We start from the raw sequence: 72,089 nt of genomic DNA on the forward strand, positions 1-72,089 counted from the left end.
TTTGAGATTATACCTTATATCATAGTGCATCAAGAAGGCCACTTGTAGAAGCAGATAAATCGAATTTTATATGTACCCTTATAATTTATGTTTAACTTTTCTGGAACTGCTATGATAATTTCATTTATTTTCTGTACCATTTGTTAGTGGGAAAAGGAGTCCTGGCTCTAACCAAAGACCGCCATTTGTCAGAATCAAATCTAAATTTTATTACAACTACTATCTTTAAAACTAAAATTTGTACGTTAACTGTGTGAAAGATTTAAAATTAGTTTTTCCTTTTCCTTTCTTCCATTTTCAAGAGTTAACCATAACGAAAATAAAGTTTTGATTATTGATTCAGTATAGAACTTTCATCTTATCTAAAACCTTATTAAATATATAACTTGGTTCAGTGAAAGCAAATAATATCAAAAAAGGATCTGACATATATTCCTTGACAGGAGTGATATTCAATCCAAAAGAAAAAAACACTTTTCTTTTCTTTTTGATCAATTTCTATGGTATCAACTTACTAGATAGTTCTGTTTTTTCCTTTTTTGTGCTTTGTGTTAGTAGAGGAAAAAAGTTTTGGCTCCAAGCAAACAAATATTTTATCTCTTCTATCTAAATTTATGTTATTAAAAAATTATTTCTAAATTCACAAACTTAACGCGCGAAGCGCGGATAAATATACTAGTTTAAGTAATAAATTAAAATGATACTTACTAATATAGTAGGAGTAAGTAACGATGGTTAAGTAATAAATAAAACTTAATTAATATATTTAGAAGACGTATATCGTAATATTTTATTCTTGTTTTTGTTTTATTGATACATCCATCGTATGTAAGCACTTCACTACTCTTGAAGAATAATGGTTTAACCAAGTTATAATAAAATACTAGGTCTAAATTTTAATTATATAAAGTTGTCGCAAATTAATTATAATGTTCTGATGGATTAATCTATTTCATTTTTACTAATTATAAAAATGCAATATACATATTCTTACTTGTTTTTGGTGTGTCTGTGAATGATTATAAAACTTTTATATATGAGTTAAATTAAATATATAAAATATAAAAAATGCTCCTGCTACTGAGCTATTTGATTTAATATCAAATGATCTCTACATTAGTCATGTCAATGGTATTAAATATATAAAAGCTAACTAGTTTTTAAGGAAAAATGTACAAAATCAAAGTGTAAAACAAAATGGACGGTCAACATACTATCTACATTTTAATCACGTTTAGTGTTGATTTGGTTGGCTGCATAAGAAATTAATTTTGATATAAGATATCGCATAATATACATATTATTATCACCTTAATCATCAGAATATTATAATATTTGAAGTATATAGACCAATAAGATATCTATCGATTTTCTTTTTTGTAGGGATGTTCAAAAACGAACCGAAACCGAAAACGGAAGCTTAATGGCTTGTTGGTATCGGGTTAACGGTTTAACGGACGGGAAACAAATTGAAATTTTTTTATTAACGGCTTATCGGTTTGGGGGCGGATTATTCAATTTTCTTAACGGATAATCCGTTAACCCGTTAAGAAAATATATATATATATATATATATATATATATATATATATATATATATATATATATATATATATATATATATATATATATATATATATATATATTAAATATCAAAAAACTCTTCCACTTCTTCCAGTACTCTATCTCTAAGTTCTAACGCCTAATTCCTAAATAATCAGAACCCTGACGTACTATGCATTAGAAGATCCTAGGCTTGGCTTAGCTTAGCTTATTCTCCCATCCTACAACAAGATTGTTTAAGCTGCTGTCTATGGTTCACCTATGCTTTTGTTTTTTTTAAACTAATGCTTGTTGTTTATGTTTAATAGAAGAACAGCAAGGTTGTGCCACAGCTTTTTTCACTCTACAACACATGATACACTACATCATTCTTATGTAGGCGTTAACAGACATGTATGTCTGGACTCAATGTGTAATTTCCTATTCTGAATTTGTATGCTAGGCGGTCAGCAAACAATTAATGCACGCAATATAGATTGAATTAGGCCGATAAACCGCTCGATAAGAGCTAAACCGATACCAATCCACCCGATATCTTATCAGGTGGCTAGCGGATTAATACATTTAAAAGTCGATAACCATTAAGTCAAATCGTTAAGAGTAATTAACCGTGAAATTCGCCCAATAAGCAGCCCTACTTTTTAGTACTGAATAGATATGCATAGCTAAGTTGTGGAGTTTCATGGTGGAAATCAGAAAATTGACTGTCGAGTTTTGAGGTGGTTAGTCAATGCATATGATGAGGTAATGCATGCCGAAGATAAGCTGTAGTAGATATGTATCTAAAATTTTAAACGAGAATTCTTCTTTGGTTGGTTCATACGTAACAATCACACGCGAATTTTCTACAGAAATGGACCTACTATATTTTTTTGGATTGTTACACTACTAACTTATATTGTTAATAAAATAATTTCATAAACACTGCAATTTAACAATAATTCAGTGTAATTTTACAAGTGTGGTCTGAGAAGGGTAGGATGTACGTAGCCTTACCCCTACCCTAGAGGGAAGTTACACTACATAATACTTTGATTATAGCAAATTAACACTTTACTTTTGGATCATTGGTTTCATGTCCGTTAGGTTCAAATGATATTGCTATTATGGGTGTGTTTGGTACGAAGAAAAATATTTTCAATAAAAAATATTTTCCAAAATATTTAAGCCAACTAAACATAGGAAAATTAAAAAATATTTTTCGGAAAATGTTTCACTTGGTACCAAACACACCCTATATTACTATTGCAGTTTGCACCATATCTTTATTTTCAATGATGAAAGCGTTTCACAATTTCTACCTATTTTCATTTGTGAATGCTCAGCAAAGTTATGATATATTGTTTTTGTTTAAGAAGAACAACAAGGATGACATATTAGTTAAATATTTTACGTTTAAAAAACTCCCAGGTTCGTTTAAAAGGTCCTTTTAGTTAGGGAATCTTAGGGGAATGTATTAAAAAAGACACTATTTACAAATAACTAGCCATTTTAGTCAAGCTACTAAAAATAGCCAAAAACATTATCAATGATATACAACATTCAAAAAATCTACGCAATTTTTTTTTTTTTTCAATGGATATTATTGAGATTCATTGAAAACACATGATGAAATAATATACAAAATTTGAAGAAGTTTAAAGGCGAGTTAGACTATTTTGGAGTCAAAATTCATTACCTATGACATAAAATATTTAAAAAGTAGGCAAAAAGGATTTTTTTTTTCAATGGGCATAGTTGAAAGCATGTAGATGAGGCGGTACACAAAATTTGAGCAAGACTAGAGGTGATTTGGATTGGTTTGGTATCAAAATTCGTAGTTAAAATCGAGTTTAAAAAATTCTTTTGCAACACATGTATCAAACATGTATCACACATGTATCTCATACACAGGTATACATGGATATACATGTGATACATATTTGATACACATATAATACATATGTGATACATAGTGTAATACACATATCATCTTTTTTTATGTTTATCTTCTACTTCGAATTTTCAATTCAAACCACCTCAAAACTCCATCAAATCATCCCAAAACTGAGATTCAAACTCCTTAAGATGTAATCAATCTATTCAAACAACACTCATTCAAAAGAAAGCAAAACTTTGATCATTTTTTGATTACATAGCCAATTGGCTAATATTGATAGCATTTAGCTAATATTAGTAATATTTTATGAATTGACTAATATCTGTATTAATTTGCATATGAGCGGACATAACTAGTAGTTTCCCTTTATGTTGTGTGATGACTACCAAATTGTTTGGGCTTCCAAAATTATGGAGAACTCCCACATGTGCGGAAGATTTATTGTGGCCCAAGCTGTGCAGGCCCTTTTATCTGTTTTAGTGGGAACTTTCTTAGTTTTTGCCTTCGTCTAAGGCAATTAAGTAAAAAACTAAAAAAATGTTATAAAACAATAAGAGAAGAAGGGGAGTATTGCAGAGAAAAGTAGAAAAATAATTCTTATTGATTTGGGATCATATACAATGGAATAGAACCCCTCTATTTATAGGGAAAAAGTGACTTACCCACTAAGTAACAAACCCTAAAATCCCTCTAAAATATAGACATTCACCTTAAATACAATTATATTTATAACACTCCCCCTTGAATGTCTATTCAATAGATAATGTGCCTCGTTAAAACCTTAACTAAAATAAAATCCAGTGAAAAAAAATTCTAGTGAAGAAAAAAGAGTACACATATTTAGAAATATACTTTTTGGTTGCCTCGTTAAAAACCTTGCAAGAAAAACCCAATGGGACAAAACCTTATAAGGAAAAAAGAGTACAACGCGTATTAACTCCCCCTGATGTGAGTATCAATTTACATCTTTGAGCCTTCGCATCCCAATCTTGTGCACCATCTTCAAATGATCGTTGGTAGAGATTTGATTAACAAATCAACCATATTAACTTGAATGAGTATATTGCACCTTGAAATCATCATGCTTGAAAGATATGTAATTTCTTCATATAATGTCATAGAATGTATTTTTCAATATCTCCATAGCGGCAAAAATTTTCGATATCACATTATCATACTTATAGTTATAACCAGTATTTTAAAAGGCGTGGGCGTAAGATGTGGCATTTTATATATGCTTCAGCAGGGCGTAAGCCCCATATGTATTTAGTTTTTAATATTTTATAAAATAATATAATGACAGTAAATATTTATAAACAGGTAAAATTGCATAAATATTGAAGAAAAATATATATATGTGTGCTCTATCCCCACAAAAAACTAATCAAAGCAATCTATTATACATTACTTACAAGCACAAGTAATTTGAGTCAAAGAATAGAGTTTTCTATATGGAGGAACAAAAAGGATGATTAACCTGCAATTTGAACTTTGAATTTGCTGCTATGAAGAAGAATGTAGTTCTCTTTATATATTTTTTTAAAAAAAAATATTCGTTGCTTTTGGGAGATATTAGTAGACTAGCGGACAAGATAAAAATTCGGAAACCCATGAATTAGGGCTTAAATCAATAAAAATGATCTTTACTTTTAAATTTAATACTTTTGAGTTCTTTTTTAAACCTTTTAAGTAATTACCAAACCGATTTTTGAGAATTTTGGTATTATATGAAGGACTAATTCAATAAATTTTGTTTTAATTTGAAAAAGTCTCTAGGGCTTACTCCTTACTAAAACAATGCGCCCCGAACACCCGGGCGTACGTCCCAAATTGCGGGGCGTACGCCTCTTGAGACTTTCGCCCCACACCATCGCCCTAGGGCATTTTTGGTACCCCTCGCCCCGGGGCTCGCCCCAGAAACGCCTTTTAAAACAGAGGTTATAACAAGATACAAATGTGCCCAAATTGCACTTAGGATGTAGTACTTCATGACCAAGAATTCTATATGCTTTAAGCAAATTAAATCCTTCGGGGATCATCATATAAGTTAAGTCATATAAGCCATATAAATGGACTTGAGATGTATATCAAGTTTTTATGTCATGCTAGACATATAAGATAGATAAACGTGATTGCACACGCCATTGACTTTATGCTTTCAAGTGTTTGAACTGCAGATCCAAAACTGTATGTCTTTCATATGAAACCAATTCTACTTGAATTGTTTCTACATACTTAAGATCCTCGTATATATATTTAGCATAATCATAGATGTAGTTGACGAACATTTTATATCGGTTCCAACCTCCTTTCTTTTTATAAAGACATAATATAGAGATCTCTTCATTCATATTTTCAGGTACCTGAACCTTTCCTGAGATTTTATGAAGTGTTATGTCATGTGATATTCTAGATTACTTGCCTCATTATTATGATCATTTTGATAATTTGTTCATCTTCTATATCAAAAATTTTATTTGAAACCGATTTATCTATACGCTTTAAGCGTACCATAGACTTCGTCCTTATATGACTTATTCTAATGTGAGCATTTACGGTGAGAATATAGTTACTTTCTTTGGGTCAACAAATACGTCTGGCATGCTTTGCAATATATTACAGATGAATTATCTTTTTATGAACTTCAAGTTCATATTATCTTATTCGAGGATCTAGATGTAGAAATGATAATTCATTCCACGTAACTTTTTCTCAACTGTTTATCCTGTCTCTTCCTCATGTTAGAAAAACTAACTTGCTTCCTTAACTTTGGAAACCCATCTTTGTGCGTTATGGTGTTAATCAAAATATACACCGCACATAAATAATAATGAGATGGAATTATTTGATTCTTGACCCTGAACCACTTGTGAGGAAAGAATGTAATATACTTTCGTACATAACGCATATCAAACTTATATAGATAATTTTGTTCTCATAAACAATAGTTTAACTATTAAGTGGAGGCACTCAATAAATTATTTTGCTAAACCAGCTGTGATGTAAATCAACTTATCAAGATGAACTGTCTTGAATAGAAAATATGAAAATTATGCTCTAAATTAAATTATTGAGCAAGTTACCTCGCAAACACCATATTGTGGGTTAATCATAATCGCACATGTAACCATCTTATAGATGCAACCAGTTGTGATGTAAACTAACTTATCAAGATGAATTGTCTTGAATAGAAAATATGAAAATTATGCTCTAAATCAAATTATTGATCAAGTTACCTCACAAACACTATGTTGCGGGTCAATCATAATCGAACATGTAACCATCTCATAGATGCATCTTATGTGGTATACATGGCAGATGAATGAGCTCATATTCACCTTTGATATTTCTAGCATTCATGAGATTCAATCTCAATTTTAGTTGGTCTATTAATTAATGAGAACAAACAGCATAAGAAAATTCATAAAGAATCTTCTTCAACACTTACCCATTTGAATTCTCATTTACTTTGCACATCGTACTTAAATGAACATTGCTCAATATGCCATGCCTGATAAAGCTATCTGTATGAGTAAACTTCAGGTTTACATCATGACATGTGCAATTGTTTATGAAACTCCCAGTTTACTATGACATGTGTTTTTATATTAATAAACATCTATTTTACTGTGTCATGTAATTTTACCGTATTTTTTTATTTATGTAGTACAAATCAGGCAACAAAGCGAATAATTTCTATATACATATTACCCTGCTACAATTGTAGTAATATAAAGATATTAAATCTTTCCATTATTTATAGTCTCAATATAACCAACCGTTTTTGCGAATACTTAGAAACTCAATAGGTTTCTTTGAGACTTACTACGGCACCATACCTTATTGATAATTAATTTTATTTTTTCAAAGTAGTATGATTGGCTCTTCTAGAGCTTTCAATTAATTTTGTACTATCACATATTCATCAACATCCATATGGTGAATATCTCTTTCAAGGAGAAAGTTATACCATTATGGTCATGGTCAAAATCATTATAGGCAAGATATATTGCTTCTATTACTTTTGCCGTATAATAATCACATTTCCATAATATTTTGGCATAATCACAATAGTTACGTGATCAATGACCATTCATGCCATAATAATAAAATTATTTTTTTATTTCATCTCAAACCTCTTTCTAAAGATTAGTGCGGTATATCCACTACCACTAGCACATTCATATTCTTCCAAGAATGAATATGTATTCATAATTCAGATGTTGTCAGATTAACATCATGAATGGACCATAATCATCTATATGTACTTTACAAAATCTCATGTCAAATCGATGACAAATATTACTTTCACAGAGTGAAGAATTTGAGAATCTTTATTATTGTCATTACCACAATGATGAAGATTATAATTTCATCAATTACTACATCCACATCCATTGATACCCTTCACGGTAATAATTTTGTCTTCTTTCAGACTTATTGCATATTGCTACCACATTCTCTTAAGGGAACGAGAATGAAGTAAATTCAAGGGACGTGTTTCTACTTCTTGTGCTCATAATCATACATGAATTTGACCATGGCAAGATATAGAAATTTTACCACTTCGGGTGGTTATAATTTCTCACAAACTCTATTAGAGTTATAATCTAAATTTATTGTCTTTGCTTGTATTTAAAATCAAATTATAGTATTTCAAGAATTTTGAAAGAGAAAAATAAGGTAAAATACTTATCTTAAATCCAGAATCTCGAAGGAAGTTCATGGATCAATTGACAATCATTATGCTCAATATTATGTACAAGTTGAGCACCATGCATGTATCCCAAAGTCTGGTGACCAAAGCAGATGCCTCTACTCAATTGGTTAGAGTCTCGTGTTGATAACGTGTTATAAAACAATAAGAGAAGAAGAAGAGTAATGTAGAGAAGAGCTGAGAGAGAATTCTTATTGATTTGGGATGATATACAATGGAATAGAACCCCTCTATTTATAGGGAAAAAGTGACTTAGCCACCAAGTAATAAACCCTAAAATCTCTCTAAACTATAGACATTCACCTTAAATATAATTCTATTTATAACAAAAAAATAAGTTTAAACGAACTTATGTTATAGACATTAGATGACGAAAATGCTAACGTGATATCATAATGATGTTTAATATCCTCATAAAATATCTGAATTATTACAATAGCATATAATTTTAGGAAAAATAAACGTGATCAACAGTCATTTTCTCTGTGTTAATTACTCACATAGTTGGAGAAGTTTCTTGTTACTTTGCGTGCGCACCAACTCTGTAACTAAAGTTGTATTAACCAAAGCTTAATGAATCACTTTTGAGTTTTACAGACTGTCCTAGTCAGAGTGAGAGATCAGCCCAAACATTCTGTCCTGGAGGCCCAATATAATTCAAATGCACTGCTGAGTCTTAGGAGTAGAAGGCAACTAAAAGGTAGCCAAGGCTTAGTTCCTACTTTGGGTAGTGAACAAGAGCACCTTGGTCGATATGTTAGGGTACATTTTTACAAACTTGCGAAGTGCTCATGGTAGAACCGGATTCAGATTTTGAAGTTTTTGAGTTTTTATAATAATTTTAAAATAATATACAATTAATTGGTTCACGGTTAAATATTGATAAATATTTAGTCAATTTCTTAATATATATACAGAATTTGAGCAAAAATTATTGGATCCACGTGAACCACATATAACATTGTAAGATCTGCGCGCCCTTAGACTAACGGTAGTATTATCAATTTAGCTTTGTCTTACATCTTAACTAGTCCAGATACTACTTGGTGTTGTAAGTACGGTCTAGTGTCAGATTTAATTTAGAACTGTTACAAATTTTTCATGCTAATCACAAAGCCAACATATACATATATAATTGCATATATAAGTTAAGGACATTATATGTCCTTCAATATCACACAGGAGGAGTGATTTGTGTGGTGTCTAATTTTCGCATGCACTGAATTATAGAAGGGCCTTATTCTTCTAAGCGTTCCTTAATCTACAATTGCGGATTAAGTAATGCAGAAAATAAAGAACACAAGTATTTTTACATGAAAAACATTCGGCTCAAAAGGTGAAAAAATCACGACCTACTTCCCAGTAGGATTTTCCCCAAAACTTTACTACAACTCTGAGCCAAACAACAATGTTAACAAATTAAACTCTTGCAAACCTAAGGATTAACTCTAACCCTAGTAGCAACCAACCATAGGCTGTTGCTACTATTTCAAGTTAACTCTAATTTGAATGATACAACTCAAGTACCTAATACAATTTGCTTCTAAGAAAAGGTGAAAGGTACAACTCGAAAGCTCCTAACACATTTGAACTAGAATAAAAGACAGACACATGGAATTGGTTCTTCAATGTGGTTCATGTAGTTTCAGGTTCGCTCTCTTGAAACTCACAGGAATTGCTCACAAAATACCCTGCTATTTTGCTCTCAATTCTTGCTTAACTTCAGTGTGTGCGATACCTGTAAAAGAGAACAAAACTGATATTTATAGGTTAGTAGAATAAGGATTAACTAGAGGTCTAATTCTTTACTCTTCCTTGGTGGAAGAGTTCTAGTTATCTTCAACTTCTCTCTTTCCTTATCTTTTGGATAGAGTTCTCTTCAAGTAAAAAGTCCTACTCCTTATGAAACATGCAATCTTTTTGTTCAGAGATTATCAGAAATAATCACGTATACTTATCCCTTGCACGTGTTGCATTTTGCTTGAATCTGACTGTAATCTGTGTGCAGTATTCATGGATTGGTTCATGCATGTGTTCCTTTGTCAATCATCAAAACCAAAACCGCTCAGGTCAACAAAGTTGTTTGGATACTTCCGAAATTACGCGAAGGCACTTCTAAAGAAGAACTATTGTTAATTGATAGTCAGCATTAGAAGTATATATTTTGACTAAATTAGCTAGTATAAGTGTTAACTTTGTACCAAATTTTATAAGGAAATATGGCGATTAGAATTTTTTTTTAAAAAGTAGCCAAATACCAATGTTTAAAAACTCCAGGCTAGGAAAATGAGAATATGAACACAACTCTAGCTAGTGCCAATTACACTGTTAAGAAATTCAAAGGAAGACATATAGCTAGCAACCAACGACAGAAAGAAGATTCAGATTACGGCGACAAGATGATGAACGCACGGTCGGTTTTGTACATTCACGATTCATGATATATGAATGAACTATTGGACCCGTGTTGGCTTCTGCTTTTTATTGTTATTAAGACAAAAATACAAAGGTAGAGATGAACAAAATTACAAATATTAAGCGTGTGTGGAATGAAAGATCCTGGCACCGACTACTTCAAGATTTGTCTATTATTGGGCATTCACATATGTGATATGTCAAATCTTTTTTAATGAAAGCAGATAACATGAGACTCAATTTGTCATCGCTGAGTTTTCTCGCGCATGCTTGTCTAACTCTGGCTGCTGGTGGCTACATTTGGAAGTATACTTGTTTAGTCAATAACATAAGTGCTATCATAGTGGAAGATTTCATGTTCAGATTTCTCAGTTACTATACATATTAAGATTATTGTCCAATCCATACTAGCTAGCTAGTCCATCAATCAAACTCACTTTGTCGCCCCAAAAGAAAAAGCAAAGAATTTAGGATGTGTCGTGGCACGCTCATGCGAGGGAGGTTGAGTCAAAAAAATATATAATATCTACTGTATAAAATAATATTTGTCTGTTTTAATATCTCATTTTTTTAAAACTAACCTTATCCAACTTGGAAAGCATCGACATTAAATTTCTTTAGTCTTACGAATTTGAAAGTTATTGGAACCTGTAAGTTGGTGATATATCATATGGTCGCATGCATCATTGTGATGTCCCTTCGATTAGTTTAATATAGAGTTAAATTAAAGATTTTTTCACACTACCAAATCATTTAAAAGGTAATTATTGCTATTCCATAATAATTGGATGACTTAATCTGAAAAAATACATGTTGATAAGTTGCACCAATATTAATTATTATCAATAGTTTTTATTTATACTAAACTCCACACTTAAATCATTGCTCGTCCTCGAGCAATCAAACTGCACTTCATATCGAGACGACCTTTTCATCAAACAACTTCCCTAAGTCATCATGCCAAGAATATTTAAAGCAAACTAAGCACTATGCTGTAACATCCTAACCTCAAGACTCAATTCACAAGCACCACATATTTTTCAAAACCTACTCACTTACACTAACCCAAAGGCCAATGACATTACCTTCCATTTGCAAATCATGTGCTCTCACACCAAAGATAGAGAGTAGTTTCACACACCATAAAATTTAAGAACAATTAGGAATTCAAGATGAATTCGCTCACTCTCAAAAATAAATTTCATGTGCCACAGAAGACACACCATAAGCTTGCCCGTAGTGTAATACTCTACTAATTCGAGTTCATTCAGTCAAAGATCAAGTAGGACTTAATTTGGTTGTAATGTAGATTGCGGGGACAGGTAGAATACATTTAGATGTAATAACTACACCTCCTTAAGCACTTTAATACATACACATTAATTTGTCAACCTCACACTTATGTTGAACCAAACCCCAACCTTCATAACATAATAGCATCAGCTCCCAATTTCTTTACGCACAAACAAGATGAGAACTACCACTAGCAAGGAATTAATTTTTTTTCTTTCAAATACATACACTATTTTTTTCTTCTTCTTTCTAAGATCTGATTTTCTTTTTTCTTTCACTCAAATTCACTTCTTCAATCTTCTTTCTCAATTCCCTACAAGTTTTTCTCATAATTTTTCAAACGGTGCACCTTTCTCTATATTTCTAAGTTCCACTCAAAAACTCAAACATACATCCACTTAACTTTTAATAAGATCATAACAATTTCAAGTGCTCAAGAGAGGTAAAAGGTTCAAACAAATAATCAATTTAAATAAAGGAGTCTGGTTTGTACTGTGGTTGCCCAAGAAAATAAGAATACATGCTCAAAAGGGATAACTAGATATACATTAATTTTGGTGGGTCAAAGGCGTATATCTGGCTCAACAAAGAAACGCTTCTATCACATCCTAGACTGAACTAGACTATTATTTTGTTTTGCAAATACACAGGGCAAGTTCTAGACATCAAGACATGCACAAAATATCTACAATAACTCACATACACATTGACACATAACTCACTCAGGACTGGATATATCCCGACTCTCTAGTCAAAGCAGTTAAGTATATTCAAAATCAATCATTTTAAGGCACTTATACTGATATTCGGCTTACAGTATGCATATTTATATATGCATATTGCCTCATATTTTACTCACGTTTCATAAATTTTGGATGTGTAATCTAATAATTTGTTCTAATTTGTGATATTTTTATGTGTAGGAGTCGTCCGGAGGTAATGTGGGACGAAAGTGCACGAGTTGAATAAAAAATGGAACAAAATAAAAAAAATTGGGACAGTGTAGCGCCACAGGTAGCGGGGGGGTGCTACCTGTGGCCCAGTTTCCAGAGGCAAAAATTTTCTAGTGCCAGGGCTAGCGCCCCACTCTACCCTGGGCGCTGGGTGACGGGAAGTTGTCCTATTTCGTCCGGGACAAGGTTATTTCGACCCAAGACGCCCCCAACTCGTATAAAAGCAAGTCTAAACCTATTTTGGAGGGGGAGAACATATTTTTGGGAGTAGATACACCACTTTGAGAGGAAAATACAAGTACAGAACACTCGGGAGCAAGGATTCTAAATTTTTCTTCTCTTCTCTTCCTTTAATCTCATAGTTCATTAGTTCTAGAGTTGTGGGTGCTACATGAATGTTGTAGTTTGAAGCTTGAATTGTTCTTGTTATTTTATCATATTAGTTTATTTATTCAATCTTGCACTAAATTATTCGATTGTTTGATCACCAATTGAATATTATCTAGGAATCTAAGATTGAACTCGGGAGAGGAAATTCTAGATTGCATATAAGATTGAGTAGAGCGAGATCTTAAACCTGAGCGTCGGGAACATATTTGCAGTTAGGATGGGGATATACCTAATCGCCTTGCTTGGTTACTATACATGAATTATTAATGCATTTTTGTTAGTCCTAATTCTATAGGAATATAAGTGTTTAGGTTAGCTTGAATAGGCGAGTAGTACTTCGGGAGAATACCACGAGTAATATTAACCCTGTCAATCAATAAACCAGATAAATTAATTAGACAAATAAAGTGAAAGACTCAACGGGATTGTTAGCTAACCCATAGCTCTAGAATATTGTCTCTCATCGAATTCGTATCTAATTTCGCCAACTTGTTTTCTTTAATCTCTTAGTTTGTTACTCTACATTAGTTTTAGTTAAATATTCATACTTTAGGATTCTCTTTAATAGATTAATTGTTTGGGTTTAATTTAGTTGATAGTTAATCACAAGTCTTTGTGGGTACGATATCTGGATTTATAATTCTATATTACTTGTACGACCACGTATACTTGCGTGTGCGTTTGGGAGCAACATATACACGAGTCAAGAAATGAGCCTAAGCGTCACATCTAAGGTACTCACCAATCTCAAGGCACAACAAAGTCAAGAATGATTACGACACAAGATTCTGTATTTCTAAGAAAAGAAAAAATTAACTACGCCCGGTTCAAGCAAAACCCTTGAAAAAGAACCGCAGCGCAAAGAAAAATCAAGGGGGAATTATTAAACTACCTAATAAATAAAACAAAAATTTTTTTAAAAAAAAATTTATTTTTTTTATTTTTTTGTTTTGACTTTAATCCCTCAAGAAAACTGTCTAGGAGATCTATCGTTGGGAAAAGTGTAACTTTTTTAAATTTTCTAATATACTGACGAAAAAACAAACAAATAAAGAAATAAAAAAATATATACACATATTTACATCCCCCCACCCCACAATTTAAATTGTGGCATGTCCCCATGACACACAAGTAAAAAGCAAGAGGTGAAGAAAACTCCCCCTGAATTTTTTTATTTTCGAGAACTTATGAACTCCACCCCTAATTCTAAATTCATTCCTCGTTTTCGCTCCTTCGGATTATTTATGGAGCTCATTAAGCCAAAGTCTTCTAAGAATATCTGTAAAACTCGTTCTTTTCTTTCTTTCTTGGCCTATTTTGAGCAGTGAATTATTCTTGTAGGATCATCCTCAACTTGCTCCTGCATTCTTTCACATTATTAATCCATGTATCTTCCCGTAAATTCTTAAAAATAAAATCCACATGATCAAGGTTAGTATAAGAAAATAAAGAAGAAAGGTCATGTGAATATTCTTGTGGTATGTCCAAGGCCATTTATTTTTCATTCTCTTCTACAAAAGGTTGTAAATGTGAAAAGGTGGATGGAGCTTTGAACTCTTCTTTTATTGCTTCAAACTCAACCTAAGCCTTATCTTCGATCATCTCAATTGAATCAGAGTCTTCTTGCAGAGTAGGAACTTCTCTCTGTAGATGCGCTTCCTCTTGGGTATGCTCATTCTCACATGGTATTTCCTCCATATAGTCACCATCACAATGTAATGGGCTTTCTGAAAGTATATTTACTAAGTTTCTCACTTGCGTTGTTATGTTCTTAATGGCTTCATCATTTTGTATAAGTCTCTCGTCAACACTATTCATGAACTTATACATAAGCTCTTCTAAACTACCATTATCCTCTTGAGCTGGCTGCCTCACTTCGCTTTTATTCCAGTCACAATAAGGGTATTCGCTCTATTCAGAATTAAGATTGTGCCCATATGAAACCTGTACAGACTAGAAACAGAGTGAGATTTTTCAAAAGATGAACCATAAGAGGAATACTTACTTGCTTGATAGTCAATCCATAGATAATTTCCACTATATTTAAAATAAATAACAGACTTGTGATAATATTCAGCTGCTAACTCTGCAACCGTTTTCTTACGTTGGTTGTGATCCATCTTCACAGCATTTAGATTTCAATATAAGGAATATTTTCTTCAAGTTTTCTCCCTAGCATGTGTTAGGTGCTTCAAAACAAAATCTTGAAAACAAGTTAACTAATAAAAATGTATTAAAAAATAAAAAATAATAATTTCCGAATTAGCACCAAAAATTATTTTGAACACTATTGATTGTCAATCCCCTGCAACGGTGCCAAAATTTGACTTGCGCAAAATACAACACAAAAATTAATGCTCACTAGCCAAAGATAGTATAGTAAAATATCGTCTCCACATGAATTGAATTTAAATAATGTTCAGATAATTTCTGAGTTAAATGCTATTCAGCATATTCAACACTTTGATTTGGGATTATTAATACCACAACTAATAAACTAAAATTAAAGCAAGTAAAAATTAATCACGGAGAATTAGAGAGTAAATCAATGAGTTATTATGACTACGAAGAATAAGGGTTTTGACATAATAAGTACAAGAATGCTATCTTGGATTTGACATTGTATATTTCACTCTTAAAGTTCTATCGATTCTCACAAATTCAATAGGTGATTAGCTTATACTTCTAATTCAGATTCCTCTCTCGATTAAATCTAAATCTTTCAAATAAACTAATGTGAAGAGAGTAGTGAAACCTGCAAGAAGTTCGTTGGTAAGAATGGTCTAAGAGAAACCTCTCGCGAATATTTCTCAATCTTAATTCAAAAGATAGATCACAAAGCTCTTTCGATTACTTTAAAGAAGTACCAAAATAAATTAAGGCATGCTTTGCAATAATATTCAATATTATGTTCCTCTTCCGATTAAACACGATAATGAATAAAATCACAACTAGAGTTAAAGCTCCTCCAACAAATTTAAGCAATCAAACAATAATCAAATCCATAGATAACAATCAAGTCACCAAATCATGTCAAACCCTAAGGTAAACTGCTCTATAGATATGGAGAAAGTCATTACAAATAAAGTTAAAGAATAAGAAAATATTAATCCAACATTAAAATCCAAACTCGCGTATTGAATTAGTGGAAAGATGATGAAGTCTTGTATCTTGAAACCTCCAATGCTTTCCCAATCGTTTCTAGGTCAAAAGTCCCTTGAAAATTGTATTTTCAGTATATTTATACCAAGTAGGAACGAGCTCGGACGAAACTACCCTCTCTGAGCCGAAGTAAGAAAGTTGGGCACTATTTTGTACTAGCGCGCCGCCCCATGCACCGTGCATATGAGATTTTTCAGAGAGCTAATATTTTCACTCTGTAGGAATTTTACACTAGCACACTGCGCGCCCCGTGGCGCGGTAGTACAAAATTTTCAGAGTAAAGTTTTCTTCTTACTTTTTGATATCCAAACTTGATCCTCGACCCCCGAACGCGATCCTTGAGCTTTTACTCAGATTTCAAAGCTCCAAATTGTTCGATTTATCTCCAAATTATCTTCTTAACTCGAAATCATTTCCTGCAAGACATAAAACACGTAATAAATACAAATCATTATCATTTAAACTCAAACACGAATAAAGTGCATTAGTTAGAGCATAAATTATGGCTAAAATATGGTTTCGAGACTACCATCAATATTATCAAAAGAATATTAAATTAAATTATTATGATATTTTTTAATTATCTTTAACACCAATTTAATTCCTAATAGAGTAGAAATCTTTCCAGGTCAGCTGGGCCACATGCGATAGCCATAGAGAGGGTTCGGACTGCTCCTAAGCATAGTCGATTCCTTTGACTGCACTTGTTACGAGGTGCCCTCAACTATCCAATATGATACAAAATAAAAGCATTGGATAAATAGGACAAATGGGACAGTACGTAGATGAGAATGTACAACATGTGTACATTAGCAGGAAATGCAACTAAACTGAGATGCGCATATAGCGTTTCAAATTTGAGATTTCCATGGTTTTGAACCTACCCCCTCCCCAAATTATATGGTGTTAACATAATACTCCTTTTATGTAACAATAATGAGTATCAAAAGTAGGGTGAAATTTAAGCAACCTGATCAATCAAAAGATTCCTGGAATAAGAATAAAATAACTACAGCATACAATTGGAAAGTGAAACGGTCCCAACCTAAACCACGTCCATTCTTTTTAAGATTCGTAGAGCCAACACAAGTTCAAATTTAAACAGACATGCACCACGTAGTAGCATGATGACATGATCATCGGTGGATAACTCAGATGGTACTGACAAGAGACGGATTAAGAATTTAAATTTAGTGAGTTTAGTTTTGTACTTAACTTATATATTATATTTTTAAATTATGGATTCAAATTTAATAATATATATATCATGTAGAAAGTTATAGGGTTCAGATAAATCCATATTTGACAAAAAGCTACATCCACCTCTGGTCCTTACCATAAGACCATAAATACAGATAGGCCCAATTTCCATGCACTTAATTCCAAGTCATGACAAGCTTGCAGTCTGGTTCTTATGATGATATATTCTCTCTATATAGCTTTTCCTTTTCATTCTCTTTAGTCTTTACCCTTGCCTACCATGCAACGACAATCTTGCACGAGAAGAAAGTTTGAGGAAATGATTTCATTTTAGAGTTACATCAGATCTACAACTTTTGGGACTACATTGCTATTTATGGATATGGTTTTGAAACTCAAAATTGGAAGTAAGTGATCATGACATTATGAAATGAGTACAGCTCTTGGAATAGCTTCAATATCAAGATTTTCCATAATAAATGTGATAATTCCTTTTAGTTTTATACCTAAAATTAAAACTGTTTTAAACGGATTCATGTAATATTCTTGCTTTAGGGAAATTCTGGAAGCGGGATTAACAAGTAATTCAAGAGAAAGTTTGATTATTTTCCAATCCAGCCTTTGCTGTAAAGGAAGGAATAAAAAAATAAAAATTGAATGAGGGTTTATAGCAAACACAGTATTTTCCAAACTTAAACAACAAAAGAATATTTACAGTGTGCATAAATTATTCCGTTAGGCAGATCTTGGATGCCTTGTCCAATGCTTGTCACGTTGCAATAAAACATTTGAGCCTATAAATCCACACATGTTATAGATCTTACACTTCTTAACATATGATAGAGGTTGATTCAAAATTTAAATTTTTTCGATTCGATTCGAGATTCTGCTCTAACCCATTGATTTATTGGGTTTGAAATGAATAATTTTACTTATTTAGTAAAATGTTTAACACATGTACAAAGTTCGAGCTGAATCTATTCGAATGCACTCATAACTCACCCTTTGCATTCGCACCTCTTGACTATGATACGTTACAGCTCACGAGTCAGTTGATGTGATATTGCTAGTACATTTGTTAAATTGAACATCGTTCTAAATTTCTTTTAATTCCTTCTTAGTCATTGTTGCTACACAACATCTCTCTCGTTGATGAGCATGCCGCGGTAAATACGTGTACTCGAATTATAGTTCAATTGGTCAGAGTAACATCACATTAAACTGCAATATGGGTTTACATGATTATTTTTTCTCTTGATATATAAAAATATTTTTTTCATTTCATCTTTTTATTGATTCGGCTGTTTACTCCCTTATCATTAGGTTATCAATTTTCTTGACTTTCGACACTAGAAACAAAAGTCGATCTTAGTGATCTCTAATGACCAATGACAAATAAAAAGGACCTTCGTTATGACCTTAAAGTGATTTACTTCATTAATTCAGTATAAAAGAGAAAAAGAAAATTAATTTTAGGTCTTATTTTTCATCTCCAATTACTAATCACCACAAATTTCTTTTGTGATAACAAACCAGACATTTAGGGGTCCTACATAAATCCAGTCTTCTGTAACTTTAAGTGCTCCAACAATCAACATTAAGTATTTTTTAACTTCTTTGTTTCTGCTCGTTCTTACACCCCGAAGGAAACAATGACAAGAAGATTAGTAGTGGTGTCTGAAACCAACAACTTTTGATTGGTCCTAAGTCACTAACTCACGAAATGAGAAATGAACACCTTATGATTAATCGTACGTACGTAAAAAACATGAAATCATTATGTTTAAGAAAAACTGTCAGGTGTACAGTATATGTCCAGTTTCTATAAAACTTTCTTTTGAACATCTTCATGATTATATCATTTGTACTTCCTAACTTTGTTAAATATTCTAGGCGTCTCTCACACGTTAACTAAAGATAGCTAAAACTTTTGATATTTGTTTCTTTTACCTCTGGTATTAGGACTTTAGCGGATTTTACGATCGATGCTGGATTTTCTTTAGCTTTTTCCTCCTCGATTTTCAAACAGAAATTTGATCGCAAAAGTAGGAGAACCCTACTTTGGAAATTCTCGATTATGGTATTCTTTTTATTTAATTTACATAAAATAAAGGGAGAAAGTAATGATGAATTTGGTCCTGTCCAAAAGCGGAGGAAGGATAATATACTAACATGTGATGAACTGATCTTTTCTACAAGTTGAGGAAAAAGATGAGTGTTCTCTCTTTTTGTTCTTTGGCTGAAGAAAGAAAGAAAGAAAGTAACATGGAAAATTTCTTTTCATGCTTCGGTAAGATTAAATGGAAAAGATGAAATAATTATTGCCATAGCTTTTCAAACTACTTTCTTCTCAATTTTGAGGTTCTAACATCCAGGCTAAAGAGTGAAAGGCGTTACGAACCATTTAATTTGTCTTTTTAAAAGCACAAAGGATATAATATCCTTATCACCATGTTACTTTTGATCGGGTTTTAATAAAATCTTACCTTCTATCTTAGTCGCTGAATTTCATTTATAAATGAAGTTGTCGATTATTAATTGGATTTTTGAGTAACGAGGTATATACAACTATAATCATGGAATTAATCCATATCATAAGGGGACTTAACTGACGTCCATAGTTTCCATTTTCTTCCGGCTAGGGGCGGATCCAGGATTTAGATTTTGTGGGTTCATCTTTTAAGATTTTTAGCATTGAACCTATTGTATTTTTAAAGTTATGGGTTCAGACCTACCATTTTTTGCAATTTTAATGAATTTTTATATATAAATTTATGCTCAACGGCGAGAGTACTGTGTTCAGATAAACCCGGCGGATATACTCTACATTTGCCTCTGCTTCCGACCCCTTTACCTTGCGAGTTTAAGTTACATACACTGTCAGTGTAAAAAAATATTTATACTATCAGATCACCAATAAGAATATGACAAAATGGGGTAAAAATTACTTGTACTGATGATATATATAACTTAAACTCTTATCTTGCATAGTTTTTTTTTTCTTTAAGCAAGGGAATTGCAATTATTTAGTTAATGCATGTTTTCTTTTTAGTTAATGCATTGTTTTTTTTTTGTTTTTTTTTTTTTTTTTACGTTTAAGATTCAAAATCATGCATTATTGTTAGAGAAGGATTAATGCTAATAAAATTATTTGTTCTTCAAGGAGAATTAAGGTCTCATCATGGGTGAACCTTATTGTTGCTTTCAAATTAATGGAAGGTTTCTAATATCCAATTTAAATTTTAAACTTACAAATACAACTTTACAGATAACAGAAAACATTTTACTCCATAGTTATGGTCATGCCCGTAATATGACATATCCAAAGAATACTTTGACAAATGACAAAAATATGTTTAATATAGGAATCACATTAAAGCAACAAAAACAAGGATAAAAAGGCGCATTGCTTCTTAAGAATAGAACTCACGTTGTGGAATGAAGATTTGATTTGGCAGGGGATAAGTAGCTTCATTCTAAGTCCAAAGCAAGATAGAAAGACTCAATTCGATCAGTTCCATATATACATTTAGATCTTTCTATTGTTAATAGACCTATTGAGAAATGAACGATCACATCTATAACAAATTTGACATAAGGCCACAGTGAACACAGTAATTAACATAATGTCCATTTGAGCAAGCATGCCTCACTACTAGAAAACTGTCAAAAAGTGTCTAGAGCATACCGACCGAAATTAGTCGGAATGTAATATCGACCAAAATCGGTCGGAAACGAAGTAAATTGATCGAAAAAATCAAATAATAAATTGCAAATAAAAATACCGACCGCAATCGGTTGGAAAATATGGTCCCACAAAAAAAAGAAAGTTTTCTTTATCTGACACAGTTGAAATTTTCGACTGACTCCGATCGAAAAATGGTCAATCTTTGACCAAAGCCTGGTCAGACTTGCATACTATTTACAAAAGAAATGATTAATTAAAAAAATTATAGAATACCGACCAAAGTCGGTCAGAAATTTTAATTTATTTTTAGTGACCAAGTATGTATATTCACATGTTGTACGCATCTATGAGTTCTGCTCCTCATATGAGACGGCACTATTAAAATAGAAGGTCGACCGGTGTTATGTGTCATCCTTAAGATGGGGAAGCTTGAAAGTATTTTCCTAGGACGTATCCGGATTATGCTAGTGAACCAAGGAATGTTCGGTTGGGTTTGTGTGCTGAGGGTTTCATGGCATTTTCTATTTCTGTAACACCATATTCATATTGGCCGGTCTTTATTACACCGTATAATCTTCCACCTGAAATGTGTATGACTAGTCCATATATTTTCTTAAATTGTATTATTTTCGGTCCCCGCAATTCAAAGAGTTTGATTGATGTATATTTGCAACCTCTGATTGATGAGCTAAAATAATTGTAGCATGATGGAGTTGAGACATATGACATATCAACTAAGCAAAATTTTAATTTGCGTGCTAATTTAATATGGACCATTAATGATTTTCCTGCGTATGGAATGTTGTCTGGGTGGATGACTGCTGGAAAGTTAGCATGTCCTTACTGCATGAAAAATAGTAAAGCGTTCACTTTAAGACATGGTCAAAAGCAGTCATGGTTTGATTATCATCGTCAGTTCTTGCCAGTTGATCATGAGTTCAGAAGGATGAAGAACGGATTCAAAAAGAATACAGTTGAACATGATTTGCCACCTCCAATTTTGTCCGGTGAGAAAATTTAGGAGTGGGTTCAGAACTTCACTAAAGTTACCGAGGCACCACCTTCTAGATTTCCTGGATATGGTGTTACTCATAACTAGACAAAACAGAGCATATTTTGGAAGTTTTCATATTGGAAGGATAATCTTCTCCGACACAATCTTAATGTCATGCATATTGAGAAAAATTATTTTGATAATTTGTTCAACACAGTGATGAATGATAAGAATAAGACAAAAGATAACCCGAAGGCTAGACTGGACTTTCAAAAATATTGCAGGTGACCTGAATTACATTTGCAGTTTGCGAATAATGGTAAGGTGTTCAAGCCCAAGGCCAGCTACACATTTACTTTGGAACAAAGACGACAGATTTGTGAGTGGGTTAAAAACCTAAAGATGCCCGAGGGCTATGCTTCGAACCTGGGAAATGTGTCGATATGGTTAAAGGAAAGCTGACTCATATGAAAAGTCATGACTGTCAAATCTTCATGAAAGCCTTATTCCTTATTGCATTTTGTGGTTTGCCTGAAAATATCTGAAAACCCATCACAGAGATAAGCTTGTTCTTCAAAGACTTATGTTCTACCATATTAAGGGAAGAAAACCTATTTCAAATGAATCGGATCATTCATGTAATCGGTAATAAGCTGGAAAGGATTTTTTCATGTGGCTTCTTTGATGTAATGGAACACCTTTCAATTCACCTTGTATACGAGGCGCGACTTGGAGGGCCGGTTCAATGCAGGTGGATGTATCCATTCGAGAGGTAATGATCAAATCTTGATTTATTCTTGTAATTTTCTTTAATGTTATCGTATAATATGACAATGTGCAGGACTATCGGCAAGTGTAAACAATTTGTTAAACAGAGGAATAAGATTGAAGGATCTATATGCGAAGCCTATCTTGCAAAGGAAACTGCCCATTTTTGTTATTATTACTTCGACAGTCATGTGCCATGTGCTAGAAATAGGCCCAATCAGCACAATGTCGTGATTGAGAATGATCCATTATATCCACCAATGTCCATATTCAATCAACCATGCCGAGGTTCTAAAGATCGATAAAAAAGGGCCTAAGTAGTATAGAGTATAAATCAGCTTCAACTCATGTGTTGCTAAATTATCCGGAAGTTCAACCCTTTCTTTAGTAAGTATTGACGTAAGATTAATTTACATGGACTGCTATTTAATTCGGTTGATGCAACTAACAAAATTTTCAATGTGTCGCTCAGTGACTTCGTGAGTCAATTTGGCCATGATGCTATATATTCTACATTTGAGGCATGGTTTAAACATTGTGTAAGTGCATCTTACATACTTTCTTACATGTGAATATACATACTTGGTCACTTGTGAATATACTTGCTCACTTGTGATTTATTTTACACTATATGTAGGTCAATAATCCACCGGAGCTCGTGGAGCAAATTTTCAACCAATTTAAGGTTTTAATACAATTCTTATTTATTAATCATTATACTAACAATAATTTCATCTAACGTTACACACTTCATTTGAAGACTAAGTGTGCCTGGGAGGACAGGCATAACAGTGCTATTCTTGCAAATTTTGAGTTCAAATACCGTAAGAGACTATCTGATTCCTTTTATCCTGCTCGCAAGAAGACCAAGAAGCCTTCATAAGTTCTACCGCACATATGGGAGGATCTGCTGAGGCAGTGGACCACTGATAAGTTCGAGAAGAAGAGTAAATAGGGAAAGAAGGCTCGAGCATCTGAGAAGAGTGGCTCCTTACACTGTGTGGGTGCAAAGAGCATGGTGGCTACGAGGAGACTACTGGTAATTCCTTAAAATATTTTGGTCTATTTTTATCAAACTATATTTATATATATTAATTTAGTTAACACGTTTTATTATATTTGTAGGAAAAAAAATATGGGAGGAAGATGACTCATGATGAGTTCTTCATGGAGACTCACATCCGGAAGAAGAAGGCACCGACAGATCCAACTAGATGGGTCGAGGACCGGGCGGAGACTACATATGTAAGTTTCATAACTACTATAACTTGAAATTAATGTTTATAATACTATATAGTTAATAATTTTCTATCTTCTAAATAAATGGTCGCTACAAGATTAATGTGGAGGAGTACACTCAGAGCTTGCCACCGAATGAGCAAGGCAAGTGACCATCCATTTCCGACGAAAAAGCGCAAAAAATATGGTTGGATGTTGTCGATGGTCTTAAAAAGGAGATAGCATACGGCCTTCCAGAGAGATCATTTCGGCGCTACAGGGCTGGATTGCAAGGAATAGGGATTTTCGCCCAAGGCGAGGCAATTGATAGGTCGACTATCTCGTCTATGGAGAAGAAGATCGCAAAGCTGACAGCAGAGCTTGAAGAGACAAAGGCTAGAGAACAAAAGAGAGATAAACAATTTGATACCCTTCAAGTTCATCTAGAAAAGAGGAACCAACAATTTAATCTCCTCCAAGGTCAGCTGGCCAATCTTCTTGCTAGTGGTGCTTTCCCCATTTCCCGATCTCGTGAGCCTTCCCCAGATGTGTCTCCTTCTCGTCGTGATCCTTCGAACTATGCCGATGATGAAGGTACTAGTAGTGGAGATGGAGATGATGTAGTACAAAACACTTATTGAATGATGTTTGAACTTTTAACTTGTGAAATATTTTGTTGTTGGGTATGATGTTTTGTTAATATAGTTTAGTGGAGATGGAGATGATTTTTTGTTAATATAGTTTAGTGGAGATGGAGATGATATTTTGTTAATAATATAATTTTGATAGTTGTTATTGTTGTTGTTATTATTGTTGTTATTGTTGTTGTTATTGTTGTTATTGGTTGAATGACAACAATGTAATGCTGCCATTATAGGTGATTGGTTGTTGGCAGGTGGTGCAGCTATAAAACAGCTGTATTCTGCCAAAACAATACCCAGAAAACCGACCGCCTACCGACCGACGTCGGTCGGAAATATTCATTTGATTTCCTATAAATTTAAATTTACCGATCGACTTCGATCGGAATTTTTGATTTTAAATATTAAATATTTTAATAATATCGGCCGATTTCGGTCGGAATTTTTTATTTTAAATTTTAAATATTTTAATAGTTCCGACCGAAATCGATCGGAATTGAAAATTTTAAAAAAATGAATAATTAAAATTCCCACCGACGTTGGTCGCTAATTTAAAAATAATTAAAAATTATTTTCAAAAATACCGACCGAATTCGGTCGGTAAGATTATTTTATGTCAGATAACTTGGTCCAAGTGCATTGACAATTACTGACCTACTTCGGTCGGAAATATCGACCGACTGCGGTCACTCTCCAATTGCGACCATTCTTTTTTCGACGAATTGAAAACGGTCGGAAATTGATCGGTTTTTATTTGATTCCCACCGATTTCGGTCGGTTATTCTGGACGATTTTTGACAGTTTTTTAGTAGTGCCCGAATTGGAGAGGAACACTGTTATTTTGTTTTCTTCACTTTGGTATTTTGTTTCTTGACTTGATGGATGTAGGAGGAATAGATACTCGTAGTTATTCTCATTGTATTCTGTTCTGCTGATTAATAAAGCTTTTTATTTTCACCAAAACAACGGTTGGAAAGCATTTCCAAGACTGTCTACGAGAACGATTATTCCCAACACACAAGATTTCAACCTTTGCTGCTTAAACCCCCAATGAGAATGAGTACTTCACTGGTAGATAAACAATTCTATCTACAAGTGTTTCCAATTATGGAGACTTTTTACTACAATTGGGTTAACACACCGTTAACAACGGCAGAAGCTAATGTGAGGTTATATATGGCTACTTTAGAAGAAATTTTAAAAACTAAAATCACAAATCCATACAACCCTAATTAGACTGCCCATGGTCAGCGGACGAGACACGTCACAGAGGAATTTATGCCTTGCTTGTAAGAGTCGAAGAAGAGAGGGGTCCATGCTGTCCTTAATTGGGCCCCCATTTAAAACCGGGTCCACAATTAGAGTGTCATTTCGGTTTTCAAGCCCATTTGTTTGCCTTCCCTTTCTCTTTATCGAGTACCCAAATATTCTCAACTATCTGTCACGTCAGATGTATCCTTCTCTTCCCAAATCCAATGTTGTGACAAAATCGTAGCCGTCCAATTCACCTCTAGTGATGTGATGCAGTCAAGCTTAACCCAATGTGGGCCCTATTCATCATCAGACAGTGGGAGGACAGTACTTGGGCCCACATAAGTTGTCACCGACAGTACTTGGGCCCTACATGCATATGCCTTTTGCTTCCTTCATATTCACGATCTCAGCCCCCATATTTTTTCATTCCATCACAAGCTTCCATAAATCTCATTGTATCTTCTTTCTCACTATCTCTTCGATTAATTCCAAAGTCACATCTCACTATCTCAGATACAAATATAACTACATAAACAAGAAGCAGGCTAAATATTGCGTCAGAAAGTTTTTTCCTTTTGGATCAAGTTGAAAAGAGTGTCACATTTACTAATGGGGATTACTTCTTTGCAAGTTTGCATGGATTCATCCAACTGGCTACAGGTTTGTATATTCAAAGTGTTCTTACAATTTTCCTTTATCTTAGGGCTTTATTAGTCTACCTATTCTTACCAGCACATGTTATTTTCACATGAATATATAGCTAGTCTTGTAGCCATGCATGTTTTTTCAAAGAATAGCAATATATGTGAACAATGGCCGTGAGGTGAATATATTTTTTCACAGTCATAGCCATGTTTGGAACTTAAATGGCTAAAAGATGAACTTTTCTCAAGTGTATCTTATCTCTTTCTTGCATGGTAAAATTGCATATCGTAAGCAAAGATAGAAGGAAAATTGTACAAATGTTGTAACTTAAATGAATCCGTATAGTATGCTAAATGCTGACATTGCATAAATTTACAAGGAATGTGTCGAGAAATTTACGTGAATTATTCCGATATAAATTCTCTGACTACTTTTACTTGTTTCCCATGACAGGACACAATTCACGAGGAAACTGAACTGGGTTCTTCTTCTTCACCATCTGGTGACATTTTCACATGCTCAAGGCCTTTAATAGAAAGAAAGCTAAGACCCCAACATGACCAAACTCTCAAATGCCCTAGGTGTGACTCAACACACACCAAATTCTGTTACTACAACAATTACAGCCTTACTCAGCCTAGGTACTTTTGCAAATCATGTCGAAGGTACTGGACTAAAGGAGGTACTCTAAGAAATATCCCTGTTGGAGGTGGATGTAGAAAGAACAAGAAAGTTTCTTCCAAGAAAGCATTGTCTAATGAAAATGCTAATTACCAAAATCCTGGATCATCCTCATCTTCTATTTCTAATTTCCCAGAAATGGCATATTCCCACTTCACCAACTTTATGGGAAATAATAATAATCCTAGTAACTTTATGCTTGAAAATCCTGCACCTATTGATTTTATGGAGAGCAAGTATGAAGCTTTGATGGGGAGTTCAAGAAATCAAGATTTTGTTGGGAATGTTGATCATCTAGGCATGATTAATGGATATGGTGAGATTAATGGAATTGCACCAAATTTTCATGCGGGGCTATGTTCTACATTTGGATTGCCTATGGAGGGGAACATCATGGAACCATGAATTATGATGGGCAAAATGCAATTGATGTGAAGCCAAATCCTAAGATTTTGTCACTTGAATGGCATGACCAAGGCTGCTCTAATTCTGGGAATAAAGAATCTTTTGGCTACTTTAATGGAGAACTAGGATCTTGGACTGGCTTGATGAATAATGGTTATGGATCATCTGGAACGAACCCTTTAGTTTAAACTTTAAACTAAATAAGCAATTGGATTTAAGTCTCAAGAGAGATTAATAGATGTTGGTTCAATTTTCCTTAGTCTAAACTAAGTTAATTTCACTTTAGCAACCACTTTCTATTAGGGTTGTAATCTCATGTTGTATGATGAGTGGTTGAGATTATCTTAGGTATAATTAAGGAATTATTAGGCCTGAATTATCCCCTACTTTTACCTAAATTACTCTGATGAAAAGGTCTACTGGTTTTGTACTCAACGTTTCTTTTTGTGAAGGATTTTGCCTAGTTTAATTAAAGTAATTAACATGTTGAGTGTGAATGGGAATTGTAGAAGCTGTTCGTATTCACGTGTCTTTGGTATTCCAATTTGTCGTTTTCCAAATTTGGTCAGCTAGCTGTATATATTAGTAATGCTTGTCTTGAGGAATTCAAAGTTGTGGGCTTGTTGGATTTGATCAGATATCGAGGAAGATATAGAAATGGACATATTGTTCTCCACAACAGTCTATTGTCTCTATTCAACAAATGTGTTTAGTACGTGGATACGGGAGAATGTACTACTAGCAATTAGTAGCATCTTTATGTGCTGACGTCTCTTTGTTTGTTGTAATTATTTACCCGTAAAACGGTATCGTTAAAATTGTAACGTGATTTATAAATAAATAAATCGATTTTATTCAAAAATAATAAAGAAATAAGATTAAAATTAAGATTTAACAACTGAAATTAAAGAAGATAACAAGTCTGATTCCGAACTCAGCATTTTCGTGAGTAAAAACTAAAAAATAATAAAGCGGTGATAAAGTTATTAAATTGAGAGCAAAATAGTAAAATATAGCTTTTGTGTACAGAATCTTTCGTTCACTTACAATGACTGTTAGCCCCGCTATTTATACTTCTACCTAGGGAAACAAGATCCTAGGATCAAACTCATCTTAAATGAGAATAAAAGTATAATTAATGAATATATAACGGCATGCTTTGAATGCAAATATTCTTTGTAACGGCTGCTCACTAAATGCTACAAATATTCCCTGCAACGACTGCTCATTGAATGTCATCTGATGTCGAACTTTTGAACTTCTATCGCCGACTATGTTTTCTTCGGAATCCACTTGGTACCGGTCACACACGTTGCATTCGGTATTAGCTGTTTCCCGACTTTACCTTTTGCATATCTTTGATTCCACGTGTCATTTTATCATTCAACCATCTGTTATCAACCAATTTTACCCCAAACAAATAGTCCCCCTACTTTCCGGTAACACAACTTAGTGTTACTGCGAAGTAGATGAAGATTCCTTTCTTGGCGGGAAAGTTCCTGAACAATCTCTGACACTTGAAAGGACGTACGTCTTCTTGCATTTAATACCCCGAACACGTATTGCCCCGCGATTCAAAAAATATTTTCGCCGTTTTTTGAGATAATCATGACCACGATTTTTGCCGTCTATAACTTCTATGCTACTCATCATTTTTACTTCTTTACTTTCACAACTTTCATAAGTCTTTCTTCTTCTCTTCATTTACTTAGAACTCCTCCATAACCTTCAACATTCTCAGCAAAAACTTTTCTTTTACTAACGTTTTACTATCATGTCTTCATACACTGCTTCTTACCGGCCTTTTCTTTAGTGGAGGTCCGAAGAAAAATAAAGCTAAGGAGGCTGACGTTGAGTCTGATCCTCCAACTGTTAACACCATCATACCACTTCATCTCAGCACTGCAAACGATCTTTAAGAGAAAACTCCTCCTGTAACTTCTCAAGGCCACCGGTTTTGGCCAGTTCGTAGGTATCCCTCCTCCGTTCACCTTTCTAGTATCCCAACTATGAAGGAGGACTATAACTGCCCCAATATTGAAATCCTCGCCCCAGATATGGTAGAGTGAGTTACCTACTCCAAGAAAGGGTTTGTGTATGTTTATATGTATCCTTTTACCTTGTACTACGAGAAAATCACGTATTACATGAGGAATTTGTTGGGGATTATATAAGAAAATCTGCAGGAAATTTAGTTTCCTGCGGATTTTTCTTGCGAAAAAATTCTGATGGAAAAACCTTCGTAGGTAATTATTACCTGCGAATGTTAAAAATCCCCAGGTAAGTTAACATTTTGAATCCACATGTAAATTACCCGGAGTTTTAAATTCGCATGTAAATTACCTACAAATATTTTCATAGAAAATTCTAGATATTCGCATGAAATATTTGGTAAAAAAATAATGAAACTTAGGATTTTTCTTGCGGAGTTTGATAGGAAAATAGCTGCGAGTACATCCCCGTGAAAATTTCCAAGTGCAATTTTTAGACGAAAAGTTAAAATTGTTATATTTTTATTAAGTCAACTATCCCATATATTATTTTTTGTATGTACTACAGACCACCCACCCGGACAAGATACTATAACACCAATCATATTATCTTTACCCATCATTACTTAGTGTTACTAATCAGCTAGTTATTAGCTAACTACTAATTACTAATTTTCCTACATGTATATGTAATGCATCCCCTGCATATTTACGATTTTCTAAAGTCCAACCTGTACCGCTGTTTTAATATGCTCAGCTTATAAAGGGCAAATGTTTACAACTCTTGGACGATGTGGGACAAGAATGTTCCAACTTCCACTTCCCCATGTAGTACTATTTACTTACTAATGCTTAACTCCCTTTTTTTAAAAAAAAAAAAATTATAAAAGGATGCATTATTTAAGAATTTCATAAATCAAATGAAACACTCTTTTCCAAGTAATAGCAATTTACATTTATATTACTTTTAAATTTAAGATATCCTTAGTTATTTTTTAAAATTTCATTTTATATTTCTCGAATAACATATTAATTTCTCTTTCTATATAAAAAATACATTAATTAACAAGAATTAAATACATTATACATAATAATTAGTAATAATTATTTCACTAATCCTAATAAAATACACATGATTAAGTTTTTTAATAATGTCGGGATGTAATCAAGAGATGATGTTAGAAAGAAGAATTATAAGATCATTCAATATTAAGTTTCAATACTAACAAAATCAAACTATATCATTTCATACTGTAACGACCCGGTCGGTCGTTTTGAGTGTATTAGCCCCGATCCCCTGTTTACTCCTTTCCCCGTACCTTTTTCTGCTTGTGTGACTTGCCGAAAAGTTGTTGTTGTGGTTTCGGAGTGAATTGGGATACTTAGTCCCTAAACGGAAGCTTAAGTCTTAAGATTTTGACCGTAGTTGGAACTGTGTGAAGACGACTCCAGAATGGAGTTTTGTCGATTCTGTTAGCTCCGTTGGGTGATTTTGGACTTAGGAGAGTGTATGGAATGTGTATTGGAGGTCTGTAGCTAAATTAGGCTTGAAATGACGAAAGTTGAATTTTTGGAAAGTTTGACCGGTAGTGGACTTTTTAATATCGGGGCCGAATTCCGATTTTCGAAGTTGAAGTGGGTCCGTAATATCAATTATGACTTGCGTGCAAAATTTGAGGTCAATCGGACGTGGTTTGGTAGGTCTCGGCAAAGGTTGTAGAAATTGGAAGTTTCAAGTTCATTAAGTTTGAATCGGAGGGTGATTCGTGGTTGTAGCATTGTTTGATGTGATTTGAGGGCTTGACTAAGTTCGTATGGTGTTTTAGGACTTGTGGGTATATTTAGTTGAGGTCCCGGGGGCCTCAGGTGTGTTTCGGATGCTTTACGGATTGAATTTGGACTTATGCAAATGGTTGAAGCTTCTGGTATTTTCGCACCTGCGGTGGGGAAACCGCAGGTGCGGGATCGCACGTGCGCAAGGTTTATTGCAGAAGCGGAGTTGGGTGGATTGGTCAGGGGTCGCAGGTGCGTGGAAAAGGCCGCATCTGCGATGCCCGCAGATGCACAAGGCTGACCGCAGGTGCGAAGTGAGACCGCAAAAGCGGACAGGATTCCGCAGGCGCGCATGCGCAAGTGCGGCCCCTTCATCGCAGGTGCGGAGGCATAGGGGAGTAAGTGGTTTGCGCAAAAGCGCTCATGTTTTCGTACAAGCGTACGCGCAGGTGCAAGCCCAGGCTCCGTAGGTGCGAAAATGCCTGGGCAGAACCTACTTAAGTAAGACTTCGAGAATTTGGCCATTTTCATCATTTTGAGCTCGGGTTTGGCGATTTCTTAAGAGCATTTTTGAGGGATTTCGTGAGGTAAGTCCCTTGTGCTTATTTTTGATCAATAATTTTTCTTCCCCATTTATCTTTCCACCTAGTTAGTGTATTTAAGGTGGAATTTGGGAGTTTGAGGCTAGGGATTTGAAGAGTTTGATTTTGGATTTTGAGTGGGCATATGAGGTCGGATTTTGATAAATTTGATATGGTTGGACTCGTGAATGAATGGGCTTTCAAATTTTATAATTTTAGCCCGATTTTGAGACGCGGGCCCGGGTCGACGTTTTAGGACGAATTTCGGAATTTTCGTTAAAGTCTTGATTTCATTAATTAGATTAATTTCTTATAGTTGTATTTATTGTATGTAATTGATTTTGGCTAGATTTGGGCCATTCGGAGTCGGATATTCGTGGAAAAGGCATTGTCACCGATTGATTGAGCTTGGTTCGAGGTAAGTGGCTTGTCTAACTTTGTATGGGGGAAATCCCCTTAGGATTTGGTACTGTTGTGATATGTGAGCACCGTGTACGTGAGGTGACGAGTACGTACACGGGCTATTTATTGTAAAACCTGATTTATTTTACTCGGTAGCAATATGTTTTCCTTTAATTTGAGTTATACCGTTTAAATGAGTATTAGTCTGTTTTCATTCTTATTTGAGCTATTTCAATATGTGTAGTTATCCTGTTTTATCTAATATCGCATGTCTACGTGCTTTAACTGCTTATTTGAACTCTGTGAAGCATGCCTAGCTGATTTTCTGTTTTTTCTTGCTCTTTATTAGTATAAATATAGAAAATTTGTTGTTAACTGTTGTATTTTTCGATTTGAGTTGTGTGTTTACTTTTGACACTACGAGGCGATTCCTCGGGAGTTTTTCCTGCATATTTACTTTTGAGACTATGAGGCGGTTCCTCGGGAGTTTTTCCTGCACATTTACTTTTGAGACTATGAGGCAGTTCCTCGGGAGTTCTCCCTGTATATTTACTTTTGAGACTACGAGGCAGTTCCTCGGGAGTTCTCCCTGCACATTTACTTTTGAGACTACGAGGCGGTTCCTCGGGAGTTCTCCCTGCACATTTTCTTTTAAGACTACGAGGCGGTACCTCGAGAGTTCTCCCTGCATATTTATTTTGGGACTACGAGACGGTATCTTGGGATATCCCTTGTTATTTACCCACGTGTGTTGTATTGTTGCCTTGCTGAGTTTCCTTTTGTTAAATTCTAGTATCTTATTATACTGTATATTCTCCTGCCTTATTTAGTATTTACCAGTGGGCCTGACCTGACTTCGTCACTACTTGACCGAGGTTAGGCTTGGCACTTACTGGGTACCATTGTGATGTACTCATGCTACTCTTCTGCATATATTTTTTGTGTGTAGATCCAGGTACTTCTTACCAATCGCATTATCAGTTAGTCGAGACAGCTTTGGAGACTTCAAGGTACATCTGCCGCATCCGCAGACCTCGGAGTTCCTTTCTACTCTTCCCCATGTCCATTATCTTCTGTATTTCTTTTGTTAGACTCTGATGTATAGAGATACTAGGCTTTCCTTCTGTAGTTTGTGATTCACGATATTCTCGATTTTGGGAAACTGTGTACGTCTAGTGTTTTGGTTATTGTATATGTCGAGCGGCATTATTATTGGTTATTCAGTATCTAATGCAGTTAGCTGTTTAGTTTTGCTTAGATTATTGATATTTCGGCAATCTGTTAGGCTTACCTAGTCATAGAGACTAGGTGCCGTCGTGACATATCTTGGAGGGATGTTTGGGTCGTAACAAGTTGGTATCAGAGCTATAGGTTCATAGGTGTCGTGAGTCACAAGCCGGTTTATTAGAGTCTCGCGGATCGGTACGGAAACGTCTGTACTTATCTTCGGGATGCTATGTGACTATTAGGAAAAATTTCACTTCTTTGATTCCTTGTCGTGCAAAATTATTGACATCAAAAATTCTAAACTTCTGTATTCTATTCTTTCTCACAGATGGTGAGGACCTGTACGAGAGAATCTGATGATCAGGCATCCGTGCCCCCTGCTAGAGCCAGCAGAGGCCGGGGCCGGGATAGAGGCAGAGGACGTCCACGCGGTGCAGCCAGAGCACCCGCACGAGCTGCCACATAGGAGCCCCCAGTAGCTCCAGCTGGAGGGCAGACACCTGAGGTGCCTGTTGCTGCACCAGCCCTCCAAGAAACTCTAGCCTAGTTTCTGAGCATATTCGGCACCTTAGCTTAGGCTGGATTGATTCCACTTGCTCCTGCCATATTTTAGGCCGGGAGAGGAGCACAAACTCCCGTCGCCGGTACTCCAGAACAGCGGGCTCAGGTCGACCAGGTTCCAGAGATTATACCGATACAGCCGGTAGCTCCATCTTAGCCTGAGGTTAGGGCAGTAGTTTCTGAGGCAGAGCAGCTCAGACTTGAGAGGTACAAGAAGTACCACCCTCCTACCTTCAGTGGATTGGCGACAAAGGATGCCCAGGATTTTCTGGAGGAGTGTCACCGTATTCTCTGTATTATGGGTGTAGCGGAGCCGATTGGGGTTTCTTTTACTACATTCCAGCTTAAAGGAGCATCCTATCAGTGGTGGCGTGCTTATGAGTTGGATAGTCCGGTTGAGGCAGCTTCACTTACATGGACTTAATTCTCGAATATGTTTTTGAGAGAGTATGTCCCTCAGAGCCTCAGGGACTCATGGCGCACGGAGTTTGAGCAGTTGTGCCAGGGTGCTATGACTGTGTCAGAGTATGCAGTCCGCTTCAGTGATTTGGCCCGACATGCACCGGCCTTGGTTGCCATAGTTTGATAGAGGGTTCATCGATTTATTGAGGGACTCCACCCCAGTATCCGGATTAGTATAGCCAGGGAGTTGGAGATGGATATTTCTTATCAGCAGGTTGTGATTATTGCCAGGAGATTGGAGGGTATGCTTGCCCGGGATAGAGAGGAGAGAGAGACCAAGAGGTCTCGAGAGACTGGTTCTTATTCTGGTGCTCGTGCCCTAGCAGCTCGCCATGGTAGGGGTTATGTGAGTCGCCCCGTCCATTCAGCATTTCTAGCCGTCGGTTGTGTTCCAGCCCCTGCTAGGCCCCAGGAGCCTTATTATGCACCGCTAGTATCTAGTATGCCTCGTGCTTGGGGTGCTTTTAGCGGCCAGTCCAGCAGACCTAGCCCGAGCCAGTCACGCCCTCCGAGATCTTGTTTTGAGTGTGGAGACACTCGCCATATGGTGAGGGATTGCCCCAGACTTAGGATGGGTGTACCTCAGAAAATCAAGGGATGAGTGAGTTGTTATCTCTGAATGATGTAGTACGCATGGAGTATGAATTTGATCAGTGGTCTTAAAATAGGATTACCTCTTTGAGTGATGTTGTGCTAATGGGGCACGTGTCTTTCAGCCCATTTGGGCAATGTAATTTTGATTTGAACAAAGTGGGTGACTCTCAAGAAAGTTCCAATAGATTCGAGGTTTATATATAGCAATTGAGAATTTCACCGAACTTGTGTATGGATAAAAATCTGAGATTTGCATTTGATGGTGCATGGACTTGCGGAAATTCTGTATGACTATGGATTCTACATTTTAATATAAGAAAGGTAAGAAGAAAAATTTCAAATTCACATGAGGTATTCTCAAATTTAGTGTTACAGTTGTGGTATTTTTGAAGGTGCTTAAGAAGAATACAGTTGCTTATGGGTCGTAGGGCATTGTGGTTCTATGCTAGGTTTGTGGGGTGAGCTGTGGCTAAAGATAGTGGCATTTTAGAAAGGAGAATTATCAATTTGAAGACAAATTCGGAAGAAACTCAGAGAAAATAAGACAACTGGTTAGTAGGTTGGATCTGTATGGTAATGGATATGATCGGTTTTTTGGGTGCTTATGATGTGGGGGTTTTCTACAGGTGCTTTATGGCAATACACCGGTCTGTCATTGAGATGTGTCAGTATTATTTGACCCAGGCTCTACATATTCCTATGTGTCCTCTTATTTTACCCCGTATTTGGGCGTATCTTGGGATTCTTTGAGTTCCCCTGTTTATGTGTCTACTCCTGTGGGAGATTCTCTTATTGTGGACCACGTGTACCGGTCATGTTTGATTGCTCTTAGTAGTTTTGAGACCAGAGCCGATTTATTATTGCTCAGTATGGTAGATTTTGATGTTATCTTGGGTATGGACTGGTTATCGCCCCATTATGCTATTCTTGATTGTCACGCTAAGACCGTGACACTGGCTATGCCGGGATTACCGTGATTAGAGTGGAGAGGTACCTTAGAGTATACTCCCAGTAGAGTTATTTCATTTCTTAAAGCTCAACGAATGGTTGAGAAGGGGTGTGACGCGTATCTAGCTTATGTGAGAGATGTCAGTATTGATACCCCTACAGTTGAGTCAGTTCCAGTAGTGAGGGACTTTCCAGATGTGTTTCCAGCTGATCTTCCGGGCATGCCGCCCGACAGAGATATTGATTTTGGCATTGATTTATTGTCGGGCACTCAGCCCATCTCTATTCCTCTGTATTGTATGGATCCTCCTGAGTTGAAGGAGCAGTTATAGGAGTTGCTTGATAAGGGCTTCATTTGGCCCAGTGTGTCACCTTGGGGTGCTCCTGTCTTATTTATGAAGAAGAAGGATGGCTCTATGCGGATGTGTATTAATTACCGCTAGTTGAACAAAGTCACAGTGAAGAACAGGTATCCATTGCCTTGTATTGATGATTTATTTGATTAGTTACAAGGTGCCAGAGTGTTTTCCAAGATTGACTTACGTTCAGGCTATCATCAGTTGAAGATTCGGGAGTCAGATATACCAAAAACTGCTTTCAGGACTCGGTATGGTCACTACGAGTTTCTTGTGATGTCATTTGGTCTGACTAATGCCCCAGCAACATTTATGCACTTGATGCACAACGTGTTTCGACCCTATATTGACTCTTTTGTCATCGTATTCATTGACGACATTCTGGTGTATTCCCGAACTCGGGAGGATCATGAGGAGCACCTGATGACTGTGCTTCAGACCCTGAGAGAAAAGAGGTTATATGCAAAATTCTCAAAGTGTGAGTTTTGGCTAGACTCAGTGGCATTCTTGGATCATATAGTATCGAGTGATGGGATCTAGGTGGATCCGAAGAAGATTGAAACAATGTAGAGTTTGCTCAGACCGTCCTCAGCTACGGAAATTCGGAGTTTTCTTGGTTTGGCGGGGTATTACCGTCGATTTGTAGAGGGTTTCTCATCTATTGCAGCACCTATGACCAGGCTAACCCAGAAGGGTGCCCCATTCAGATAGACAAAGGAGTGTGAGGAGAGCTTTTAGAAGCTCAAGATAACTTTGACTACAGCCCTAGTATTGGTATTGCCTTCAGGTTCAGGATTTTATATTGTATATTGTGATGCGTCGCGGGTTGGTCTCGGCATGGTGTTGATGCAGGATCGTAGGGTGATTGCCTATGCGTCCAGACAGCTGAAGGTGCATGAAAATAACTATCCTGTCCACGACCTTGAGTTAGCAGCTATTGTTCATGCCTTGAAGATTTGGCGGCACTATTTATACGGTGTCCCTTGTGAGATTTACACCGATCACCGGAGTTTGCAGTATTTGTTCAAGCAGAAGGATCTTAATTTGCGTAAGAGGAGGTAGTTAGAGCTGCTTAAGGATTATGATATCACCATTTTGTACCACCCTAGGAAGGCCAATGTGGTGGCCGATGCTTTGAGTTGCCGGGTAGAGAGCTTGGGGAGCTTAGCATATCTACCAGCAGCAGAGAGGCCCATGGCGTTGGATGTTCAAGCCTTAGCCAGCCAGTTTGTGAGATTGGATATTTCTAAGCCGAGTCGAGTATTGGCTTGTGTGGTTTCTCGGTCTTCTCTTTATGATCGTATCAGGGAGAGTCAGTATAATGACCCCCATATGCTTGTCCTTAAGGACACGGTCCAGCACGGTGATGCTAAGGAGGTCACTATTGGGGATGATGGTGCATTGAGGATGCATGGCACACTATGTATGCCTAATGTGGATGGTTTGCATGAGTTGATTCTCCAGGAGGCTCACAGTTCGCGGTACTCCATTCATTCAGTTGCCGCGAAGATGTATCAGGACTTGAGGCAGCATTACTAGTGGAGGAGGATGAAGAAGGACATAGTGGAGTTTGTGGCTCAGTGTCTAAATTGCCAGTAGGTTTAGTATGAGCATCAGCGGCCAGGTGGATTGCTTCAGAAGATAAAGATTCTAGAGTGGAAATGGGAGCGGATCACTATGGATTTCATTGTTGGGCTCCCACGGACTTAGCGGAGGTTTGATGCAGTTTGGGTGATTGTGGATAGGCTGACCAAGTCAGCTCATTTCATTCCTGTGATGACTACCTATTCTTCCGAGCAGTTGGCTCGAATTTATATCCGCGAGATTGTCAGGCTTCATGGCATACCAATATCCATCATCTCTGACCGGGTTACGCAGTTTATACCACGGTTCTAGAGGGCTGTACAGCAGGAGTTGGGTACTCGGGTTGAGTTGAGTACAATATTTCACCCTTAGACGGATGGACAGTCCAAGCGCACTATTCAGATACTGGAGGATATGCTCCATGCTTGTGTGATAGATTTTGTGGATGCTTGGGATCAGTTCTTGCCACTTACGGAGTTTGCCTACAACAACAGTTATCGGTGGAGCATTCAGATGGCACCGTATGAGGCTCTATATGGTAGGCGGTGTCAGTCTCCAGTGGGCTGGTTCGAGCTGGGTGAGGCTAGATTATTGGGTACGCACTTGGTTCAGGATGCCCTGGATAAGGTGGAGGTGATTCAGGATCGACTTCACACAGCCTAGTCAAGACAGAAGAGTTATGCGGACCGGAAGGTTCGCGATGTTGCATTCATGGTTGGAGAGCGGGTCTTGCTCCGGGTTTCGCCTATGAAGGGCGTTATGAGGTTCGGGAAGAAGGGCAAGCTGAGCCCAAGGTTCATTGGTCCCTTTGAGGTGTTGCGGCGTGTTGGGGAGGTTGCTTATGAGCTTGCCTTACCTCCCAGTCTTGCATGGGTCCATCCAGTATTCCATGTTTCTATGCTCTGGAAATATCACGGCGATCCAACTCATGTGTTGGATTTTAGCTCAGTCTAGTTGGACAAAGATCTATCTTATGTTGAGGAGCCAGTGGCTATTTGGACAGGCAGGTTCGAAAGCTGAGGTCAAAGAACATTGCTTCCGTGAAGGTTCAGTGGAGGGGTCAGCCGGTCAAGGAGGCAACTTGGGAGACCAAGCAGGATATGCGCAGTCGTAGGATTTTTTGAGTGTATTAAGAGGGGGAGAATGTAACGACCCGGCCGGTCGTTTTGAGTGTATTATCCCCGATACCCTGTTTACTGCATTCCCCGTACCTTTTTCTGCTTGTGTGACTTGCTGGGAGGTTGTTGTCGCGGTTTAGAAGTGAATTGGTACACTTAGTCCCTAAACGGAAGCTTAAGTCGTAGGATTTTGACCGTAGTTGGAACTATGCGAAGATGACTACGGAATGGAGTTTCGTCAGTTCCGTTAGCTCCGTTGGGTAATTTTGGACTTAGGAGAGTGTCCGGAATGTAAATTGGAGGTCTGTAGCTAAATTAGACTTGAAATGGCGAAAGTTAAATTTTTGGAAAATTTGACCGATAGTGGACTTTTAGATATCGGGCGGATTCCGATTCCGGAAGTTAGAGTGGGTCCATAATGTCAATTATGACTTGCGTGTAAAATTTGAGGTCAATCGGACATAGTTTGGTAGGTCTCGGCATCAGTTGTAGAAATTGAAAGTTTCAAGTTCATTAAGTTTGAATCGGAGGGTGATTCGTGTTTGTAGCGTTGTTTGATGTGATTTGAGGGCTCGACTAAGTTCGTATGGTGTTTTAGGACTTGTGGGTATATTTGGTTGAGGTCCCGGGGGTCTCGGGTATGTTTCGGATGCTTTACGGATTGAATTTGGACTTATGCAAATGGCTGAAGCTTCTGATTTCTGGTAATTTCGCACCTACGGTGGGGAAACCGCAGGTGCGGGATAGCACGTGCGCAAGGTTTATCGCAGAAGCGGAGTTGGGTGGATTAGTCAGGGGTCGTAGGTGCATGGAAAAGTTCATATCTGCGATGCCCGCAGATGCGCAAGGCTGACCGCAGGTGCGAAGTGAGACCGCAAAAGCGGACAGAATTCCGCAGGCGCGCATGCGCAGGTGCGGCCCCTTCATCGCAAGTGCAGAGGCAGAGAGGAGTAAGTGGTTTGCGCAAAAGCGCTCATGTTTTCTCACAAGCGTACGCGCAGGTGCAAGCCCAGGCTCCGTAGGTGCGGAAATGCCTGGGCAGAACCTACTTAAGTAAGACTTCGAGATTTTGGCCATTTTCATCATTTTGAGCTCGGGTTTGGCGATTGCTTAAGAGCATTTTCGAGGGATTTCGTGTGGTAAGTCCCTTGTGCTTATTTTTTATCAATAATCTTGCTTCCCCATTTATCTTTCCACCTAGTTAGTGTATTTAAGGTGGAATTTGGGAGTTTGAGGCTAGGGATTTGAAGAGTTTGATTTTGGGTTTTGAGTGGGCATTTGAGGTCCGATTTTGATAAATTTGGTATGGTTGGACTCGTGAATGAATGATATTTCAAATTTTGTAATTTTAGCCCGATTCCGAGACGTGGGCCCGGGTCGACTTTTTAGGACGGATTTCGGAATTTTTGTTAAAGTCTTGATTTCATTAATTAGATTAATTTCTTATAGTTGTATTTATGGTATGTAATTGATTTTGGATAGATTTGGGACATTCAGAGTCGGATATTCGTGAAAAAGGAATTGTCACCGATTGATTGAGCTTGATTCGAGGTAAGTGGCTTACCTAACTTTGTGTGGGGGAAATTCCCTTAGGATTTGATACTGTTGTGATATGTGAGCGCCGTGTACATGAGGTGACGAGTACGTACACGGGCTATTTGTTGTAAACCCTGATTTATCTTCATGAGTAGCAACTTGTTTTCCTTTAATTTGAGTTATACCGTTTAAATGAATATTAGTCTGTTTTAATTCTTATTTGAGCTATCCCAATATGTGTAGTTATCTTGTTTTGTCTAATATCGCATGTCTTTGTGCTTTAACTGCTTATTTGAACTCTGTGAAGCACACCTAATTCATTCCCTGTTTTTCCTTGTTCTTTATTAGTATAAATGTAAAAATCTTGTTGTTAACTGTTGTATTTATCGGTTTGAGTTGTGTGTTTACTTTTGAGACTACGAGGTGGTTCCTTGGGAGTTCTCCCTGCACATTTACTTTTGAGATTACGAGGCAGTTCCTCGGGAGTTCTCCCTACATATTTACTTTTTAGACTATGAGGCGGTTTCTAGGGAGTTCTCCCTGCACATGTACTTTTGAGACTACGAGGCGGTTCCTCGGGAGTTCTCCCTTTATATTTACTTTTGAGAATACGAGGCGGTACCTCGGGAGTTCTCCCTGCATATTTATTTGGGGACTACGAGACGGTATCTCGGGAGATCCCCTGTTGTTTACCCTTGCGTGTTGTACTATTGCCTTGCTGTGTTTCCTTTTGTTAAATTCTAGTCTCTTATTATACTGTATATTCTTCTGCCTTATTTATTATTTACCAGTGGGCCTGACCTGACCTCGTCACTACTCGACCGAGGTTAGGCTTGGCACTTACTGGGTACCATTGTGGTGTACTCATGCTACTCTTCTGCACATGTTTTTGTGTGTGCAGATCTAGGTACTTCTTATCAGCCCCATTATCAGTGAGTCGAGACAGCTTTGGGGACTTCAAGGTACATCTGTCGTGTCCGCAGACCTCGGAGTCCCCTTCTACTCTTCCCCATGTCCATTATCTTCTGTATTTCTTTTGTTAGACTCTGATGTATAGAGATACTAGGTTTTCCTTCTGTAGTTTGTGATTCACGATGTTTTGGGTTTTGGGAAACTGTGTACGTCTAGTGTTTTGGTTATTATATATGCCGAGCGGTATTATTATTGGTTATTCAGTATCTAATGCAGTTAGCTGTTTAGTTTTTCTTACATTATTGATATTTTCGCAATCTGTTAGGCTTACCTAGTCATAGAGACTAGGTGCTGTCACGACATGTCTCGGAGGGATGTTTGGGTCGTGACACATACATACTATAATTGAATTTTATCTAATCAAATACATGTGAACAAGTGACGCACATAAGATAGAAAGTACATTAATGAAACTTAGTTACATTTTTATAAATGCAACATAATTTTTCTCTACTTAGAAATTAAACATAATTAGGTATCAATCATTTAGTTATATTTAGTATATTTTCTGATGATATTAGTTAAAATCTATCAAATGTAGTCGTATCTTAGCTTTATTATATTCTTTACACCAACCATATTAAATTTTTAATTCTGAAAATAATTTGCTTTGTGATCATTATTTTGAAAAAAGTAATAACCAACTATGTTATGCTTAATGACTTATAATACCCAATCCAAACATATATACATCATTAAGTTTTATATAGGATCAACAATTTTACATTTACCTACACATAAATCGACAAAATATAATAGATAAAAATAATTCCTATGGATATTTTTTACATATGAAGTTTTTGTAACTTTTAGAAAAATATAATTTTTAAATTAAAAAGTAACATCTTCTTAGAAATTCAAATAATATTTTTAAAAGTATTTAAAGAATTTTTTTATATCAAGTTCTTGTAACTTTCAAAAAAATATAATTTTAAATTAAAAAGTAACATCTTCTAAGAAATTCAAATAATATTTTTAAAATAATTTAAAGAATTTTAAACTTAAATATGTAGTTATAAAATCCTCATGTAAATTCTCAAATACTATATATCTAAGTAAAACAACAACAATAAAATTTCCAGCTAAATCCTACGAACAAATCCCCAATCAAAACTATATAATGAAATAATCAAGTAAATTCTCAAGAAACAATTTTCGTTTAAAACCACACAAATAATCTCTAGTTAATTTCTTAGATAATAAAATTTCTAGGTCAATCCCAAGCTATATTACCAAGAATAAATTTCTAGCAAAAATTATAATAATATAATCCCCATGTAATTCCACCAAATAAGTAAATCCCAAGAAAAATAATTCTAACTAAATTCACATCAACCAAATCTCTAAGTAATTTTCAAGGTAAGAAAATTCACAGGTAAATCCCCAAGAAAATATTCCTAACTAAATTTTTAGCAATAACATCCCCAGGAAATTCCCCAGCTAAAATAATCCCCAGGTAAATCTCCAAGAAAAATCTCTAACTAAATCTGCAGCAATAATATCCCTAGGTTATTTCCCGAATAAGCAAATCCCCAAGAAAATATACCCAACTAAATTCACATGTAGAATTACCTAGGGGTTTTCCTTCGGAATAACATATAATTATTTTCCATTTTCTTTATTTTTTTACCTGTGTATTTTCTTACGAAAATGTACTTGCCGATTTATTTCCGCAGGTAATTTCCCAAGTAATATTTTGGCGCATAATGGCGCCAAAGTTATCTACGGACTTTCCTAGAAAAATATTTATTGCAGGTAAAATATTTTAAATTTAGGAATTTTAATGTTTCCCATGAAAATCCGCAGGTATTATCGGCGAATAAAATCCCCAGGTACAATCCCCATGTCATTAGCATTTTTCTTGTAGTGTTGGGTCCATTCTTTTTGGGGTCGAGTGAAGGGCTCGACCCAATAATTTTGGTATTTTTCCACCGATATCAGGTCTATTAAGCACAAGTAGGCCCATATATCTGGCGGACGATGGCTTGCCTTCACCAATTGTGCACTGAAACCCTAACTCTTGCACATATAATGAACCTTTACTCTCCCAAGATTTTTCGTGGGGGAGTAATAAACCTTAGCAAGCGTGGTCACCACGCTCTCTTCACCAGCGTAGACGATGACAACGACCGTGGATGGATGAAACGGTTCGTCGTTATTTCTATCAGGGACATCATACCGATCACAACTCCAACTTTTCCAAAGTCGTGAAACCATTTTCGTATGTTTTCGATTATTTGTTTCCTTTCTTCGTGAAAATATCATTTCCCGTTTCGTTGATTTTCTATTTCCTTTGTTTCAGATACCCGCTGAAAACCGCCATGGGTCTAAGGCCTGGACCAATGGGTTCAGAAAATTCTAGAAATTACAACTCCAGAATCCCGACGGTGGAACAAAATGGCCCCCAAATACGGGTAGAAGGCCAAGCATCATGGTAAGCCAAGTCATTCTTTCTTTTATCCTTGTTTGAACACAAGAAATCTCATGAAAAAATTGCTAACTCCATTTTTGCCTAATACAGGGCTTCCAAGGGGCTCTGTCATCTGCCCCGAAGTCGACGCCTTAGATGGCCCCGAGGAGGCCAGGAGGGTGTTACAAAATGCCCTTGCTCGGAACAGAGCTCGTGGATATTCCCGAGCCTCCGATGAGGGTGCCTCCTCTCAGAGTCCCGAGCCCGAGAACAAGAAACCGAAGAGAAGACGTTCCTCCTCGGCTGGGACTCAGGAGAAGAGGGCAAAGAAAACACCAACCGAGCCGACCACAGTACCTACAGTGGTCCTTGATGATGAAGGAGAAGCTAGTGATGAAGAGTCTTCTCTTGAAAGAAGAAAAGGATCTTCATCAGCTCAACCGGATGCTCAGCCGGGGGAGCTTCAAAACCCATCATCAAATCAAGTTGAGGCACTTTAGGGTGAGAAGGGTTTGGTTGAGAATGTTGACTCTCATTTCCCGGCCCCTATTGTTGTTTCCGGCTAAAGGAGTTCGAACCCCGAGCTCTTTATGCCTTCATCTACTGAGCAAGAAACAATCACCAGCCCTTCTGTCGCAACCGCTTCTTGTCCTTCTACGCCAATAACTTCACGCCCACCGATACCAGCTTCTCCTTCGCCACCAGCACCAACTGCATCTCCTCCACCGTCATCAGTTGATCAGGAAAGTAATGCTTCTCCTCCTCGGTCTCCTGATCATGGGAACTTGGGTAGCACGTATGCTATGCCTTCTCAAGATCCCCAAGGAAGGCGAAGCGCAACTCTTTCAATTTCGAAGGAGTGTCATGTCCTCTCCAGGCTAATGAAGCTTGCCAATTATATGAAGCCGCTGGCTTCGGTGATGGATTGGAAGAAAATGGGCTCCCTTTCTAGGGAGTGTCTGATAAACAATGGCATGCACAGTGCGGCGCAGGTACTACCCTAATTTTCTTCTAACTCCTTTTCCGTTTATGCGTTATAATAGTAACCTTAACTCTAACCTTTTTTTAGGACTACCTCCTTGCTTCTGAGGGCCTGCAAAGGTTGATCCTTGATAAACAAGGGCTTTCTTCTGAGCGGGATCAAATTTTAGCTGAAAGGGACCAGCTTGTTGCGCGCCTACCGGTGCTGGAGGCAAAAGTTGCAGATATGGACGAGCTCGAGGCTCGATTACAGCAGAGAGAGCAAGATAGAATGGCCTACAGCCAAGAAGCTTCCCAATTACATGAAAAGCTTCAAGAAGCTAAGGCTGAGTGGGCCGAACTTCATGATGTAGCCATCGCCACTATCGAGCGTGAGTATGCCTTCGAGGAGCAAATCAATAATTTGAAGGCAAACTTATGCTCCAAAATCGAGGAGGCCAATGTTGTCGAGGAGAAAAGAGCAAAAATGGAAGAGAGGCTAAAGAGGGTCATGGAGCAGAACCGGCTTAACTCAACTACCAATGTTGAGCTTGATTCCCGCCTCAGTGCCATGAAGGCTAAAAGAGAAGAGCTTCAAACCGAGATCGATAAACTCCGAGCCACATTCTAGGATCAAGAAGATTCCCTCGTCTTCGAGAAGACTTATTCTATTTATCATATGAGGAGGAAGACTTTGTAGGGGGCCAAAGTGGGCATTGCTGATATTGATGATAGCTTTGCCAAAGCCTGAGAACTGGAGTTAACTACTTATGAGAATCTTCCTACTCGGTCCGCTGCAACTAACTCCTCGAATAATAGTTTCGAGTATTCGGGAATCGAAGAGCAGACTGAAGAAGATGAAGTCCCCAAACCGATAGCGGATCTTTCTGCTTCTACCGGGGGAAATGTAGACCCTTCTCCTCCTTCGGGTTCTGGTAGCAAGGAATAGTGTATATATTCATCTTTTTTTTTTCTCTTTTGTAATTATGCCGAAACGTTTTACTAAGTTTGGAACTTGATAAATAAAAGATTGTTTTGCTTAAGTGTTGTGCCAAAATATCCTTTTTTTTATGTTAAGTTGATAAAGCTTCGGGTATATTGTTTCATCCGATAGATTTTGATTCCGGGTTTAGGAATCTACCCTTTACTATGAGAGTTTCATAAGAGAGGGCCCTTATGTTTACGGTGCTCTTGAAGAGGACGTCTCCTTTTCATTCCTGCATAAGCATTTGAAGTTTTTGTTAACTTTTAAACGATAAAATTAACTCATCATTTGGACAAGAAATAAGATAAAAATAAAAGAGCTTTATTTTATTCCCTCTATCTTAGAAGTACATAGGCATTCATTTGCTCAAGTAAATAAAGCTGCCAATACATGTGGCTAACTTTGTACAATTTATTTCTATGAAGCTGATCATGCAGTCCCCGGCCCTGATGAGATATTATTGATCCCAGTTCTAACAGTCCTCGATTTTCGTGGCATTCTTGGTGACGTATCATACATTCTCTCCCCCAGTGTTCGAATGCTAAGTATGAGAGTTCGAACAGTGGAAGTCTTGTATTTATACTGCTGCTTTATTGGTGGAGATAACTTGTGAACGGGTAAATAATCTTTTTGAATTATGGAAGGCGAGGCTTTCCATCGGGCCAAAGATTATTTAACCATCCACAAGTTGTTTACCACGCGAGCTCGTACTCGTCTGTCCCATCAGTGTGAGAATTTTAGTGCCTTGATATTTAAAGGTCATGTCTTAGCCGACAATCCTTTCTTAAAAGTATGCTTTACGTTGTTTCCTCGTTAAGAACCTTGCCAGAAAAACTCGATTGGGACAAAAACTAGTCAAAGGAAAAAAGAGTGCAGCACATACTTTCAGTACCAGCAAGGATCCTCAGCAATAGTACCTTTTGATGTGAGTCACGTTGCAGTTGCTTGGTAGTTTGGCTCCATCTTGATTTTCTAACTCATACGACCCTTTACCGGTGATAGCAGAAATCTGGTAAGGACCTTCCCATATTGACCCCAGCTTCCCGATGTTGACTTCTCGAGTGCTCTGGGTGATCTTCCTTAGAACCAGATCTCCTACTTCGAAATAACGGAGATTCTCCTTGCGATTGTTATACCTTTCCATCCTTTATTTTTGGTCCACCATCTTCACGTATGCCAATTCACGGTGTTCATCGAGCAAGTCTAGCTTCACAAGTAATGCTTCCTTGTTTGTTTCTTCGTTTGCTCGGAACAAACCTCAAAGTTGGCTCCCCTACTTCCACTGGTATCAGAGCCTCTAAACCGTACACGAGAGAGAAAGGTGTTTCTCCCTTGCGTGACTTCGCGTTGTCCGATATGCCCATAGCACTCCCAGCAGATCATCGCGCCACTTGCTCGAGTTCATCTTCTAACTTCTTCTTAAGGTTCTGAATAATTACCTTGTTGGTCGATTCTGCCTGTCCGTTAGCACTTGGGTGATATGGTGAAGACATAATTATCTTGCTTTTTAACCCTTCCAAAAACTTTGTGACTTTTGAATCTATGAATTGTGGCCCATTGTCACACGTGATTTCCTTTGGTATTCCAAATCAGAAAATTATATGGTCCCATATGAAGTCAACCACGTCGCATTCTCTGATCTTTTGGTATGGACCTGTTTCACCATTCAGTGAAATAATCAGTTAAAACCAAGAGAAATCTTACCTTTCGAGGGCCCGTGGTAAAGGTCCAACTATGTCCATCCTCAATTTCACGAGGACAACACCGAATGTAAAAGTTCTACTGGTTGGTGCAACAACTGTTAGGACGTTGACATTTGTCACATTTTTGAATGAATGACTTTGCGTCCTGTTCCATCTGGGGCCGGTAGTAACCTACCCTGATCAACTTTAGAACTAATGAGTCTGTACCAGAATGATTCTCGCAAATTCCTTCGTGGACTTCCCTCATCATGTAGTCTGCCTCCGAGGCCCCTAGGCACCAGGCCAATGGTCCTTGGAACGACCTCATGTATAATTGCCCATCTACAAGGTAGTAGCGAGCTGTTTTGGTCTGTAGTGCCCGGGATGCCTTTGGTCCTCGAGTAATTTACCATGCCAGAGATACTCGATGAACTCGTTCCTCCAATCCCAAACCAAGTTGGTCAAATTTACCTCGCAGTAGCTATCCACATCCAACACCAAATGAAGAAGTTGGACGCCCGTACCAGAATCAGATCCTTTCATCTCTATTGATGGCCCCAAATTAGCCAATGCATCTGCTTTCACATTTTCTTCCCTCAGAATGTGGATGTTGACCATTCTCTGAATCGCGCTAGGAACGCCTGAACCTTGTTCAAATAATATTGCATGCGTTCTTCCTTTGTGTCAGAAAACCCATACACTTGGTTTACTACCAGATGGGAGTCACATTTTATTTTGATGACCTCGGAGCCTCCCGAGCCAGCTCAAATCCTTCTTCCTCTCGAACCAAAATGGGTCTTACCGCTACTTTCGAGACTGATAGATATATTAACAATTATTTTCCTTCCCCCGGTTTTGACAATAACAAGCAGGCCGGACAGGTACCTTTTTAGGTCTTTTATTGCATGTTGGCATTCCGGAGTCCATACGAAATCGTTCTTCTTTTTCAGAAGTGAAAAGAAATGATGGAACTTTTCTAAGGATCTTGAGATGAACCTGCTTAGAGCCGCCAACCTTTTGGTTAGTCTCTGTACTTCCTTCACACTCGTTAATTGGACTGGAATGTCCTCAATAAGTTTGATTTTATCGGGATTTACCTTGATCCCTCTTTGCGAGACCAGGAACCCCAATAACTTAACGGAACTAACCCCGAATGCGTATTTCTCTAGGTTGAGTTTCATGTTATGCTTCCTCGGAATGTTGAAAGTTTCTTGAAGATGTTTCAAATGATCCCCTGCATTCAAAGACTTGACTAACATGTCATCAATGTATACTTCCATTATTTTCCCTATCTGATTCTCAAACATTTTATTAACGAGCCTCTGATAAGTGGCTCCGGCATTCTTAAGCCCAAAATGCATCATATTATAGCACTATGTGTCAAAGTTTGTTATGAAAGAGGTCTTTTCCTGATCCTTCGGGTTCATCTTGATCTGATTGTACCCAGAGTAAGCATCAAGGAAACTCATTAGCTCGTATCCGACCATAGCATCAATCATTTGATCAATGTTTGGTAACGGGAACGAATCTTTTGGGCACGCCTTATTTAAATCCTTATAGTCTACGCATATCCTAAATTTGTTATTCTTTTGGGGCACTACAACTATGTTGGTTAACCATTCTAGATACTTTACTTCTCAGATCGAACCAATATTGAGTAATCGGGTTACCTCTTCTTTAACAAACCTGTTTCGAACCTCTGCTATCGGGCGTTTCTTTTTCCATACCGGTGGGAACTTCGGATCCAGACTTAGATTTGAATTGCTACCTCTAATGGGATACCTATCATATCCGAGTGAGATCACGCAAAGTAGTCAACGTTAGCTTTAAGAAAATTTATAATTTCTAACCTGAGCTTGGGACTGGTCCCAGATGAAACTTCCTTTCCAAAAATTCTTCGAATAAGGCCACTTGCTCAAGTTCTTTTGCGTTCACCTTGGTCGCGTCCGTCTCCTCTGGTACCTGAAAATATCGCGGAACCTGATAGGATTCCGATGACTCCTTACTTTTATCGTCTTCATTCGGAAAGGGAGAAGGCATCGGTTCTTATAATTTCTATTTGTTGGACTCTTTACCCTTGTTGCTGGAAGCAGTTACTGTATTCATATCCCTTGCCGCTGGTTGGTATCCTCTTATCTACTTGATTCCTTCCAGCGTTGAAAATTTAAACAACTGGTGATATGTTGAGGGTACAACCTTCATCGCGTGTATCCACGACCTTTCGAGGATTACATTGTAACCCATATCGCCATATACCACTTCGAATAGAGTTATTTTTGTTACTCCTTCGGCGTGTGTGGGCAGCAAAATCTCTCCTCGGGTTGTCACGCTTGTCAAGTTAAAGCTAGCAAGGAGTTTTGTCGTCGGAATACCTGTCAACTTCGCTCTCTCCAAAACTCTCCATTGGATGATGTTGGCTGAACTTCCTAGATCAACCAAAACACGCTTAAATGTTAAATCTAAAACATTGAGAGAGATTACCAAAGCGTCATTGTGTGTCATAAGAAGTATGTCAGCTTCCTCCTCCGTGAATATGATATCGTCTTCTGCTATTTCCCGGAGTCTCTTGTTTTGAGTCACTGATATCTTCATTTTCTTCGCTGCTGAAAAGGTTACACCATTGACTTCGTTTCCTCCAAAAATTATGTTGATAGTAAACTGGGGTAACCCTTCTGCTATTTTCGAAGGCTCCGCATTGTCCCGACTTCGGGCATATTTGTTCTTAGCTCGGTTACTTAAAAACTCTCTAAGATGGCCACTCTTCAACAATGTTGCCACCTCTTTGTGAAGATGTCGGTAGTCCCCAGTTCTATGGTCGTGTGTCCCATGGTATTCACACCATAAACTGGGATCCCTCTGGCTAGGATCTGATCGGATGGGCTTCAGGAACCGCGCTTCTTTGATAAATCTCATTGCCGATACCAACTCTACCTGGTTGATGTTAAAGTTATAATCTAATAACTTAGGATATATAGAATCTGGTGCCCCTGGTACCTCTTTCTCCTGCAACGACATGTTGCTCCGACCACGATCGACTCTTCTATCGGGAGCAAACCTATCCGATGACTGAAACCCTTTGTTTCTACGCCTATCGGTCCTCTCGTATGGTAGAAAGCGACCTCTAGAGAACTGTCGATCTGCATTAAAGTCATTCTTAAACCATTTCCTGAGTTTTATCTCGACCCCGTCCCTTAGTCGATACTGATGATCCAAGCTGATGGTCTTCTATCCTTATTTTATACTCATAGCGGTTATGGACATCCGCCTATGTGGTTTCTTGAAACTCGAGCAAGCTTTCCTTTAGTTTTTTGGAGGCATCGAAACTTAGTGGGTTTAGACCATTCGTGAATGCCTTTGCTGCCCACTCATCTAGAACCGCCAGTAGCAACATCCTTTCTTTTCGGAATCGGATCACAAACTCTCGCAGTAGCTCGGATTCACCCTGCGAATTTCTTAATATGTCCACCTTTCTGGCCTGAACCTTTCTTGCTCCAGCATAGGCCTTAATGAACGAATCTGCAAGTATCTCAAAAGCATCAATCGAATGCTCAGCAAGAGGGAATACCATGTCAGGAACACCCGCTTCGTCTCCTTTCTTCTTCGTTGTGACCCCCTGCCTCCTTTCCCTTATAGTCTATTTTTATTGCCTTCCCACCACCATTAAACAGCCACAGAATAGAGTCACACATGGTGACTAACGTGCTGCTTCCAAGGATTCTGGAATCTGAGACTGAGATTAACATAGCTCGGTCACTTCGTTTGTTCTTGGCTCGGTCACTTAAAAACTCTCTAAGATGGCCACTCTTCAACAACGTTTCCACCTCTTCGTGAAGATGTCGGTAGTCCCCAGTTCGATGGTCGTGTGTCACATGGTATTCACACCATAAACTGGGATCCCTCTGGCTAGGATCTGATCGGATGGGCTTCAGGAACCGCGCTTCTTTGATATTTCTCACTGCCGATACCAACTCTACCTGGCTGATGTTAAAGTTGTTATCTAATAACCTGGGATATGTAGAATCTGGTGCCCCCGGTACCTCTTTCTCCTGCAACGACATGTTGCTCCGGCCACGATCGACTCTTCTGTCAGGAGCAAACCTATCCGATGACTGAAACCCTTTGTTGCTATGCCCATCGGTCCTCTCGTACGGTAGAAAGCGACCTCTAGAGGACTGTCGATCTGCATTAAAGTCATTCTTAAACCTGTCCTGAGTTTTATCTCGACCCCGTCCCTTAGTCGATACCGATGATCCAAGCTGATGGTCTTCTATCCTTATTCTATACTCATAGCGGTTATGGACATCCGCCCATGTGGTTGCTTGAAACTCGAGCAAGCTTTCCTTCAGTTTTTGGGAGGCATCGGAACTTAGTGGGTTTAGACCCTTCGTGAATGCCTCTGCTGCCCATTCATCTAGAACCGATGGTAGCAACATCCTTTCTTTTCGGAATCGGATCACAAACTCTCGCAGTAGCTCGAATTCACCGTGCGAAATTCTTAATATTTTAGCTAAATTTGTTTTTTTTGGTTGAAAAGGTCTTGATATGGAAATTTTTGAGGATACTTTTCGGTAACACTAAGAAAATACTACTCCTCCGGTCCTTTGTATGAGACAAAAAAAAAGGTCCAAATATTGACACTTCAGAAAATCTAAAAGGCATTAATAAACTTTTTACAATTTCACCTTTACTAATTCAAGAAGGTATATAGTCATTTATTACTCACCTAAAGAAAATAAAGTTAATATAGTAAAATATTCCGTATGACTAATGCTATTAAATAATTTTCTGAACAAAAAAAAAAGGACACGAGGGAGTAAACAAAAATTTAGAAAGAGTAGAACTATTCAAACACAATAATACAAAATTTTCCTTAGAAATAGTTCTCCGAAACTGTCATATATATAGCATACAGACGAAAATTGTTTCCAAAGTAATTATACCTCCACATAGAATATCAAAAGTACCACTAGATCTTAAGTGATTCTGTATCCCGTCAAAATCTTGGCTAATTGATCAAAGTAGGTTTGTTGAAAGAGAACACTTTCTCCTTGCTGTTGCGCGCGGACCATGTTCATCTTTGGCAAAAATGCCTAACTTACGTATATTTTATATCCTTACTTTCCATATTGTGTTGTACCGCTGATTTTCCATGTCCTCCTTTTTCCTTAACCTTAATCCCCAACTATTTCTCCATGTTTCCTGCTTCCACAATCTTTGACGACGTTTATGTTATCCTGTTTTTATTGCGAATTACTTGAATTCTGCCCTTTATATCACCGCCTTCCATGAATTATGATTACACGAACTTAACGTAAAAGACTTTGAACTAGTTCTTTTTAATCAAATAACAAATTTCTGTTCAAAAAAATAAATAAAACATTTTCGTATGGATAAGCTCACATTAATCTGTCAATTTGGAATTCAAATTCGAAATTTTTCTTGGGAGGTAACGGGAAGAGTTTGGAATGGAAAATTTTCCAATTTAAACTTCAAGATTTGTATCAGAAGAAATTCACATATCAGTAATCAAAGTCTCTGAGCTCTATACCAAACTAATTTCATTATAAATATGGCTCAAGAATTTCATTGTCGAATTCAAGGCATGCCATACAAATATGAAATTGACCGAGCAGTTTTTGTATCTGGATAACTTTCCTCTTATGAAATAGTAACTACTTGCCATTGATTTCATAATTCAGGCAGAAGAAAACTGAAAATCTTCTAAAATGCAACTCTATTTCTCTAAACTCATTTTTTATGGCTTCTAAATTTCTTGTGTGAGATTCACATACTCAACTTGATCTTCCCTTAATTCTATTAGTTACAGCTTCAGTTAATTTCTGGAACCATAATTTTTGCGGTTATCTGTGTCAATCCAAGACTTGGAATATAATCTTTCTAGTTGTCATTATTTGCTTCATCATCGTTAGGGAGTAGTATTAAATGGTATGATTTTCCTAGCAAGCTAAGGAAAGGAAATTCATATTGACGTGCATGACAAAATTAATAACGAACGGTAGATTGATTGAAAGCTGCAACCTAAATGCAAGTAGCCAAAATAGAGACAGACAACATTGGCTTTATTTGTACGTAAATTTGCAGTCTGCCCAGGAAGTAATCGTTTATAGTGCCAGTTATTATAGTCACAAATTTGTAATCTTGGATATATATATATATACTTGATCTGGATTTGATCAGGGGCGGACCCACCTGGTAGGAAGGGGTTCAGTTGAACTCGCTTCATTGGAAAAATTAACTATTTTTACCTTGGAATTTCATCAGAAAATTATGAAACAGTAAATATTATAATATTTGAACCTGCTTAACATTAACAGAAGTTGTAGAGCAGTGGCAAGTGGGTTCAAAATAATTAAGGCCTAGGTTTGCAAGTTCGAACTTCTACAAAAGCAGCGAAACTAACTATGCAGTTTTTGCTAAACGTATATATTATTTTGCCTATTGTTAGGGCTTTATGTTTCCTATTTTGTCTTTGACTCTTTGTTTTCTTACTTCTCTATATTATTTTTTTCTTTATTTAACTCCAATAAAACTGATCTTATTAAACTCCTCATTTTACTTAAAAAAATTTTTTAAACCTTTGTACAAAGTGAATTTTTGTTCTACTGCTTTATCGAAATTACTTATAATCTTTTAATTTAGTTTGGTTTAGTTTATATTGAATTGTTAATTTGTGTTATACTCAAAATTTTAGTTTGGTGTAAATATCTTTTTCTTTAATAATTTGTATAAATTAGTTTAGTTTGTAACTCTTTTTTCCCGTGTCTTTTGTTTGTAACAATTTTGTATGTTAAATTTCTTAAGAGTTATAATATGATTTTTAAGTAGGTGAAATACTTTTGGTTAAAATTGCTAAATTTTCTGAAATAAAATTTATTAATTTATATAGATAAATTAAAGGACGAAATTTTCTTTGTTATTTTTTAAAAGTTTCTCCCAACCTTTTTTTTAACAAAAAATAAATGACTTTTGAAGTGATCTGATGAACAAAAAAGAGCTATACACAAATTGTGTTTACCGCTGCACTCGACTACCGTGTTCTTTGATTAAACTCGCTTGTACAAAATCCTGGGTCCGCCGCTGGATTTGATGTCTTACTTCCAACAAGATTCATGACTTGCTTAAACCGCACCACCATCTATGTTTGGACAACTTTAATACTTCAAACAACTTTGTGGCATCTGCTTTGAAATTAAATTGTGCGGAAATCAACAATGGAGGTCTTATACATCCATGATTGGGAGAAAAATAACTGTTCTTATCAATAATAGTGGCAATACCCATGACCAGTTCGTGGAAAAACAACCGGAAGCAACTAACAAAGAGACGTGGTTGAGTTCACGATAGTGAGATGTTAATTGAGCGGTTGTATATATTCTGATCGCGGGTGTCAAGAGGTGTAATACTATACTACAAACTTGAAAGTTCACAATTTTGAGTTTAGAGGAGACTAATCAAATTTGGTTACTGAGAAAGAAAACCTTGAAAGAGTGTTCACAATTCAAACACAATGGGGTTTAGGAGGCCCTCAGAATAGCAATTAAGAAAGAAAGAAAAAATTGTGTTGACCATAAGTTCACTGTTTATAGGACCACCAACTTTCCGACAAAAACCTAAACAGACTGGGAAAACCGAACTTGTAGCCCTGAAGATCAATGCATCCTCTAAACATTGAATTCAATGAGATTTAACCTGCCTGCATGAAGCAGACGGTTCATATAACTTCCAACTACTTCACTTCCGAATTCAGACATGGTTGATTAATTGATATAAATCTATTCTTCCTAATTTATACTTGCATATCCTTTGTCCATGCAAATTGAGAAAAAATTAGGTTTCAAGGTTGTAACAGCTTGCATCCAGATTAGGACAGTAACAAGGGAAAGGCTATCTGAGGAGCAGAGAGTGGTGCCGTGCTCTGTCTCGATTACAACAAAGTGCTAGGTTGAAAGTTACAAGTACACAACTCCACATTACAACACAGTAACAACAATGCCCAGTAAGTTCTACTGAGAATCAACAGTGAAGGAAAAAGATAAAAACATGGGAAATACCAAACAATGTTCTCAACAGCAGTCACTAGCATCACATAAAAATCCTAATTAATTAGATACACAGTTAAACGTCAACTACGAAACTACTACATTTATTATCAGCTAAGACGAAGAAGAACCAACCATGGAGCTTACCTTTTTCAAGAAGCCTTTCACCTCATTTTCCAACTTGGCCCTCATCTCAGGGGAAATATTATCACCAGCCTTCTCAAGCATTGATGTCATTGCCTCCAGATTCTGTTTTATGACGACAAGATCAGGTCCTTCACCATTTGAAGGTACTGCTCCAGAAAGTGCAGCTGGGGGCTTGAGTACATCCGCGGGCAGCAAAGAATGTGACGTCTGTGTGTTATTAGAAGTTGAAACATGTCGGAGGCGATAACTGACAAGGGCAGGTCCAAACGGGTTTCTGCTTTGTAAATTCTGTAAGGCTTCTATAGCATCACAATCATTTACAAAGACAACCTGGGCAGTGGAATCATCTAGAAACTTCGTTTTGGATTCCACTAATGAACCAAACCTGGAAAATGTAGCAGTGATATATTCTTTAGAAGGCACTGAGGAACCCGATCCAAAATTAAGCAGAAGGGTATTATGATCTCCATTAGGATTGGGTATCCCGATGGCAGATTTAGCGGTTCTCCTCCTCCTCTTACGCTTGGGTTTATCTTGAATTGTGACTGAACTCAATTCTGCAAAGTCCTTCCCCTTCAAGTTGGGATCGGTGACTTGTCCATTCAAATCTGGTAGTACACCCAATACACCAATCTCAGAAACCAACTCTTCCTTCTTCCTCTTCCTCCTCTTAGGTTCAAGTTTACCTTGAGTAGGGGCAGGACCTATAACCTGCATATTTTCAACTGACAAGGCAGCATTATTTCCATTCAAGTCAGGTAGTCCACCCAAAACCCCAATCTCATGATGAACCACAGCTGCAGTTGCCGTCTTCTTTTTCTTTCTGCCAACTATTCCTTTTTCGAGTGAATCGGTTCCTGTCTCTACAGAACCAATAAGTGAAGTTGCATTTATATCTTCAATTTTCTTTCTACCTCTCTTCTTGGGGAAAGCACTAGAAGGAAGGTGTCCTTTTACTTGATTATCAGATATATTTGTACCCAATGGAGACTTGAAAGTTTCCTGACACCCTAAAGTCGCTTCATTTATTTCATCCATCTGAACTTCAAGTTCGGGATTTCTGAATATTCTAAAACTTAAATAAAATTCCTTAATTGGAATGGAAGATGTACTTTGACTAGGAGAGAAACAATCAAGAGCTGTCAGACGGAGCTCTTGGAGCACTTCTGCTGAAGAAGCAGCGGCAAACCCAACATTGTTATGGCAAATGCCATTGACATTAACAGATTTTCTTGGTTTCCTTAGTGAGTTACTGCATTTACCAATTGGAGTGGCGACCATAGATGGAATAGAGGAGCTCTTTACTCCTCCAAGAGAAACTCCCTCATGATCTTCAGTTTCATCTTCTTCCTGACCAAGTGAATTCTTACGGCTCCAGCTGTTCACATAAGGATATGATAGGTACTTGCTCTTCTTCCGTTCTCTCGACTCAAATCCTTTTTCAGATTTTCCTCCAGCACTTCCGTTTGCAGTTTCTGAACAGGATATCATACTCCCCATACCTCTAGGAGATTCTAATGAGCCAGATATCTCCACCTCAGTTGTTTTACGATCATCAGAATCACTTTTACAGCTCTTAAGGACACTATCACCACAACAAAGCTGGCCATTACTGATATCTTTGGCATTATTTGTTGGCCTGAGTTTATAGACAGGCAATTGCTTATGACCCATTGAACAGTTAAAGGCTGATAGGTAACTCTCATTGACTGTAAACTCAATACTACCTGGGCTACATAGATCCAAAGCACGTAATCTAATGAAGTTGAGAAGGTTTGCAGGCTCAAATTGAGATGCCGAAAAAACACTATGTTTTTCTTTTGAAAGATTTTGAGCAGCAACTTGATTTTCTTTTGAAAAACAAGAACAGGTCATCTTCTGTTTTACACGCCTACCAATCTCACCTAAAGCCTTCTCTATTGCACCATAAAAGCTTCTAGATTTATTCTGGCGAGACATGTGTTCAAAATAATCTAGAAAGGGCTTCAACTGGAACGGCTGGCACAAACCAGAATTAGTGTTGCCAAAATACTTAACAAAGAAACAGCCCCTATGATCACACTTCCCAGCATCCTTCGATGTAGACAGATCACAAATCATTCCTGGCCACCACAAGTCAGTCTTGAGTTTTACCCATACTAAGTCACCCACAGCAAAATTGTGTTCTTGATTATCACTGGCATCTACTTCTGCTTCATTTCCGTTGACAGCCATAGGGCTGTCATTTTTCATGGAAAGCATGGAATCTGAACCACTATCGCCCAGCACTTGTCCATCCAAATTATGGACTGGGTAAAAACCATCCAATGGACCAAATACATCCACGGTCAGAGAAATACCATCTCCAGAGAATTGTATCTCTCTCGGAGAACCATTTGCATGCACATTTGAAATTGTTTCCGCAGCATCAATCATATCAACCTCCTCACCCCCATTAAGCAGAGACTCATTAAATTCAGCACCCAGTACATCACCATCTTTTGTTTTGTTAGTCTCCGGAATAATCGACCCCAACGCCTGAGTTTCATGTTCCAAAGTCTCTCCTTCCATCAGATTCTCAAAAGCAACACCCTCATTCTCCAGGCCAAGAGCCTCTAAGTCAATAGCATCATCTACATCTCCTAAATTGTTCTCGAGATCAACCCCCTCTAGATCGTTATAATTGTCCACATTTGCAAGCTTCTTCTCACTCTCAGCTCCCCCCTGCCCATCCACTAGCTTCTCCTCATAATCAACTCCCGCATTATTTTCATCCACATCTGCAAACTTCTCCTCAGAATCAACTCCCTCTAAATCATTATTATCATCCACAGTTGCTAACTTCTTCTCACTCTGAACTCCCTCCAAACAAACCTTATCACGTCCATCAACTACCTTCTGCTCAAACTCCACTCCCTCTAACTCAACATTATCACCCCCATTTGCTAACTTCTTGAGCACATCAACACTTTCACCACCATAACATTCACTCAACGATATGTTGGTGACCAACTCGGAACCAGCACAACTCTCACTTAATCTAGATAGAGCAGAAACCTCTTCTAGGGTTTTACCATCTAGGTTTTCATTTTGAAATGGCTTGCACTCCACAGAACCCTCCTCTAGGGTTTCTGATATATTCTGTGTCTCCATTGCAAGAAAGAACCATAAAGGTCTCAACTTTTGTCCAAATCAACAGCTACCCATCAAATTATCACTGGTTTAAAACAGGAAACAACAAGAATTAATCACAGAACAAAAAGCTTTCCATAAAAAAACCAAGATACCAGCAAGAATAACTAATCACCAAAACTAACAAAGAGGCAAAGAACCAAATAAATTAAAAGGCAGAATAGAGAAAAATCTTAAACCAAACTAAAGATATGAACTTTACCAATAAAAAACCAAGATACCAGCAAGAATAACTAATCACAAAAAAAAGTACTCTAAGAAGAAGAGCAGCCTAATTAGTAAGTACTTGAAAGAACAGCCTAAAAGAAGTTAGAAAGGGGATAAAGAGATCTGGTTAGAACAAAGACAGTGAAAAGGGAAAAGGGATATGGGATTTTCACCTTTTTCTCTTTTCTTCTTCTGTCACAGTGCAGTAGCAAGTGTTTCAGCAAGGAAGCTCAGCAATGAAGGTGAAGTTTTTACTTTGTGGTTTGTGAATGGTTTCTGCTAGTTTTGGTATCAAAATGGGGTGTTTTTGGTTAAGTATACCTGAATACAGTGTGCTCTAACTGAGTGATCCTATAGTAGAGAGAATGAGTCGGCGGTAGGTGTACACTTGTATAAGCCTAACACTATTTATTTAAAGGGCCACTTCTTGCATTTCAGGTAAATATCAACCAAAGGACAACATTGCATTTAGAATTGGATTCCTCTTTTTAAAGCTGAGATATTTTTACTCCTCCCCTACTTCGTAGGAATCGTTTGGTTTGCATCATACGGGTACGAGTGGTGGGTTTACTTCCCCTCAATTATTATAATTATGTGTCTTACTTTCCCTTTACATGTGTTTCAACAAAATTCACATATTTCAGTAAATTTTTAATTTTAATATTTTTATTTTATCCTTAGTTAATCTTCTAGAGTCATTATTAGAAATTACATAGAATATTTAAAACAATAAGATACAAATAGTATTTTTGATATATCATGCACATCTATAATTTGTTTAAGATCATTAGATTCCAAGGTTTCCTTTGCATTTTTAAACTTCGTACCAATTGATAGAGGCACATACAATGAATTGAGAGAGCATATGATATTCTCTCTTATACATATTGTTTGTCTTTTAAAGTTTTGTACACTCTTAAGAGAAATATTTATAGCTTTAATCATAAGAGTATTTATCTGAATTATTCTTCATCTCTTCTAAATCTCTCACTTAATCAATATTTCATTAATTAGAAAAGTAAGGATAGACTTGAAAAAATATAATAAATGTTTTCTTTATTTTTATAATATTAAATATTTTAAAATAAATTTAGTTTGCTAAAAGAACTAATAATGGAATGTTAAATGTCTTTGCATGATAATATATGCATGGATCTAAAGCTCATAATGTTTATCAAACATAAGAACTATTAAACAAAATCCCCTTTGCTTTGAACTTTAACTAAATATTCAACATTACCATTTAGGCAATAACCTTAATAGCCAGGTCACTGACAATAACAAAACCACTTGGAACGCAATAAACATTTTATTGCACTTTAATTACTCTCATGGAGAGGCGTACTCCGATATTATTAGTGTTCAATAACTTTTATAGTAATGCTTGGATCTACTATTTCCTTATCCATTGAGTATAATAGAGCAAATGATGGTATAACATTAACATTTAGGGTGTGTTCGGTACGAAGGAAAATATTTTTCGAAAAATATATTTCAATTTTTTCATGTTTTGCTGGCCAAAATATTTTTTTTATGAACCAATTTTCCTTCAATTGGAGGAAAATATTTTCCCTATCAAGAGAATGAAAAATATTTTCCAAAACTCTTTTTCAACTTTCTCTACCCTATTCCCCACACCCCATCAACCCACCCCCACACCCCACCAACCTACACCCACCCCACCCCCACCCCCTACACCGCCTCCTCACCCACCTCCACCACCTCACCCCCACCCTAAATAGAAATATTATTAAGGCAGAATAGCCTAATAGACCTTTGTACTTGTTCCGATTTGACATCCTGGTTCCTTTACCTCACTTGTTTTCATCCAGACATTTCTACTTGATCAAAACTTATATTTTAAACCCCTCTGACCATGTGTGTGTCACGATCAAGTTTTACCTATAGGTCGTGATGGCGCCCAACACTATAACTAGGCAAGCCAACTAATAAATTAAACATATATCGATAAAATTTAAATCCAAGAAAAATATAAATACCAAATTTTACCAATGTGTGTGTCAAGATCTGGTGTCACAAGTGTATGAGCATCTAGTAGATTATACAAAACTTCTAATACTGTCTGAAATAAAAATAGACAGAATGAAAAGTACAGGGAGAGACATTAGTAGCTGCAGAACGGCTCAGAAAGGCAGCTGTAACGACCCGGCCGATCGTTTCGAGAGTTATAGCCCCGTTTTTCCCATTTTTACTTCTTGTTGTGTTATTCAGCTATATTATATTATATCGGATTAGTTGGTTTGGGACCGAAGTGGTTTCGGAGTGAATTAAGACACTTAGTCTCTTAAGTAGAAACTTAAGTTAGAAAAGTCAACCGGATGTTGACCTATGTGTAAACAATCTCGGAATTGAATTCTAATGATTCCATTAGCTCCGTTAGGTAATTTTGGACTTAGGATTGCGTCTGGAATATGATTTGGAGGTCCGTGATAGAATTAGGCTTGAATTGGCGAAATTGGAAATTTGGCGATTTCGGTCGGCAGTGAAAAATTTTGATATCGGGGTCGGAATGGAATTTCGAAAGTTTGGAGTAGGTTCGTAGTGTCATTTATGATGTGTGTGCAAAATTTGAGGTCATTCGGACGTGGTTTGGTTGGTTTCGGCATCTGTTGTCGAAATTAGAAATTTAGAAGTTCTTAGGCTTGAATCCGAGGGTAATTTGATGATTTGATATTGTTTTTAGTGATTCGAAGGTTCGAATAAGTTGGTATGTTGATATATGACTTGTTGGTATTTTTGGTTGAGGTCCCGAGGGCCTCGGGTTGATTCCGGGTGGTTAACGAATTTGTCGAAGTTGGAAAAATGCAGCTGAAGTTGCTGCTACTGCTATTTTTGTACCTGCGGAAGAAAGAGTCGCAGGTGCGAGCCGCTGGTGTGCATGGGGGGTGCGCAGGTGTGGGCAATGCTGGACTAGGCAAGATGCGCAGGTACGAGTTGGAGGTCGTATCTGCGAGCCTGCAGGTGCGAAACCTGGGGCGCAGATGCGGAAAAGGGAAATATTGGGCAGGCTTCGCAGAAGCGGAAGAAACGCGCAGGTGCGCCTTCGCAAGTGCGATAGGTTTGCCGCCGATGCGGAGTCTGGGCGCGTAAGTAAGTTGCGCAGGTGCAGCTCCTTGGACCGCAGGTCGCGCGGGTGCGAGTAAATGGTCGCAGGTGCGAGAAGCCTGGGCAGAGGGTACATATTGCACACTTTGCGAATTTTGGTGCATTCTTCACCATTTCTATTCGGTTTTTGGAGCTTTTGGGAGAGATTTGAAGAGGGAATCAAGGGGATTTCGTTGAGGTAAGTTACTTGAGCCTTAATACTTGTATATATGGTGATTTTTTGTTGTTTAATCATTGTAATTAGTAAAAATGAGGGGTTAGGGCTTGAAATTTTTGGAGAGTAATTTAAGGATTTGAAGGACCAAACGATGTAGGATTTTGATGAATTTGGTATGGTTAGGCTCGTGAGTGAATGAGCTTTCTAGTTTTGTAAATTTTGTCGGATTTTGAGATATAGGCCCGGGGGCCGGGTTTGAGCCAATTTCGGATTTTGGTCTAATTTTGTAGCTTTTCTTGTGGAATTCATTCCATTAGCGCGTATTGATGGTATTGTACTGATTGTGAATAGATTCGGAGCATTTGAAGGTCGAGTCCAGAGGCAAGAGCATTGCGGAATAGAGATTTGACCGGTTTGAGCCAATTGTAAATCTAGTCCTGAGGGTACGAAACCCCGGATTTTGTATCATTTTACTATTTTTAGTGACGCACATGCTAGGTGACGGACATGTGGGCGTGCACTGTTGGGGATTGTGACTTGATCCGTCCCGTAGCAACTGTAAAGTTGCATACTTTGTTGAAACTATATGATACTTATATGTTTTAGAAAGAGTTTCTGTAAATTGGGCTGAATGCCATGTTTGGGCCTTGCGCCAGTGCTGTTTGAACCCTTCGGGTTTTTTTTTGTTCTTACTATCCTCTCATTGTTTTCGATTGAAAATCTATACTCAGTCATGTTTATACTTGTTTATCGCATAACTCAGTTTTATGACTCTATTTTGATGCATATAAATATTTTGGACCTAATGCCCTGTTTTACTGAAATGCCCGAGTGGCTTGAGAGGTTTATGACTGAGTGAGGCCGAGGGCCTGATTTGTGAGGATATTTATGGGATCGGGCTGCACGCTACAACATGCTGATATCATCTAAGGGCCTGATTATGAGGATGAGTGTGGATCGGGGCTGCCCGCCTGCAACACACTTTATTATTATAGCACGTAAGTTGTCCGTGCAGATTATAGCGCTTGGACTGAAGGAGCCCATCCGAAGTCTGCACACACCCCCAGTGAGCGCAGGTACCTACTAAGTGCAAGTGCCGAGTTCCGAGTGCTGAGTGACTGGGAGGCATGAGTGATTGTGAGGTATGCCCGAGTGGCAAGAGTGATTGTGAGGTATGCCCGAGTGGCACGAGTGACTGTGAGGTTTGCCCGAGGGGCTGTTTATGAGTGATGTTTTGCCCGAGGGGCTATTTATGATTTCACCATTTTTGCTCACCTTTGCATTTTTCCTCTGTTTGAAAATTGTTGAAAAATATCTTTAAATGATTTTTACTGGAACTGGGTTTAAACGAGATGTTTTGATTCAAATCCTGATTTTAAAAGCATGTGGTATTTTACTGAGTTTTCCTGATATGAATGTTGTATGTTTTATTGCTCGTCACTACTGCTTAGTCTTTATTTATTATTGTTACTTACTGAGTTGGCGTACTCACGTTACTCCCTGCACCTTGTGTGCAGATTCAGGTGTAGCTGGACACGGTATCGTTTATTGATTGTTCTGGTTGCAGATTTTTTTGGAGATAGCAAGGTAGCTGTTTGGCGATCGCAGCCCCTGCTCTTCTCCCTCTTATCTTTTTCTAGTTGTATTTAGCTATTTTTCAGGCTGAGTTAGCCTTGATATTGTTAGACAAATTGTAGTAGATGCTCATGAATAGTGACACCCCGATGTCGGGCTTTTCCTTTTGCACTTTTATTTTGATTGGAACTCCTTTACGAAAGTTTTATTTTAAATAGCATTCAAATTATCTTTGAAAATGTAAATATCGGTTTGTTTTTGAAATGAGTCGGCTTGCCTAGTTCCACGATAGGCGCCATCACGACATGGGTTAGTTTGGGTCGTGACAGATTGGTATTAGAGTCTAGGTTACATAAGTCTCACGAGTCATGAGCGGGATTAGTAGAGTCTTGCGGATCGGTACGGAGACGTCTGTACTTATCTTCAGGAGGCTGCAGAACCTTTAGGAAAGTCCACATTCTTGAATTCTTGTCGTGCGAATCTGTTGATTCTAGTAACTAAACATCTATTATTTCATTCTCTCACAGATAGTGAGGACTCGTATTACCGGTCAGGAGGGCCAGCCACCAGTACCACCAGCCAGGGCCGCGAGAGGCCGAGGCCGCGGTAGAGGCCGTGGTAGGGGCAGAGGTGCAGCCCGTACAGCAGCTGGGGCAGTACCTATAGATCCACCGGTTGTCCCAGATCAGGACCAGGTTCCAGTTGTTGATGCACCAGCTCAGGCACCACCTGTGCCTATTGTGATTCTAGGTCTTCAGGAGGCCCTAACTCAGATTCTGACAGTGTGTACCAGCCTTGCCCAGGCGGTCTCTATTTCGACGGCCGCAACCACTTCTCAGGCCAGGGGTGGCACTCAGACTCCCATCGCTCGCACACCCGAGCAGGTTATTCAGGGACTTCAGACACCGGAGGCACCACCAGCCCAACCGGTTGCAGTTGCTCAGGATTATGTGGTTCCTGCTATGCCTGAGGATGATCAGCGTAGGTTGGAGAGGTTTGGGAGACTCCAGCCACCACCTTTCAGTGGCACAGAGAGAGAGGATGCTCAGGACTTTTTGGACAGGTGTCAGAGGATACTCCGTACTGCTGGTATTTTGGAGACTTGTGGGGTCTCATTCACTACCTTTCAGTTTTCTGGGGTTGCACTCAGATGGTAGGAGACTTACGAAAGGCGTAGGCCTGTTGGCGCAACACCCCTTACTTGGCAGCAGTTTTCCGTGGTCTTTTTGGAGATGTTCGTGCCTCGATCCCGTAGAAAGAAGCTACGCAGACAGTTTGAGCGGCTTTGCCAGGGCGATATGTCTGTGACGCAGTATGAGATGCGGTTCTCCGAGTTGGCCCGTCATGTGATCTAGTTGGTTCCCACGGACAGGGAGAGGATCATGAGGTTTATTGATGGTCTCACTTATCAGCTACAGTTGCTCATGACCAGAGAGAGGGTTTCGGGTGCTACTTTTGATGAGGTTGTCGACATTGCTCGGCAGATTGAGATGGTTCGCGGTCAGGAGAAGGTTGAGAGGGAGGCCAAGAGGCCTCGTGGTCAGGGTGGATTCAGCGGTGCTCCTTTTGGGGGTCAGTTCCAGCACGGTAGAGGTCGTCATTTTAGACAGGCTCAATCAGCTCGGCCATTTCATTGGGGTGCGTTATCTGGCCATGGTTCTCACAGTTCTCATCAGGGCTATTCATCACTTGGTGCCCTTCCAGCTCAGAGTTCGCCCCGTGCTCCACCTGTTCAGGGTTCTTCTATGCCAGGTTCTTCTACCAGTCATCCCGGTGCTAGAGGTTCCCTTCAGTTCCGCCGCCAGCACCAGGGAGTTATTTTGAGTGTGGGGAGCTTGGGCATATATGGAGGCAGTGTCCTCGTCGTCATGGAGGTCTATCTCAGCAGAGGAGTCAGCCTCCGACTATAGCACCAGTTACCTCACCACTCGCCCAGTCAGCTCGGGGTGGAGGTCAGTCAGCTAGGGGTCGCCCTAGAGGGGGGGGGGGCAGATCAGGGGCTGGTCAGGCCCGTTTCTATGCTCTCCCTGCCAGACCAGACGCTATTGCTTCAGATGCTGTGATTACAGGTATTGTCTCAGTTTTTCATCGAGATGCCTCAGTATTATTTGACCATGGTTCCACGTATTCATATGTTTCCTCGTATTTCGCCCATTTTCTGGATATGCCCTGTGAGTCCTTAGTTTCATCTGTGCATATATCTACTCATATGGGCGATACTATTATTGTGGACCGCGTATATCGGTCATGTGTGGTGACTATTGGGGGTCTGGAGACCCAAGTGGACCTTTTGTTGCTCAGTATGGTCGACTTTGATGTGATATTGGGTATGGATTGGTTATCTCCATGTCATCCTGTTCTAGATTGTCATGCTAAGATGGTGACATTGGCTATGCCGGGAATTCCGAGGGTTGAGTGGAGCGGTTCTGTAGATTATGTACCAAGTAGGGTGATTTCATATTTGAAGGCTCAGCGCATGGTTGAGAAGGGTTGCCTATCTTATTTGGCTTTTGTGAGGGATATTAATGCAGAGACTCCTGTCATTGATTCCGTTCCGGTGGTACGTGATTTTTCGGATGTGTTTCCTGCAGATCTGCCGGGCATGCCGCCTGACAAGGATATTGACTCTGGTATTGATTTGGTGCCGGGCACTAAGCCCATTTCTATTCCACCATATTGTATGGCACCGACGGAGTTGAAGGAATTGAAAGAACAGCTTCAGGAACTCCTTGATAAGGGGTTTATTCGGCCTAGTGTGTCACCTTGGGGTGCACCGGTTTTATTTGTGAAGAAGAAGGATGGTTCCATAAGTATGTGTATTGATTACAGGCGGTTGAACAAGGTCACAGTCAAGAACAAGTATCCTTTGCCTCATATTGATGATTTATTCGACCAACTTCAGGGAGCGAGGGTGTTCTCCAAGATTGATTTGAGGTCCGGTTATCACCAGCTGAAGATTCGGTCTTCAGATATTCTTAAGACAGCTTTCAGGACCCGATATGGCCATTATGAGTTCTTGGTGATGTCTTTTGGGCTGACCAATGCCCCAGCAGCGTTCATGTATTTGATGAACAGTGTATTCCAGCCCTATTTAGACTCATTCGTCATTGTATTCATTAATGACATCCTAGTGTACTCTCGTAGCCAGGAGGAGCACGCTCAGCATTTGAGGATTGTATTACAGAGATTGAGGGAGGAGAAGCTTTATGTAAAGTTCTCCAAATGTGAGTTTTGGCTCAGTTCAGTAGCATTCTTGGGGCACGTGGTGTCTAGTGAGGGTATTCAGGTGGATCCGAAGAAGATAGAGGCGGTGCAGAGTTGGCCCAGACCGTCCTCAGCCACGGAGATTAGGAGCTTTCTTGGTTTGGCGGGTTATTATCGTCGCTTTGTGGAGGAATTTTCATCTATTGCATCGCCCTTGACCAAATTGACCCAAAAGGGTGCTCCATTCAGGTGGTCGGATGAATGTGAGGAGAGCTTTCAGAAGCTCAAGACTGCTTTGTCCATAGCTCCAGTGTTAGTTCTGCCATCAGCTTCAGGTTCTTACACCGTGTATTGTGATGCCTCGAGGATAGGCATTGGTTGTGTTTTGATGCAGGAGGGTAGGGTGATTGCCTACGCCTCGCGCCAGTTTGAAGACCCATGAGAAGAACTATCATGTCCATGATCTTGAGTTTGCAGCCATTGTTCACGCCTTGAAGATTTGGCGTCATTATTTGTATGGGGTTCATTGTTAGATCTATACTAATCACCGGAGTCTGCAGCATCTGTTCAGGCAGAAGGATCTTAATTTGCGTCAGCGGAGATGGTTGGAGCTTCTTAAGGACTATGATATCACTATCCTGTACTATCCGGGGAAGGCCAATGTGGTGGCCGATGCTTTGAGTCGCCGGGCAGAGAGTTTAGGGAGTTTAGCATATCTTCCAGCAGCAGAGAGACCTTTGGCATTGGATGTTCAGGCCTTAGCACGCCAGCTTGTCAGATTGGATATTTCGGAGCCTGGTCGGGTATTGGCTTGTGTGGTCTCCAGGTCTTCTCTTTATGACCGTATCAGGGAGCGTCAACACGATGACCCCCACTTGCTCGTTCTTCAGGATAGGGTTCGGAGAGGTGATGCTAGGGATATGACTATTGGTGATGACGGGGTGTTGAGAATACAGGGCCGGATATGTGTGCCTAATGTAGATGGGCTTCGAGAGCTGATTCTTGAGGAGGCCCACAGCTCGCGGTATTCCATCCATCCGGGTGCCGCGAAGATGTACTAGGATTTGAGGCAGCACTATTGGTGGAGGCGGATGAAGAAGGATATAGTTGGGTTTGTGGCTCAGTGTCTCAATTGTCAGCAGGTTAAGTATGAGCATTAGAGACCGGGTGGCTTGCTTCAGAGATTAGAGATCCCAGAGTGGAAGTGGGAGTGGATCACCATGGACTTTGTAGTTGGTCTCCCACAGACTTTGAGGAAGTTCGATGCCATTTGGGTTATTGTGGATCGGCTGACCAAGTCCGCGCACTTCATTCCAGTTGATACTACTTACTCTTCAGAATGGTTGGCTGAGATTTACATCCGAGAGATCGTTCGCCTGCATGGTGTCCCAGTTTCCATCATTTCAGATAGGGGTACTCAGTTCACATCGCAGTTTTGGAGGGCCGTGCAGCGAGAGTTGTGTACTTAGGTTGAGTTGAGCACAACTTTTCACCCTCAGACGGACGGGCAATCCGAGCGCACTATTCAGATATTGGAGGACATGTTACGTGCTTGTGTCATTGACTTTGGGGGTTCATGGGACCAGTTTCTGACACTCGCGGAGTTTGCATATAACAACAGTTATCAGTTGAGTATTCAGATGGCCCCGTACGAGGCTTTATATGGGAGGAGGTATAGATCTCCGGTTGGATGGTTTGAGCTGGGTGAGGCTAGGCTCTTAGGTACAGACTTGGTCCAGGACGCATTAGATAAGGTGAAATTGATTCAGGAGCGGCTTTGCACGGACCAGTCTAGGCAGAAGAGCTACGCGGATAGGAAGGTCCGTGATGTGTCTTTTATGGTTGGGGAGAAGGTTTTGCTGAAGGTATCACCCATGAAGGGTGTTATGAGGTTTGGGAAGAGGGGCAAGTTGAGCCCCCGGTTTATTGGGCCTTTTGAGGTGCTTCAGAGGATAGGAGAGGTGGCTTATAAGCTTGCCTTGCCACCCAGCTTGTCGAGTGTGCATCCAGTGTTTCATATTTCCATGCTCCGGAAGTATATTGGAGATCCATCCCATGTTTTGGATTGCAGCACAGTTCAGTTGGAGGGTGATATGACTTATGATGTGGAGCCAGTGACTATTTTGGATCGGCAGGTTCGAAGGTTGAGGTCAAAGGATATAGCTTCAGTGAAGGTGCAATAGAGAGGTCAGCCTGTGGAGGAGGCCACCTGGGAGACTGAGCGGGAGATGCGGAGCAGATATCCACGCCTATTTGAGTGGCCGGAGTGGTTTCGGAGTGAATTAAGACACTTAGTCTCTTAAGTAGAAACTTAAGTTGGAAAAGTCAATCGGATATTGACCTATGTGTAAACGATCTCGGATTTGAATTCTGATGATTCTGTTAGCTCCGTTAGGTGATTTTGGACTTAGGACTGCGTCCGGAATGTGATTTGGAGGTCCGTGGTAGAATTAGGCTTGAATTGGCGATATTGGAAATTTGGCGATTTCGGTCGGCAGTGGAAAAATTTGATATCGGGTTCGTAATGGAATTTCGGAAGTTGGAGTAGGTTTGTAGTGTCATTTTTGATGTGTGTGCAAAATTTGAGGTCATTCGGACGTGGTTTGGTTGGTTTCGGCATTGGTTGCTGAATTTGGAAATTTAGAAGTTCTTAGGCTTGAATCCGAGGGTAAATTTATGATTTGATGTTGTTTTGAGTGATTTGAAAGTTCAACTAAGTTGGTATGTTGATATATGACTTGTTGGTATTTTTGGTTGAGGTCCCGTGGGCCTCGGGGTAATTCCGGGTGGTTAACAGATTTGTCGAAGTTGGAAAAATGCAGCTGAAGCTGCTGCTACTGCTATTTTCGCACTTGCGGAAGAAAGAGTCGCAAGTGCAAGGCCAATAGTGCGCATGAGGAGTGCGCAGGTGTGGGCAATGCTGGGCTAGGCAAGATGTGCAGGTGCGAGTTGGAGGTCGTATCTGCGAGCCCGCAGATGCGAAACCTGGGGCGCAGATGCGAAAAAGGGAAATGCTGGGCAGGCTTTGCAGAAGCGGAGGAAACGCGCAGGTGTGCCTTCGCAGGTGCGATGGGTTTTTCACAGATGCGGAGTCTGGGCGCATAAGTGAGTTGCACAGGTGCGGTAGCGCGGGTGCGAGTAAATGGCCGCATGTACGAGAAGCCTAGGCAGAGGGTACATATTGCACACTCCGCGAATTTTGGTGCATTCTTCACCATTTCTATTTGGTTTTTGGAGCTTTTGGGAGAGATTTGAAGAGGGAATCAAGGGGATTTCGTTGAGGTAAGTTACTTGAGCTCTAATACTTGTATATATGGTAATTTTCCGTTGTTTAATCATTGTAATTAGTGAAAATGAGGGGTTAGGGCTTGGAATTTTTGGAGAGTAATTTAAGGATTTGAAGGATCAAACGATGTTGGATTTTGATGAATTTGGTATGGTTAGGCTCATGAGTAAATGAGCTTTCTAGTTTTATAAATTTTGTCGGATTTCGAGATGTGGGCCCAGGGGCCGGGTTTGAGCCAATTTCGGGTTTTGGTCTAATTTTGTAGCTTTTCTTGTGGAATTCATTCCATTAGCGCATATTGATGGTATTGTACTGATTGTGAATAGATCCAGAGCATTTGGAGGCCGAGTACAGAGGCAAGAGCATTGCGGGGTAGAGATTTGACCGGTTTGAGGTAAGTAACGATTGTAAATCTAGTCCTGAGGGTACGAAACCCCGGATTTTATATCATTCTACTATTTTTAGTGACGCACATTCTAGGTGACGGGTGTGTGGGCGTGCACTGTTGGGGATTGTGACTTGGTCCATCCCGTAGCAACTGTAAAGTTGCATACTTTGTTGAAACTATATGATACTTATATGTTTTAGAAAGAGTTTCTGTAAATTGGACTGAATGCCATGTTTGGGCCTTGCGCCAGTGCTGTTTGAACCCTTAGGTTTTTTTTTGTTCTTACTATCCTCTCATTGTTTTCGATTGAAAATCTATACTCAGTCATGTTTATACTTGTTTACCGCATAACTCAGTTTTATGACTCTATTTTGATGCATATAAATGTTTTGGGCCGAATGCCCTGTTTTACTGAAATGCCCAAGTGGCTTGAGAGGTTTATGACTGAGTGAGGCCGAGGGCCTGATTTGTGAGGATATTTATGGATCGGGTTGCATGCCGCAGCAGGCTGATATCGGCCGAGGGCCTGATTGTGAGGATGAGTGTGGATCGGGGCTGCCTACCTACAACATACTTTATTATTATAGCACGTGAGTTGTCCGTGCAGCACGTGAGTTATCCGTGCAGATTATAGTGCTTGGGCTGAAGGAGCCCCTCCGGAGTCTATACACACCCCCAGTGAGCGCAAGTATCTACTGAGTGCGAGTGCCGAGTGCTGAGTGACTGGGAGGCATGAATGATTGTGAGGTATGCCCGAGTG

At 38.4% G+C, this 72,089-nt stretch overlaps 3 protein-coding genes across 3 annotated transcripts; 1 reads left to right on the plus strand and 2 right to left on the minus strand.

The window, feature by feature from the left end:
• The first annotated feature begins 26,669 nt into the window (after positions 1–26,669).
• LOC107817016 (dof zinc finger protein DOF5.6) lies at positions 26,670–28,296 on the plus strand. Its single transcript, XM_016642779.2, is given in 3 exon segments — positions 26,670–26,795; positions 27,234–27,843; positions 27,846–28,296. Coding segments are annotated over 3 exon segments (870 nt in total). The 5' UTR covers positions 26,670–26,744; the 3' UTR covers positions 28,055–28,296.
• Positions 28,297–47,923: 19,627 nt separating this feature from the next.
• On the minus strand, positions 47,924–51,576 carry LOC107813328 (uncharacterized). The gene is made up of 4 exons (XM_016638586.2): positions 51,348–51,576; positions 50,381–51,145; positions 48,480–48,685; positions 47,924–47,980 (listed from the first exon to the last, which is right to left on the minus strand). Exons 1-4 carry the CDS (start codon positions 51,574–51,576, stop codon positions 47,924–47,926), a joined length of 1,257 nt encoding a protein of 418 aa, XP_016494072.2.
• Positions 51,577–55,921: 4,345 nt separating this feature from the next.
• LOC107813348 (serine/threonine-protein kinase ATM) lies at positions 55,922–60,056 on the minus strand. Its single transcript, XM_016638607.2, has 2 exons — positions 59,767–60,056; positions 55,922–59,411 (listed from the first exon to the last, which is right to left on the minus strand). The coding sequence occupies exon 2, from the start codon at positions 59,345–59,347 to the stop codon at positions 56,183–56,185; it is 3,165 nt and encodes a 1,054-aa protein (XP_016494093.1). The 5' UTR covers positions 59,348–59,411; positions 59,767–60,056; the 3' UTR covers positions 55,922–56,182.
• Positions 60,057–72,089: the final 12,033 nt, after the last annotated feature.

The sequence above is a fragment of the Nicotiana tabacum genome, chromosome 22 (genome assembly GCF_000715075.1).
Source record: "Nicotiana tabacum cultivar K326 chromosome 22, ASM71507v2, whole genome shotgun sequence".
Taxonomy (NCBI): domain Eukaryota; kingdom Viridiplantae; phylum Streptophyta; class Magnoliopsida; order Solanales; family Solanaceae; genus Nicotiana; species Nicotiana tabacum.

Bases quoted from the DNA above. Each gene is read 5' to 3' on its own strand.
- LOC107813348 (XM_016638607.2), bottom strand. From the start codon at position 59,347: ATGGAGACACAGAATATATCAGAAACCCTAGAGGAGGGTTCTGTGGAG.
- LOC107813328 (XM_016638586.2), bottom strand. From the start codon at position 51,576: ATGGTATTCCCTCTTGCTGAGCATTCGATTGATGCTTTTGAGATACTT. The intron at 51,146-51,347 runs GTCTAAACCCAC...ACTTTAATGCAG, and splicing joins AGCAAAGGCATTCACGAATG to ATCGACAGTTCTCTAGAGGT. The intron at 48,686-50,380 runs GTATTCCGACGA...TCTGACACAAAG, and splicing joins GGAGAGAGCGAAGTTGACAG to GAAGAACGCATGCAATATTA.